A 55,273-nucleotide genomic window follows, 5' to 3' on the forward strand; every position below is an offset into this window, starting at 1 on the left:
AAAAGGAAAGATATAAGCATCTGAATGTAGAGTTCCAGAGAATAGCAAGGAGAGATAAGAAAGCCTTCCTCAGTGGTCAATGCAAAGAAATAGAGGAAAACAACAGAATGGGAAAGACTAGAGATCTCTTCAAGAAAATTAGAGATACCAAAGGAATACTTCATGCAAAGATGGGCTCGAGAAAGGACAGAAATGGTATAGACCTAACAGAAGCAGAAGATATTAAGAAGAGGTGGCAAGAATACACGGAAGAACTGTACAAAAAAGATCTTCATGACCAAGATAATCATGATGGTGTGATCACTCACCTAGAGCCAGACATCCTGGAATGTGAAGTCAAGTGGGCCTTAGAAAGCATCACTACGAACAAAGCTAGTGGAAGTGATGGAATCCCAGTTGAGCTATTTCAAATCTTGGAAGATGATGCTGTGAAAGTGCTGCACTCAATATGCCAGCAAATTTGGAATACTCAGCAGTGGCCACAGGACTGGAAAAGGTCAGTTTTCATTCCAATCCCAAAGAAAGGCAATGCCAAAGAATGCTCAAACTACCGCACAATTGCACTCATCTCACATGCTAGTAAAGTAATGCTCAAAATTCTCCAAGCCAGGCTTAAGCAATATGTGAACCGTGAACTTCCAGATGTTCAAGCTGGTTTTAGAAATGGCAGAGGAGCCAGATCAAATTCCCAAAATCTGCTGGATCATCAAAAAGCAAGAGAGTTCCAGAAAAACATCTATTTCTGCTTTATTGACTGTGCCAAAGCCTTTGACTGTGTGGATTGCCGGGGTCCAGCCCCGGTGGATTCAGGGAATTCGAAGCGGGGACGGCGTTGGCGAGGATCAGGAAACAACTGCTTAATTAAACGTTAATTAAGGATATAAAGAGTGGTGAAATAAGGATAGCTCAGCGAAGAAATTCAGTGAAAAGAGGCTGAACAAAATTCCAAAGCAGGGAATTTACGTCACCTACGAAGGCCGCAGGCGTCCTCCCGTTCTCCCGAAGGAGAGGAGACACTAAGGCCTCCCCAGTCAGATCTTAGAAGCCCAGGCAAAATTAGTAGGCTTGACGAGCTTCCCCACCTCAGAGGAAAAATTCAGCCAGAAGGCGAAAGGAAGAACAACATGGGGAGACCAAATTTCGGTGAACAAAAGGACGTACTTTATTTTCCAAAGTAGTTTTTATACCTTAAGTTATGCATAGAGGATAATGGGGGAAGGGGTAGAGTCATGCAGTAAGCCAGGCTTTCTTCCTGCAAACTTATCATATGCAAAAGTTTAGGTGATTTGCATCATCTTCTGGCCTGGAGGCCTGTTAACATTTTAAGACCCTTTCTTCAGAAAACTTATTTTTCTCTAAAGGTGATTAGTCAGGCGCCACCCTCCAAAAGCATTAGATAAAGTTGCATTCCTATAGGGCAAAGGTGTGGTGGGCTATAACAAGAAAAAGAATTAACTCAAGGGTCCAAGGTTACAAACATTAGAGCTACTACTTACACCAATCATATTAATCAATACACTGCCAGGGACACAGCAGGTAAGGGATATGGAAACTTAGCAGCAAACATTGGCCCAACAAGTGAAAAACCCTTCACCAATACAATTTCTAATCAATCTTTTAGCTGCTCAAAGGAATCTGTATTTAGACAGTTTAGAACATCTCCTGCCTCTCACAGTTGGGAGGCTCTGAACAACCACATGTGGCCGGAAAAACCTATTCAGGCAGGCTAGAGGACTTCCAAAGGAGTTTGTAGGTTGAAACACTGTCACACCCAGGAATTATTAACTGGAGCTGTAAGCTAACTCTTTTTTCAGAGAGAGGTAGTGGGGGACAGCCCCCCATAAAGTCAGAGGTGTAGGTGAGAGCAGAAAGTAGGCAGACTCTGGTTTTGGGGGTAGATGCTCGAGAATTTCCAGGGGGACTCCTGAGGCTTGATCCCGCCTTTGCGTATGCCGAGCCTCCTCCCTCATGACCTTTGCCACAGGTGGAGCTCCTCAACAAACTGTGGAAAATTCTGAAAGAGATAGGAATACCAGACCACCTGACCTGCCTCTTGAGAAACCTATATGCAGGTCAGGAAGCAACAGTTAGAACTGGACATGGAACAACAGACTGGTTCCAAATAGGAAAAGGAGTACGTCAAGGCTGTATATTGTCACCCTGCTTATTTAACTTATATGCAGAGTACATCATGAGAAATGCTGGGCTGGAAGAAGCACAAGCTGGAATCAAGGTTGCCAGGAGAAATCTCAATAACCTCAGATATGCAGATACCACCACCCTGTGGCAGAAAGTGAAGAGGAACTAAAGAGCCTCTTGATGAAAGTGAAAGAGGAGAGTGAAAAAGTTGGCTTAAAGCTCAACATTCAGAAAACTAAGATCATGGCATCTGGTCCCATCACTTCATGGCAAATAGGTGGGGAAACAGTGGAAACAGTGTCAGACTTTATTTCTTTGGGCTCCAAAATCACTGTAGATAGTGATTGCAGCCATGAAATTAAAAGACACTTACTCCTTGGAAGGAAAGTTATGACCAACCTAGATAGCATATTCAAAGGCAGAGACATTACTTTGCCAACAAAGGTCCGTCTAGTCAAGGCTATGGTTTTTCCAGTAGTCATGTATGGATGTGAGAGTTGGACCGTGAAGAAAGCTGAGTGACAAAGAATTGATGCTTTTGAACTGTGGTGTTGGAGAAGACTCTTGAGAGTCCCTTGGACTGCAAGGAGATCCAGCCAGTCCATTCTAAAGGAGATTGGTCCTGGGTGTTCATTGGAAGGACTGATGCTGAAGCTGAAACTCCAATACTTTGGCCACCTCATGTGAAGAGTTGACTCATTGGAAAAGACTGATGCTGGGAGGGATTGGGGGCAGGAGGAGAAGGGGACAACAGAGGATGAGATGCCTGGAATGCATCACCGACTCGATGCACATGAGTTTGGGTGAACTCCAGGAGTTTGTGATGGACAGGGAGGCCTGGCGTGCTGCAATTCATGGGGTCACAAAGAGTCGGACACGACTGAGTGACTGAACTGAACTGAACTGAACTGATAATAAAGCTACTATCGTTATTATTGGAGCACAGAAGATGGTCAATAAACGGTGGTTACTGTTAGTTTCTGTCTTTTCAAAATAGTATTTTCTTTATTTATTTACTTGGCAGTGTCAGGTCTTAGCTGTAGTGCAAGGGCTTAGTTGCCCTATGGGCTTTAGGGTCTTAGTTCCTCAAACCTATATCCCCCTACATTTGGAAGGTGGGTTCTTAACCACTGGACCACCAGGGAAGTCCTGTTACTTTCCATCTTAATGTGAATACATCTTTGACCTAACAATGCCTATGGCTGCTTTGAGCTTTTCGCTTCTAGTTACTTAAGGGTCTCCATCTCACTAATGCCTTTGGGGAGTTTGCAGTGCTAACTTGGGGTTGGTGCCTTTTCTGCCAATTCACCTTGTGTCTGACTCTGAGTTCCAGCCTCTCTGAGGCTCCTGCTGTTTGCCCTTGGCTTGGTCTCAGAATCCTTTGTTTTCAGCATTCATGCCCCATTCCTGGGGTCCGTCTCACAGACATAATATCAGTCAGGGCAGAATTAAGTCTCAGCTCTGTACTCACCAGACAATGGATTTAATCACACTTTTCTCATCTGTAATATGGGACTAACAATGCCTGTCTTGCAGGGTTGTCTAAAGATTAAATGTGACATGTATTCAGCAGGGTGTCTGTCACACAATTGGTGCTCAATATATGTTTATTTACTTCCCTGCAAATCCCATAGTTATTCTGAGCTGGTGTATCTGTAAAAGGAGAAAATAACCTTTCCTACTTGTGGCAGAGATTGCCAGGCTCCACCCAATATCCAGTCTCCCTTTCTTCTTTAGTATCTTGACTTTAATGGGAGTGGGAGAAAGCAACAATGTACCCAACTAAAAACTAGACCTTCCCGCCTCCTTTGCAGCTAGGTGGCACCCTGTATCTATATTTTGCCAACAATATTACAAGAAATATTGGAGTGCTGGTATGGTTTGAATTGTGTCCCCACAAAAGATAAGTTAAAGTTCTAATCCTCAGGATCACAGAATATGATACCATATTCTGTTTTGAAATAAGGTCTTTACATATTCATATTATGAAATTTCTTATTTCATATTCTATTTTGAAATAAGGTCTTAAAAAAAAAAAAGAAATAAGGTCTTTACACAGGTGATCTAGTTTTAATGAGGTCATTTGGGTGGGCTGTAATCTAATATGACTGGAGTCCTTATTAAAAGGGGTAATTTGGTCACAGAGACCGACATGTTCACAGGGAGAATGATATGAAGACACAGGGAGAAGAAGATAGCCATGTGACCTGAGCGATGCATCTATAAGCCAATAAACACTAAGGATTGACTGTGGACAGCAGAAGCTATTAACAGAAGGGGCAGGAAGGATTCTTCCTTAGAATTAGCAGACAGAGCGTGGTGCTGCCAATAGTTTGATTTTGGAATTCTAGCCTCCAGAACTGTGAGACAATAAATATCTGTTGTTTTAAGCCACCCAGAGTTTGGTACTTTGTTATGGCAACCCTTGGAAAATTAGCATGTGTAGAATTTGGGGGTGGCTGCTTCCTCCTGCCTGGAATGTGCAGGGTTGGTGTTTAAAATATTTAACAATCAATATAAAGATGGGCACTGATCAACCAGAAAGGACACTGGCCATGAATGATTTGGTTACATTCATGTATACTGGTTAAATAGGAGTCCTACAAATGTGGCTGGAGCTCTTGCAGCCATTTTGAACCATGAGGTTAGAAGCCAGGTAGAACTGAAAGAAAGGAGGCACTTTCATTCCTGATGACCTTGTGGAGCTTCCATACCAGATTTGGACTGCCTACTTCATAGGCAGTACTTCATGCATAGTAGAGTAAACCTGTTTGTTCATGGTTCTATTGCATTTGACATTTCTGTTTTCCTCAGCCAAACCTAAATTTATCTGATATCAAATCCCATAAAATACTGGGAAGCCCAAATAAAATGATGAACAGGAAAGTATTTTACAAACTCTTCAGTTCTAGGCATACATCAGTTCAGTCTCTCAGTCGTGTAAGATTCTTTGCGACCCCATGAATCGCAGCACGCCAGGCCTCTCTGTCCATCACCAACTCTGTTGTCCCCTTCTCCTCCTGCCCCAATCTCTCCCAGCATCAGGGTCTTTTCCAATGAGTCAGCTCTTCTTATGAGGTGGCCAAAGTATTGGAGTTTCAGCTTCAGCATCAGTCCTTCCAAAGAACACCCAGGACTGACCTCCTTTAGAATAGACTGGTTGGATCTCCTTGCAGTCCAAGGGACTTGCAAGAGTCTTCTCCAGCATCACAGTTCAAAAGCATCAATTCTTTGGCACTCAGCCTTCTTCACAGTCCAACTCTCACATCCATGCATGACTACTGGAAAAACCATAGCCTTGACTAGACGGACCTTTGTTGGCAAAGTAATGTCTCTGCTTTTTAGTATGCTGTCTAGGTTGGTCATAACTTTCCTTCCAAGGAGTAAGCGTCTTTTAATTTCATGGCTGCAATCACTGTCTGCAGTGATTTTGGAGCCCAAAGAAATAAAGTCTGACACTGTTTCCACTGTTTCCCCATCTATTTGCCATGAAGTGATGGGACTGGATGCCATGATCTTAGTTTTCCAAATGTTGAGCTTTAAGCCAACTTTTTCACTCTTCTCTTCCACTTTCATCAAGAGGCTCTTTAGTTCCTCTTCACTTTCTGCCACAGGGTGGTGGTATCTGCGTATCTGAGGTTATTGAGATTTCTCCTGGCAATCTTGATTCCAGCTTGTGCTTCTTCCAGCCCAGCATTTCTCATGATGTACTCTGCATATAAGTTAAATAAGCAGGGTAACAATAAACAGCCTTGATGTACTCCTTTTCCTATTTGGAACCAGTCTGTTGTTCCATAGGCACACATAAGGCATTTTTATTATTGAGTGTTTGTGAATACAATTATGACTGATTTAAGCAGAACAGGCTGAAATTGAGTTATACAATGATCAAAGTCTCTTTGTCCTGCTTCGGCAATATGTTTTTGAGGGCTCTGCACAGAGTGCATTGATAACAGTGCGCATTGATAACAGTGCATAGAGACTAGCAGGAGAAGAGCCACCAGATCTCAGCCTGGATGCCAGCAGCATGACTGGCTGACATTTTTTGAGCTGGGGCCTGAATGCTCAGCCACTGGTTGGCAGTTAAGCATGAAGGTGAAGGGTCAGGTCAGATGGGTTTAAGCCTAGGGTCCACCCTGACTTGCTGTGTGACCCCGAGTAAGTTACTGACTTCTCTGAATCTCAGATTCTTTATCTGTAAAATGGGGACAATTATAGCCTTATGACATAGGGTTGTCATGGTGATTCAGTGACATCATATACCCAGTAGGGTAAAAGATAAATCCACAGTGTATTTGTATCCAGTTCAGGAGATGGTTTTTCTGCTCTGACTACCAACCCTTAACAGTTTTCAAATGGACAGACTGGATTATGGTTTGTTTCTTTTTATCTTTATTGGTTCATTCAGTTAGCACATTGAATATGTCTGTTACATGCCTACACTATATCAGGTGATGAAAAGAGCTAGTGAGGCAAACTTAGACTATGGCATCATAAAGCCAGCTCAACAATGATTTTTTAAAAAGTAAAGACAGTTCGTTTGGGTGCCCCTCCCTCCTCTTACTGTCATCTTTTCTTGAGGGCTCCCTTTGAGGTTTCTGCCATGGCCATCTTGGTCTACTCCTTCCAAGTCAGTAGATGCTTATTCTTAGGAGGATTTCAGTCACTAATTCATACTACGGTGCAAATGGCTACAGATGTCTCAGAATGGATCTGCCAAATGACCCCTCTGGTAAAAGTGACTGCTTTCTGAAAGGCTGTTCCTAGTATAGAAAGCACGAGTGTTCCAGGCAGAAAGGCACACAGAAATCATTAATCTGGATGCTCTCAGTTCACAGGGGGAAATCAAACCAGGCAGACGTGACCCTGGTCTCAGCAGGATGGTCCAACCAAGGACATCCATCAGTTATGCAGCTACGCTAGGTGGGGAGCAGAAAATGGTTCTTCCAGACTTCAAGGTTCTATACCATCTGTGTGCTAAGGATGCTTTGATTAGGTTGTGCAGGGTGCCCTAGGGAGATACTGATGCAGAACAAGAAGTGCCTCTGACTTTCAGACAAGGAAGCAACCTAAAAGTCCACTGATGGAGGAATAGATAAAGAAGATATACACAATAGAGTATTACTCAACCATTAAAAAGAATGAAATAATACCATTTGCAGCAACACACATGGATTGGGAGATCGTTATACTGAGTGAAGTAAATCAGAGAAGGAGAAATGTCAAAGGGCATCCCTTATATGTGGGATCTAAAAAGAAATGATACAAATGAACTTAGTTATAAACCAGAAAGAGACTCACAGACTTAGAGAACAAACTTATGGTTGCCAGGGTGAAAAAAATGGGGAAGGGGTAGTTAGAGAGTTTGGGATGGACATGTACAAACTGCTATATTTAAAATGGATAACCAACAAGGACCTACTGGGTAGCACATGGAACCCTTGCTCAATGTTATGTGGCAGCCTGGATGGGAAGGGAGTTTGGGAGAGAATGGATACATGTATAGGTAAGGCTGAGTCCCTGTACTATTCACCTGGAATTATCACAACATGGTTTGTTAATTGAATATATCCCAATACAAAAAAAGTTCATGTATATAAAAAAAGAATTGCCTCTGACTTTCAAGAAGCCTATAGCCTGACAACGGGATGTGAACACATATGTCAGACCAAAAGCTCTTTGGCCACACTGATTTATTTGACATGCTGCCTTCACTGTGTACCAAATTCTCCAACATGCACAAGACTGTTCTAAACTCTATTCTGTTCTACCACTGCCTTTTCCTGCACCAGCATCATGCTGTTTTAAAGACCATGTATGTGTGTGAAGTCGCTCAGTCGTGTCCGACTCTTTGCGACCCCGTGGACTGTAGCCCACCAGGCTCCTCTGTCCATGGGATTCTCCAGGCAAGAATACTGGAGTGGGTTGCCATTTCCTTTATAAAATACTTTGCTATCTTGTAGAAGACATCCTCTTCTTTTTTCAAGAATGTCTTGGCTGTTCTAGTACAATTACAGTTTCAGATGAACGTTTCAGTTCGATTTTGAATAGCAGAGATATTGAATCTTCCTCAGCACTCTTGTTTATGCCCAGTGCTGGGCACTCTGAGGAGGCAGGCACTCAGTTCCTGCCCTTGGGAGCTCTCAAACCAACCGGGAAGTGTAACCAAACAAGAAGTGTAAAACAACAACAGGAATATCATGTTATGAGATGAGGAAACAAAAGCGGAAAAAGGAAGGAGTCCACCCAGAGGTAAGTACTGTGAGTTCCGTTGCTTCTCCAAGCTAGGAAAGTCTTGGTAGGCTCAATGGGGGAGGTGACATACTGGGCTTTGATGGATGCGCAGGAGCAGGAGTTCATTAGATATAAAAGAAGAAGCTCTTTTGAGAAAGTCAGAGAACGCTTCTTGGAGAGGGGGGGACATTTTACTTGAGAAGTGAGTAGAAGTTTGCCCGATTCAGAAGATGGGATGCAGGGAGGTATTGCCCTGAACTGAGAATATGACAAGAAGCATCGTTGAAGACATTTCATCTGGGTTTTGAGTTGGAGGATGCTGGAAGAGACAAATGAAAAGGACTTGATGAGAAAAGTAATACAAGGAGATGACATTTGGCCTGGGCTTCCAGGGACGAGTGGGCAGTTCACCAGATCAGAGAAGAGACACCGTCAGCAAAGGCTTCTCAGCGAATAGTAAATCTCCTGGCTTTCTGCACATTCTCTAAGACCCAAGATCCAGGAGCTAAGGGTCCCATGGCGTAGGCGCTCAGGATTCTGAGTTGGCGGTCCTGCAATACCGATTTACCAGCGTAGGCGAGTCGCGCAGGGGTCTCCCTGGGACTGAGGCTCAGGTTTGCGGAGCTGGCTAGCAGAGTTGAAGGCTTTATGTCGGAATCGACCAATGGGATGGCGGCACCCAGTTGCCAGGGCTACGGAGGGGCCGCCGGGTGGAGGCGGGGCTTGTGTGCCAGGGGCGGGGTCTGGGCGGGGCTTATATAAGTGGGTGGCGGGTGGAAGGCGGGGCGTGGGGGGTCGGTAGCTGCTGGGCGGGCGGGGCGCAGGCCGCGGGGCCCGAGCCGGGGGGAGCGAGCGAGCGGAGGCGCGGAGGATCCGATTCACTCGCTGGGGAGACCTATGGGCCGAAGCCGTGTAAATGCGTTTTAAGGCGAGTGCGGGGAGACCCTCGGGGAGCCTCGGGAGCGGGCGCTCTCGGCTCCGATGCTGACCTGCTCTCTGGCTACTCTTGCCTCCTCTCAGCAGGGGCCTCGGCTCCGCAACTGCCACTCCTCGGGGTGTTGCACAGGTTTCGAGGTCACCGGCGACCCCCCCTAGCAGCGCGCCTGGCTCTGGCCCCCGCGAAGGAGCACGGGGCTTGGTAAGGGGGTTTTGTGGGGGCGGGACCTCGGCTGTGCACTCAGGAGGGCTCACCAGGACAGAATCTCAGTCCGCGGCCCCCACCCACCATGTGGAGCTCCTATGCATGCTTAGAATCCTAGCACATCAGGACCAGCCCGCCCCCGACTTTACAAACGGTGAAAGTAGACTCTGAGAGGGGGTCGGGCATATCCAGGGTCAGAGAGAGAGCTGAGACTCCTTGGTGGAGCCACCTGCAGCCACTTTAACTGGGCGTGGTCACGATGGGGGGGGCACCTGGAAACTTCTCCCCTCGATTGTTCTGCCCTTTCCCTCTCATTCTTTCCCTTTTAACCAAAACCCTAATTTCAGAACTGGAAAGGATCACCAAAGCAATTTATCCATTTTACAGATGGGGAAACTGAGGCTCGGAGAGGCAATGACATCTAGGCATATAATACCTTGTCCCAGGCCAGAAGTCCTGATCGTCCTCACTTTCCTCAGTGAGCCTAAGCTCCCCAGGCTTGTGCTGGGGGCAGGGTGTGACAGGACTGGGTGCCCTGGCTTGGGGAGGGGAGGGGCGCAGCTGAGGCCAGTCCCCCAGCCGTCCCTCACTCTCCTCCCGCAGTGTATTGCATACTTTCTAAGGCGGCCGGAGGCAGCGGCAACTCCATCCAGCCCATCGGGTCCTCCCCCTCGGCATGGCTGGCTACCTGAGAGAAACGGACTTTGTGATGGTGGAGGAGGGTTTCAGCACCCGAGACCTGCTGGAGGAGCTCACTCTGGGGGCCTCACAGGCCACCACGGTGAGGGTCTGGGGGTGGGGGTGGGACCTCTATTCTCACAGCAGGCTCAGCTGCCCCCTAGGGCCCTCATCTGGTTCTTTTCACTCATTTGGTATTCTATCCTTGCTGTATGCAAGAGAACGGCTCATTTCATCTGCAAATTCCTGGTCCTTGCCCCAGTCCTGCCCCTCCTGTGTCCTCCACTTTCATGAACAACACTACCATCATCTACCCAGCCCTCTAAGTCAGAAACCTGGGAATCCTCACTTTCTCTCCCACACCTGGGCACCACAAGTTCTGTAAATTCAGCCTCCTTAAATTATCCTTCAGGGTGCAGGAGACATAAGAGATAAGGGTTAAATCCCTGGGTCAGGAAGATCCTCTGGAGGAGGGCATGGCAACCCACTTCAGTATTCTTGCCTGGAGAATCCCCATGGACAGAGGAGTCTGGAGGGCTACAGTCCATAGGGTCGCAGAGCCAGACACAACTGAAGGGACTTAGCATGCACACACGTGCTCTTCTGGAACCTCACTTTGTAGTTTAGGCCTCATCTCTTGATAACCCCCCTAAACTTTTCCCTGCCTCATCCCACCCCCTCCAACTTTATCACAGCCCTGCTCAAAATCTAAATTCTTTGGCAGTTTCCCACTGCCTACAGGATCCAAGTCAGAACCCCTCTGCCTTCATAGCCCCATTTCTGGCTTTTCCCAGGGTATGTATCGTGCTCCATCTGAACTGAACTACTCTGCTCATATTCCCCAATGATTCCATGTGCTCCATTATCACTCTGTTGTCCAGGCTGTTCCTTCAGCATGGAACACCCTTCTCCCAGCCTCTTTGCCTCTTACCTGTTTCTGCTGCTACTGCTAAGTCGCTTTAGTCATGTCTGACTCTGTGCGACCCCGTAGACGGAAGCCCACGAAGCTCCCCCATCCCTGGGATTCTCCAGGCAAGAACACTGGAGTGGGTTGCCATTTCCTTCTCCAATACCCGTTTCTACTCTTTACTTATCACTCATCTGTGTCACCTCTTCCTGATTGCCCCAGGCAGGTTTTGTACTTCTCCGGCTGCATTTTGTAGAAACTCCTGCTTAGCATTTCCTGAATGGGCTTGTAATTGCTTGCAGGGTTAGTTCTTGTCCAGACTCAAGGCCCTTTACGGCTAGAGCCCTGTCTGTTCATCTTTGTACCTTATTTAGCATACTTGCATAAATATGCTTGATCAGATGCCAAGTGGGCATCAGTAAAAAGGTGTTGCATAAAAGGGAAACTGAGGCGCAGGAAAGGTTTAAATAATGTAGTCTCACCCATGGCCTCATACACATCCAGCCATCAGCAGACAGTTGTCCACAGGTTTGGGCTGCAGTTCTACAATGGGACTACCTCAAGGCTTCATTGAGTTCCTAAACGTGAAAGCCAGTGGCTGAAGGCCATAGCTTTGGTCTTCAAGGAATTGATCTGGAGGAGAAAGATGTATATATAACCCAGTTCTGATACTTTGGCAACATGTGCAAAATGCAGTGTGAGCATTAAAGGCAAAATTGCCTTATTGGTTTGGGGCAGGTGGCATTTGAGCTGAAACTTGAAGGTAGATTAAGAATTTGCCAGACTCCTACGGGGGCAGGGTATTCTACATGGAGGCGTGGTGACAGTAAAGGCTGGGAGGTGGAAAATGATGGAAGACAGAGCTGGAGTTTGAGCTGCCGTGAGGGGAGGGACTGGAGCTGGATCACAGAACCTTGCACACCCTGTAGGCTTGGGGAGCCCCAGAGAATTTTAGAGCAGGGTACTTGGGGGGAACGTGGGTGGCATGCACTAGCAGGGAGCTGAGTGGGGTCTCATCTTCACCCCTCTTCTTGGACAGGAAGAGGTCGCTGCCTTCTTCGTGGCCGACCTGGGTGCCGTGGTGAGGAAGCACTTCTGCTTTCTGAAGTGCCTGCCTCGAGTCCGATCCTTTTACGCTGTCAAGTGCAACAGCAGCCCGGGCGTGCTGAAGGTCCTGGCCGAGCTGGGGCTGGGCTTCAGCTGTGCCAACAAGGTGAGCCCCTATCCCCTACCTGCAAACTGACTTACTGAATGCTCACACCTGGCCCGATTGCAGCTGCTGCAATCGGGTGGACCAGGGGAGGCAGGAGTGACCTGTGGTGGCCCCTGTCCTCTGGGAGGGGCCACCCACTTGGGAGGAGTTTAAGGGATGAGGGAGGAATTTGCCAGCCTTGAAGTTCCGCATTGGAACCACATGTGTCCCTGGGCAGGTGGGTCACCTTTTTAATGGAGATTTTAAAACTTCTTGGCATAGAGCTATATGTGATATTCTTCTAATTAAGACATAACAAAAACATCTTTCTATCATTGGTTTTATTTTTTTCTTTTATAATATTAATGTGTGACTGTATTTTTTTTTTTAACTAATACTCTTAGAATTTTGTTATTGTTGCCAGTTCTGCTGCCAGGGAGGCCTGGCTTGCTGCGATTCATAGGGTCGAAAAGAGTCAGACATGACTGGGCGACTGATCTGATCTGATCTGATTGTCTTAATTCCCTCCTGCTCTCTTTAGTTAGTTCATTCGCTCAGTCGTGTCCAACTCTTTGCAACCCCATGAATTGCAGCACACCAGGCCTCCCTGTCCATCACCAACTCCTGGAGTTCACACAGATTCATGTGCATCGAGTTGGTGATGCCATCCAGCCATCTCATCCTCTGTCGTCCCCTTCTCCTCCTGCCCCCAATCCCTCCCAACATCAGGGTCTTTTCCAATGAGTCAACTCTTTGCATGAGGTGGCCAAAGTATTGGAGTTTCAGCTTTAGCATCAGTCCTTCCAATGAACACCCAGGACTGATCTCCTTTAGAATGGACTGTTCTCTTTAGATTTGTTTATTTACTATCTCTATTCATTTTACTCCTGCAGTATGCTAGACACTCTGCTAGGTAGGGCTGGCAATGCAGTTCAGTTCAGTTCAGTCACTCATTTGTGTCTGACATTTTGTGACCCCATGAACTGCAGCACGCCAGGCCTCCCTGTCCATCATCAACTCCCGGAGTTTACCAAGACTCAACTCCATTGAGTTGGTGATGCCATCCAACCATCTCATCCTCTGTTAATCCCTTCTCCTCTTGCCCTCAATCTTTCCCAGCAGCAGGGTCTTTTCAAATGAGTCAGCTCTTCGCATCAGGTGGCCAAAGTATTGGAGCTTCAGCTTCAGCATCAGTCCTTCCAGTGAATATTCAGAATTGATTTTCTTTAGGATTGACTGGTTTAATCTCCTTGCAGTCCAAGGAACTCTCAAGAGTCTTCTCCAACACCACAGTTCAAAAGCATCAATTCTTTGGTGCTCAGCTTTCTTTATAGTCCAACTCTCACATCCATACATGAACACTGGAAAAACCATAGCCTTGACTAGACGGATCTTTGTTGACAAATAATGTCTCTGCTTCTTAATATGCTGTCCAGGTTGCTCATAACTTTCCTTCCAAGGAGTAAGGGTCTTTTAATTTCATGGCTGCAATCACCATCTGCAGTGATTTTGGAACCCCCCAAAATAAAGTCAGCCACTGTTTCCACTGTTTCCTCATCTATTTGCCATGAATTGATGGGACCAGATGCCATGATCTTAATTTTCTGAATGTTGAGCTTTAAGCCAACTTCTTCACTCTCCTCTTTTCACTTTCATCAAGAGGCTTTTTAGTTCCTCTTCACTTTCTGCCATAAGGGTGGTGTCATCTGCATATCTGAGGTTATTGATATTTCTCCTGGCAGTCTTGATTCCAGCTTGTGCTTCCTCCAGCCCAGCATTTCTCATGATGTACTCTGCATATAAGTTAAATAAGCAGGGTGACAATATACAGCCTTGACGTACTCCTTTCCCAATTTGGAACCAGTCTGCTGTTCCATGTCCAGTTCTAACTGTTGCTTCCTGACCTGCATACAGGTTTCTCGGGAGGCAGATCAGGTGGTCTGGTATTCCCATCTCTTTTAGAATTTTCCACAATTTGTTGTGATCCACACAGTCAAAGGCTTTGGCATAGTCAATAAGGCAGAAATAGATGTTTTTCTGAAACTCTCTTGCTTTTTCGATGATCCAGCTGATGTTGGCAATTTGATCTCTGGTTGCTCTGCTTTTTCTAAAACCAGCTTGAACATCTGGAAGTTCACGGTTCACGTATTGCTGAAACCTGGCTTGGAGAATTTTGAGCATTACTTTACTAGCGTGTGAGATGAGTGTAATTGTGTAGTAGCTGGAGCATTCTTTGGCATTGCCTTTCTTTGGGATTGGAATGAAAACTGACCTTTTCCAGTCCTGTGGCCACTGTTGACTTTTTCAAATTTGCTGACATATTGAGTGCAGCAGTTTCACAGCATCATCTTTTAGGATTTGAAATAGCTCAACTGGAATTCCGTCACTTCCACTGGTTTTGTTTGTAGTGATGCTTCCTAAGGCCCACTTGACTTCACATTCCAGGATGTCTGGCTCTAGGTGAGTGATCATCCCATCATGATTATCTGGGTTGTGAAGATCTTTTTTGTACAGTTCTTCTGCATATTCTTGCCACCTCTTCTTAATATCTTCTGCTTCTGTTAGGTCTATATCATTTCTGTCCTTTATTAAGCATAGAAGCAAGGTCCGATAGAAGCAAGGTCCAATGCTCTTAAAGAGCAATATTGCATAGGAACCTGGAATGTTAGGTTCATGAATCGAGCAAATTGGAAGTGGTCAAACAGGAGATGGCAAGAGTGAACGTCGACATTCTAGGAATCAGCAAACTAAAGTGGACTGGAATGGGTGAATTTAACTCAGATGACCATTATGTCTACTGCTGTGGGCAGGAATCCCTTAGAAGAAATGGAGTAGCCATCATAGTCAACAAAAGAGTCTGAAATTCAGTACTTGGATGCAATCTCAAAAACGACAGAATGATCTCTGTTCATTTCCAAGGCAAACCATTCAGTATCACGGTAATCCAAATCTATGCCCTAACCAGTAATGCTGAAGAAGTTGAAATTGAACAGTTCTATGAAGACCTACAAGACCTTCTAGAACTAACACCCAAAAAAGATGTCCTTTTCATTATAGGGGACTGGAATGCAAAAGTAGGAAGTCAAGAAACACCTGGAGTAACAGGCAAATTTGGCCTTGGAGTATAGAATGAAGCAAGGCAAAGTCTAATAGAGTTTTGCCAAGAGAATGCACTGGTCATAGCAAATACCCTCTTCCAACAACAAAGAGACGACTCCACCCATGGACATCACCAGATGGCTAACACCGAAATCAGATTGATTATATTCTTTGCAGTCAAATATGGAAAAGCTCTATGTAGTCAGCAAAAACAAGACCGGGAGCTGACTGTGGCTCAGATTGTGAACTCCTTATTGCCTAATTCAGACTTAAATTGAAAAAAGTGGGGAAAACCACTAGACCATTCAGGTATGACCTAAATCAAATCCCTTATAATTATACAGTTGAAATGAGAAATAGATTTAAGGGACTAGATCTGATAGAGTGCCTGATGAACTATGGACGGAGGTTCGTGACATTGTACAGGAGACAGGGATCAAGACCATCCCCAAGAAAAAGAAATGCGAAAAAGCAAAATGGCTGTCTGAGGAGGCCTTGCAAATAGCTGTGAAAAGAAGAGAAGCAAAAAGCAAAGAAAAGGAAAGATATAAGCATCTGAATGCAGAGTTCCAAAGAATAGCAAGGAGAGATTAGAAAGCCTTCCTCAGCTGGCAATATAGTATTGAGTAAAACAGACTCTGTTGTCATTGAATTGAATGTACAGCTTATCTATCTTCATTCTGTTCTCACTTGATAAAGTCTTTTAGCTATAGAGTTTCCTATGAGACATAGTTTCCTCCGAGACATAGACAGGTTTGACATAGTTATGCATTCAGCAAGTGCTTATTGAGCACCTACTGTGGGGTCAGGTTCTTTTCTTAGTGGGACTTAGCAAGTGACCAAAACAAAAAAAAGATTCTTCCTTCATGGAACTTGCTTTCTAAAGAACAAGCAAACAATGAAAATCTATGGTACTTTAGATGGTAAATGCTGTGGAGAAAATTACGGTGGGAAAGGGAAGTAGGGAAGAGACATGGTTGTTGGGAGAGAGGGTTGTACTTTTAGAAAGTTTGGCCAAGGAAGGCTTCACTGAGATCTGAACAGTGTTCTGCAGAAAACAAAGGATCAATCCCGGTGGATAACTAGGGGAAGAGCATTCCAGGCAAAAGGACCAGCAAGCGCCAAGGCCCTGAGGTGGGAGAAAGCCTGGTGGGCATTGGTTTGTGATATTGTTACTACTGTTATTTTTTTAAATGGTTAGTAATGATTGTTTTGGAGAAGGCAATGGCAACCCATTCCAGTACTCTTGCCTGGAAAATCCCATGGACGGAGGGGCCTGGTAGGCTGCAGTCCATGGGGTCACTAGGAGTCGGACATGACTGAGCGACTTCACTTTCACTTTTCACTTTCATTCATTGGAGAAGGAAATGGCAACCCAATCCAGTGTTCTTGCCTGGAGAATCCCAGGGACGGAGAGCCCAGTGGGCTGCCGTCTATGGGGTCGCACAGAGTCGGATACAACTGAAGCGACTTAGCAGCAGCAGCAGCAATGATTGTTTTGAGAGGGAACCCCTTTTAAATCCTGATCAGCAATATGGCTGGGTGTTGTAAGGATTCTAGAAAGAGATCCTGAAGGAGACAGAAGGAGAGTTTGCCTGGGCGGCATGCAGGGATGGAGGGATTCTAAGTGGAAGAAAGGTACGCACCAATGGTGGGGGTTGGAATGAGCAGGTTCACCTTCATCAGAGATACACATTAGTGTCCTTTGCAGATAAGTCTCTCTTTTGTCACCCATGAAGCCCCTTTGCATCAGCTCTTGTTTTGCACACCAAGTTTCATGCATGGCCTACATAAGACCCGGTGAGGTATCTGAGGGGGAGATCGCCATTTTGCAGTTGAAATTGGGGACCAGCTGCGCCAAACTTGCTGATGGCAGAGCCAGGACTTGCCCCTTGCAGCTCTCAGAGTCTCTGCTCTGATCGAGGTGGAAGGGGACCCTTTTCCAGCCTGCTTAGTGTAGGAGTGAAGAACAAGACCAAACCTTACTGACTAGACTCCTCTGCTTCTGGAAACCTAGAGGTGGGCCCTGTGCTGGCCCTCAAGCTTCAGGACTGGCCTTCAAAAGAGCAAAACTGTGGTGTTAGGGCTTAAAAGTCAGTGGGGAATGTTAAAAGCATCTACTGTTTGCTGAGGGCATCTGTTGTGCCAGGCTGTCTGCCAAGAGCTTTCTGTACATGATCTAATTTGATTCTCGAAACAACTCTGTAAAGTAATTATTATCACGGTGATTCTGACAACAGTCCCATGAGGAAGCAGTTAGCATATAAGGGAAGGAGGCCCAGAGGTTTGAGGGATGCACAGGGAAGGGCCACTTGATTATGGCGAGGGCCTCTCTGACTTTATGGCTGCTGTCTTCATGAAGGTCTTCTGGAGGGGATGGCAGAGATGGGACCCCTCCTGGGTAGGTGGGATCACCTAGCCCTTGGGTGCTTTTACTCCGAGGTGGTATAGCTTTTCTTGGAAGCCCGAGGCTGCCCTCTTCTGGTAGGCTAGAGCTGGTGGCCACCCTGTACAGCATCATGCTTTGGTGCTTCACGAGTGGCTCAGTGGTAAAGAATCCACCTGCAATCGCAGGAGACATGAGTTCAGTCTCTGGGTTGGGAAGACGGTTTGGAGAAGGAAATGGCAACCTACTCCAGTATTCTTGTCTGGGAAGTCCCACAGACAGAGGAGCCTGGAGGGCTACAGTCCATGGGGTTGCAAAGAATTGGATGCGACTAAGCACGCACACACATGCATGGCCAAGGGACAGGCGTGAGCTGGGGCTTTGTGTACAGATATGCCCCAGACAGGCTCCAGGGTCAAGGGCACCAACCATTCCTTATGTGGGGCTTTGGTCCACCCACCCACCTTCCCAAGGACCTTCTGTCATCTCTCCCACGCCATCCCTTGCCCTCTCTTCTTGTCTCCCTCAGCATCCTCCCATCTTAAAAAGCCTTCTCTGGACACCACATTTCCCCCCGGTCCAATCCCTTGCTCCCTCTTGAAAACCAAACTGAGTTGTCTACACTCACTTATCTATACTCACTTGTCTCTTTCCCTTAGCACCCACTCCTTAAGCCACTGCTTCCTGACCTCCACTCATCATTTCAAGGAATTTCCTCTTACCAATGTCCCCAGTGATCTGCAGGATCCAGTGAGCACTTTATACTAAACACTCATCTTGAATTATTCAAATAATACATTGATTCATCTGCAGAAGAGAAGTAGAACATCAGCTTTATATCTCCAGAGATAATCAACATTCTGAGTTTGAGTTTGGTGGCTATATTCTAAAAATACTTACAAATATGATCCATAGAAAATATATAAAGTATGCTGTGATTTTGTAACAAAATATAAAATATTCATCTGGTACGCACCGTGCCTCAGTGGGTTTAAAACTCACCAGGCTGGAGATCTGTCTGTGTTGATGCATTTAGACCTTGTAGGGGACATTCCTTGATCCTCCTATGTTTTTTTGCTCTTACCACGAAAAAAGGTTTTGTTTGTTTTGTACTGTTTTTTGGAGTGTGTGCATGTGTGTGTGTGTGGAGCGACATTTAACGTGAGATCTTTCCTCACAATTTTTTACGTATATAAGTAACTCAGATGGTGAAGGACAGGGAAGCCTGGCGTGCTGCAGTCCATGGGATCGCAAAGAGGCGGACACAACTGAGCGACTGAACAACAAGCAGTTGTTGACAATATGCACTGTGTCGTACGGCAGATCTCTAGAACTTATTCGCCTTGCGGTACTGACACTATACCCACTGAATAGTAACTCCCCATTTGAAACACACTCTTTTTTTTTTTAGTTTTTAGAATTTATTTATAATTGAAGTATATTTAAATTGCAATACTGTATTAATTACTGCTATACAATAAAGTAACTCAGTTATACATATATATATATTCTTTTTCATATTCTTTTCCGTTACAGTTTATCACAGGGTATTGAATATAGTTCCCTGTGCTGTACCGCAGGACTCTTTGTTTATCCTTTTTCTGTATACCAGTTTGCGTCTTGCTAATCCCAAACTCCCAATTCAACCCTCTCCCACAGCCCATCCCCTTGGCAACCGCCAGTTTCCTCTCTAGGCCCCTGATTCTGTTTCTGTTTCTTAGATAGGTTCAATTGTGTCATAGTTTGGATTCCACATATAATAACATCTTAGAGTATTTGTCTTTCTCTTTCTGACTTACTTCACTTAGAATAATAATTTCTAGTTGCAGCCATTGAAATATAGTCTTTTTAAAAACACAGGCATAACTTAGAGATATTGTGGGTTAGGTTCCAGACAACTACAGTAGAGGTCACAATAAAATGAGTCACATAAATATTTTGGTTTCCCAGTGCATATAAAAGCTATGCTTATACTATATTGTAGTCTATTAAATGTGCAGTAAGTAGCATTATGTCTTAAAAAAACATACCTTAAGTAAAATGTACATACCTTAAGTCAAAAGTATTTTATTTCTAAAAAATGCTAACTATCATCTGAGGCTTCAGTGAGTTGTGATCTTTTTGCTGGTGGACAGTCTTGCTTCGATGTTGATGGCTGGTCGTTGATCAGGGTGGTGGTTGCTGAAGTTTGGGGTGGCTGTTTCTTAACAGATAGCTCTACTTTTCACTTGAACAGCTAGAGGTTGTTGTAGGATTATTCATTGGCCTAATTTCAGTATGATTGGGTTGTTATGTCTCAGGGAATAGGGAGGCCCAAAAAGAGGGAGAGAGAGTTGGGGAATGGCTAGTGGGTGGAGCCATCAGAACACACAAACATTTATCCATTAAGTTCATCATCTCATATGGGTGCGGTTCATGGCACCCCAAAACAAAGGCAATAGTCAAATCAAGGATCATTGATCACAGATCACCATAACAGATACAGTAACACTGAAAATGTCTGAAATATCCAGAGAATTACTAAAATGTGACACAGGTGAAGTGAGCAAACGCTGTTGGAAAAATGGTGCCAGTGGACTCGCTTCACGCAAGGTTGCCACAAACTATCAGTTTTAAAGAAAAACCCCAAAATCTGTGAAGCACAGCAAAGTGAAGTCTGACAGTGAAGTCTGAGGCCTCTGACAGTGCAGGCGTCTCCTGCCCAGATGTGAACTGTAAGACAGGGTTACCTTGGCAGGAATGGCATAGTAACATCTGCATTGTCCTGCCTCTTCTGGAGACGCTGTCTCTTCCCCTCTGCCAGTCCTATGCCAGCTTGCCCCTCTCTCTAGCTGGAAGTGTTCCTCTGGATTCCAGCTCAGGCTCCCTTCTTTTATAAACTCTCCATCTTCCTAGGGGATTTCATCTCCTCCCATGGCTTCAAATATCCCCAAGATGCCACCACCTCCCCAGTTTTTGTTTTTTTTAATTAACTTTTTGGCTGCCCTGGGTCTTCGTTGCTTTTGCGGGCTTTTTCTAGTTATGGGGAGCAGGTGCTGCTCTTTGTTGCGGTGCTCCTCTGCGGTGACCTCTCGTTGCAGACCATGGGCTCGATAGTTGTGGTGCATGGGCCCAGTTGTGCTGCAGCCTGTGTTATCCTCCCAGACCAGGGATCAAACCCGTGTCCCCTGCATTGGCAGGCGGACTCCTAGTTGATACTACAGGATGCCTGGAGCCCAGCGTGTTCAAATGCATTCACAATCTTCCCTTCAAGAGGGGCCCCTAGGTCTGCTGGGTGTGAAGTCCCCCTCTTACCCCACATCCCCACGTGCCATCCATCAGCAAGCTTGCCAGCCCTGCCTCCAGACCACACCCTGCCCCCTTCCTAGCACAGCCTGTCGTGTCTCCCGGGGAGGTCCTTCCGGGCCCTCCCTTGGTCCGTTTCCACATGATGTCTGGAGTGACAAGCACTTAGGCCTTGCCTTCAAGATGCACATCTGACCATGTCCTTTTCCCTCTTGCGATTCCATCAAACCATCTCCCACAACCTGCAGCGTCGAATATAAATCCACATCGGCCTTCTTGTTCTCCCCGTTGGCTCTGCCTGCCTCCCTCCAACCTCGTCCTCCCACACTGGTCACCCTGCCCAGACCACACCAGCATTCTCTGCTCCTCCATCAGGCTGAGCACAGTCTTATCTCAGAACCTCCGCACAGGCCGCTTCCTGTACCAGAAATATTCTTTGCTTCCCTTCCAGCCTGGCTGACTCCTCCTGCAGGGCTCAGCTCAAATCTTTTTTTTTCATTGAAGTACAGTTGATTTACAATATTGTGTTAGTTTGGGGTATACAGCAAAGTGGTTCTGTTATATATATGTGTGTGTGTGTGTATATATATTTAAAATTCTTTTCCATTATTATAGCATTGAACATAGTTCCCTGTGCTATATGGTAAATACTTGACCTATTCTGCATATGGATGAGTGCATCTGTCAATCACATACTCCCAGTTTATCCCTCCCCTGCCTTCCCCTTTGGTAGCCATGTGTTTACATTCTGTGTCTGAGTCTGTTTTGTAAATAAGTACATTTGTGTCACATTTTAGACTCCACATATAAGTGATATCATGTGGTGTTTTTCTTTCTCTAACTTATTCACTTACTGTGATAATCTCTAGTTCTGTCCACATTACTGCAAATGGCAGGGTTTCATTTTTTATAGCTGCGTAATATTCCATTGTGTGTATCTACCACATCTTCCTCATCTCCTCATCTGTAATTGGACACTTAGGTTGCTTCCATGCCTTGACTATTATAAACAGTGCTGCAATGAACACTGTGGTACATGCATCTTTTCAAATTGCAGCTTTCATCTTTTCTGGGTATATGCCCAGGAGTGGGGTTACTGGATCATATATATGGCAGCTCTATTTTTAGTTTTTTTAAGGAACCTCCCTTCTATTTTCCTTAGTGACTATACCAATTTACATTCCCACCAGCAGGCTAGGAGGGTTCCCTTTTCCCCACACTTTCTCCTCAGCTTAAATTTCTGACCCTCAGAAAGCTGCCTGCCACACCTCTCACCCAGGTCTCTGCATCCCACATTCTCTAGTATCCCATACTTTTTCTCTATGGCTCCTATCCATTTGTAACTCTATCACTATTCAGTGTTCATTCGTTCCTCCCCTTCTTTCCCATCTGTCTGAAAGCTCCACAGTCAGACCCTGTCTGCTTTACTCAGCGCTTTGCTTTCATTTGCATCTGTCACAGAGCCTGGCGACTCGATAGATGCTCAAGAGACACTTGCCAGGGCAGCATTGAGGTGTCTTCTCTGCCGAAGTGCTGTGGTTGAGAGCCAGTGTGCTAAAGTCGCCCAGTCCTGGGTTAGAATTCCAGCTGTGCCACCTGCAAGCTGTGTGACTTTGAACAAGTCACCTAAGGCCTCTCGGGGCCTCTGTTCCCTGTCTCATAAGATTATTATGAGGATGATGAGAATGTCTATAAAATATTTAATGCAATGACTGGCATATGGTAATCCGTCAATGAGTGACAATGGTTATTATTTAAATAACTATAATCCAAGCTCAACCACAGGTCCCCAAAGTGCTGCCCTTGCCGCTTCCTCTCACCTCATGGGTGAAGCCAGGAGCGGAACCACATTTTCATATCTGCAGAGAGGCAGGGTCTTTGGAAGCAAGCTCTGATGACGGCAGTTTCAGCTCTGGAGGGGGACCTTTGTTTCTCCCTCTGCTGTGTCACTGGCTGTGTCACCCAGACAGGTGGGCTCCTTTGAACTCAATTTCGTCCTCTGTAGGATGTGGCCATAAATATTTCATGGGATAGTTACAGACATCACATGAGATAATGCACATAAATACCTCATGCTGAAAAGTTGCTACATTAAAATTACATAGTCTTGTTACAAACTCAGGATGGCTAAGGATGGCCCTGTGTGTCTCTACCATGTTTCAAAACTGCTTCTTTGTTAATCATGGAGAGTCAGGTTTGAGTTTGAAAGTTGGTTCTGCCTCCTACTTGCTGTGTGGCCTCTCTGAGCATGTTTTTTTCCCTGTAGAATGGAGCTAATAACCCTCTGGCGGGGTATTGTAAGGAGGAAATAAGAGCGAATCTAAAACAAGGGTTGACAAATTATAGATGGTGGGTTTTGCAGGGTTTTACTGGCCCACGGCCACGTTCACTCACTTATGCTTTATCTGTGGCTGCTTGGTGTTACAAAGGCAGTTTAGCTATGCAGAAACTACTGGCTCAGAAAACGTAAAATATTTACTCTCTGGCCTTTCATGGGAAAAGTTTGTCAAGGCCCATGTAAAGCCTCTCATTCGGTGCCTCCTTGTGGTAGGTGCTCCATGCCCATGGTCGCTTTCTTCACCAAGACCATCATCGTTGTCTGTATCATTAGTGCAGCAATCAGGAGAAGCACTGTTCTGGAAAGATGAGGAGGAAGAGGCCTTGCTGGAGCACCCGGCACAGTGCCACACACAGGGCCGGCCTTTGGATGTGGATGACCTGTGCCAAGAAGACTCTTGAGCTGGCAAACTTTCTAATACATCAAATGATATTCTCTATCCATTTAAATCTGCCAGGAAAATATGTCAGAAGTCTGTTTTCAGGGCCACCATGAATCTGTACAGTGCCTTTGTGGGAATTAAAAAATGTATCTTGAAGACACTGTTACAAATACATAGATTTTGTTAGAGTAAGATGCTCACCATTCAGTTCAGTTCAGTTCAGTCGCTCAGTCGTGTCCGACTCTTTGCGATTAGGAAGTTGTAGTAAACATACCAGTATACTATGTAGTCTCTGAATGGAGCTTCCCAGGTGGTGCAGTGTTTAAGAATATGCCTACTAATGCAGGAGACACAGGAGACCTGGGTTCGATCCCTGGGTTGGGAAGATCCCCTGGAATAGGAAATGGCAACCCACTCCAGTATTCTTGCTGGGAAAATTCCATGGACAGCAGAGCCTGGTGGGCTATAGTCCATGGGGTTGCAAACAGTCGGATACAACTGAGCGACTGAATATGCATGCGTGATTCTCTGAATGGGGCCCCACCCTCCCTAGGATTGAGCGGTTCACCCTCTGCACAGCTGTACGTGGCAGCCCTTCTTGTCAACCGGGAATCAGTGTGAGTTCTGATTGTTGTGTATCTGTTGTCTAAAAGTGAGGCCCACTTCTTATGGACCTCCTTAGGCATAGCTATGACTTTGCCCCTCATCTGTGCTTCCTTGGCCTCCATGGGCCCAGCAGGCTCTGGCGCTTCCTCACCACCACCTTTGGGACCCCACAGGCAGAGATGGAGTTGGTCCAGCATATTGGTGTCCCTGCCAGTAAGATCATCTATGCCAATCCCTGTAAGCAAATTGCACACATCAAGTATGCTGCCAAGCACGGGGTCCGGCTGCTGAGCTTTGACAACGAGATGGAGCTGGCAAAGGTGGTGAAAAGCCACCCCAGTGCCAAGTAAGCTGAGAACCACTCAGGTGGGAGGCTGGGCTGCGGGTGAGGGTGGGGGGAGTAGGCGAAATAGGGTTGGGGCTGAGGATCCTGCCCTGGAGCCGGCCATAGCCACAGGAGGTTGGGGCGGGCACTCCTGGGCTGGACCCAGGATGCCAGAGCCTGACTAGGGTGGAGATAGAAATGATGGATTACAGTCCAGGCAAAGCCCAGGGTACTGCAGAGGTCAAAGCCATGGCAGAGGGAGCAGTGGTCAGGAAAGTTACACGGAGGAGGCGGCATTTGAGGTGGGCCTTCAGGGGTGACTGCCATCTGGAGTGGGCATAAACAGTGCATCAGAGGGAGCTGCAGGAGCAAGCACATGGAGGCCGGAAGCAGCACAGGGCATTTGCAGGATAAGCAGAAATTGATGTTGCTGGATCATACCATGTGCGGCCAGGGGTGAAGAAGTCAGTGATGCTGGTCACAGGGCAAGGACCCCGATGCACGTGGGCTTTGGAAGGGGTCAGGGCTGGACATCTTTTTCAGGGTGTCCCCCTCACCTGGTCACTGGACACGCTGGAGGGGCCAAGAGGGGCACCACTCGGGTTCACCCAAAGCAGCTTCCGTTTTGACTATTTCACATACTGAGGATACAGGTGTTTTCAATAAGACTGTTTAAAAAAAAAAAAAGGTCCCCTCCACCCCACCATACAAGAGAAGTTGGAAAAGCCTGGCTGATTGGGAGGAAGTAGGGCTGCCCAGGGGGAAACTGGTGAAGTTGGGACCAGGGCAGGGGTCCCATGGAAGGGTCCAGGGACATTTAGGGAGTGGATTGGACAGTACTCAGAGGTTGACTGGCTGTGCAGGGGGAGGAAGGGGGCCGGGGCTTATGGGGTTGGACATAGCTCTGAGCCATGAGGGTTCATCCCCCTTGACTAGAGAAGACATGGTTGGTGTAGGGGAAGCGGGCTCCCGCCCCCGCCGAGGTGCTGCACCCTGTCTTCCCCCTCAGGATGGTTCTGTGCGTTGCCACCGAGGACTCCCACTCTCTGAGCCACCTGAGCCTCAAGTTCGGAGCGTCGCTGAAATCTTGCCGACACCTGCTTGAGAATGCCAAGAGGGACCATGTAGAGGTGGTAGGTGTGAGGTGAGTGCTGGAACCCCGCCATCCCCCACCATGCCCGCTGCCTCCTGCTTCTTTCCCAGGACTTACTCAATTCTGTGTGGAACCTCCCCCAGGGCCCCCAAGGCAGGCCTGTCCCTGGGTCTGGAATTCTGCTATTTGAGAGTTTCCTCCTTTTGGAAAGAAGGTTTGGAGTGTCCCACCGCCCCAACCCCATAGTCTGCAGAACGTCCTGTCCCAGGAGGTTCCAGGAGGGACCTGGCTTTGCAGGAAGTGTCCCCGGCCTGAAGCCAAAGGTCATCCTGGCACACCTTGGCTCTGCTGCTTTTCTGGTGGGGATGTGGAAGGAGCCAGAACTATGACCTGATGATATAACTTTCCTATGCTATGCATTTCGCATGGCCAGGCACTGTGCTAAATACACGTCCCGCAATTGTGGGACCTTATCCCCACTTTATAGATGGAGAAACTGGAGCATGGCCGGCCACACTGCTCAGTGAGATACACATTAGTTCTGGCTGACTTTGGGGCCCTAGCCCTCATCCTAGGAAGGCTCAGCCTCCAGAGGCAGCGTGGAGGGATGAGAGGGGCACCAAGTGCCAAAGGTCCTTGGATCTAGTCTCCTGTCCACCTTCATTTACCACATGGCCCTTGGCAACCCCCTCAACCTTTTAGGCCCACAGTCACTGCATCTGGAAAATGGGCACAGCGCCCAGTATGCTTGGGCAAGGCTGCTGCTGGCTGAGGCTGAAGTGGTGATACCCAGGGTCCTGTGTGTAAGCCAAGACTCTTCCTCCCCAGTTTTCACATTGGCAGTGGCTGTCCTGACCCTCAGGCCTACGCTCAGTCCATTGCGGACGCCCGGGTTGTGTTCGAAATGGGTGCTGAGCTGGGCCACAGGATGCACATCCTGGACCTCGGTGGCGGCTTCCCCGGAGTGGAGGACGCCAAAGTGAGATTCGAGGAGGTAAGTGGGGTCACAGGTGTTGCGCTGGGCTGGGCGAGGGTTGGAGGGAGGGCTACAGTGATCCTGGGAAGCCCACTGCGAGTGGGTCCTCTGTACTATGTACTGCGCTCGGTGGTTTGCCTGGATTATCTCATTATTAACCCTGTGTTACAGCTGAGCAAACTGAGGCTCACAGAAGCTACTTCATTTCCTGAGTCCATGGCAGGGCCGGCTTGCGCACCCAGCTCTGCCCGGACTCTGAACATGCACATATCTGAGGCTTAATCGGGCCATATCTGCATAAGTCATAAGGCTTTCTGAGGGCCTGGGTGTGCCCTGTTCACCCTCCTATGGGATGATGAGAAATCAAGTTGGGCAGGGGAAGGAAAAGCCAACCTTCTATCCACTTCTAGTCCATCTGTCTCCTTCCCACCAGCAAGTTTCAGTTCAGTTTAGTCGCTCAGTTGTGCCCGACTCTTTGCGACCTCATGGACTGCAGCACACCAGGCCTCCCTGTCCATCACCAACTCCCGGAGTTTATCCAAACTCATGTCCATTGAGTCAGTGATGCCATCCAACCATCTCATCCTCTGTCGTCCCTTTCTCCTCCTGCCTTCAATCTTTCCCAGCATCAGGGACTTTTCAGATGAGTCAGCTCTTCCCATCAGGTGGCCAAAGTATTGGAGTTTCAACTTCATCATCAGTCCTTCCAATGAATATTCAGGACTGATTTCCTTTAGGATGGACTGGTTGGATCTCCTTGCAGTCCAAGGGACTCTCAACAGTCTTCTCCAACACCACAGTTCAAAAGCGTCAATTCTTCGGCACTCAGCTTTCTTTATAGTCCAACTCTCACATCCATACATGACTACTGGAAAAATCATAGCCTTGACTAGATGGACCTTTGTTGGCAAAGTAATGTCTCTACTCTTTTGGTCATAACTTTCCTTCCAGGAAGTAAGCGTCTTTTAATTTCATGGCTGCAGTAACCATCTGCAGTGATTTTGGAGCCCCAAAAAACAAAGTCTGTCACTGTTTCCACTGTTTCCCCATCTATTTGCCATGAAGTGATGGGACTGGATGCCAAGATTCAGTTCAGTTCAGTCGCTCAGTCGTGTCCGACTCTTTGCGACCCCATGAATCGCAGCACGCCAGGCCTTCCTGTCCATCACCAACTCCCGGAGTTCACTCAGACTCACGTCCATCGAGTCAGTGATGCCATCCAGCCATCTCATCCTCTGTCCTCCCCTTCTCCTGCCCTCAATTAAATCAGGAAAAATGTGTCATTGCAATCCCCACTGGAACCACTAGGGGTCGCTTTTCCTTAGTAAGTGCCTCGTTCTGGAATATTAACATCTTGGAACTGAATTTAAGAAAATAATCTGTGACGGACACTAAGAATTAGCTTCAAAGATGAGCATTGCAACATTCTTCGTAACAGAAGTTCAGTGGACTTCCCTGGTCCAACTAACACTCTGCTGCTGCTGCTGCTGCTAAGTTGCTTCAGTTGTGTCCAACTCTGTGCGACGCCATAGACAGCAGCCCACCAGGCTCCCCTGTCCCTGGGATTCTCCAGGCAAGAACACTGGAGTGGGTTGCCATTTCCTTCTCCAATGCATGAAAGTGAAAAGTGAAAAGTGAAAGTGAAGTCGCTCAGGGATTGGCTAAATTACAGTACATTCTTTTTATGTAAAATATTTTTACTTTTATAAAGATATAATTTTTTATAAAAATCTTTTTATAAAAATATTTATCATATGGAAATGATACCAGTATATTTTATGGGTAAATGCAAATAAGATTTATTAAAATATTTTTATTTTTAAATCTTTCTCTTTAATTACTTAAAAAAAGTTATTTTAACTGAAGGATAATTGCTTTACAGAAGTTTGTTTTCTGCCAAACATCCACATGAATCAGCCATAGGTATACATATGTTCCCTCCCTCTTGAACCTCCCACCTCTCTAGATTGTCACAGAGGCTCTGTTTGAGGTCCCTGAGTAAATTATGGTATATTCTTATGTAAAAAGAATTTACATAGATTTACATACATGGAGAGATCATTCAATTTATTGAGTAAAGCAGGTTATAAAAACCTGTATACTTATAGCCCTATTATGTTTATAATAAAAAATCAGATTTTCAGGTTTGTATAAAAAGAAATTAAAGGAGTGATTCCAATAAGTTAGCATTGAATAGGTTAATCTGGGGTTAGAATTAGGGGTGACTTTGGTCTTCTTTTTCCTTCTCTATCTTGTCTATAAAAATATGTTGTTTAGCATACTGGTTACTCAGCAGAGAAAGATCTGCATCACAGATTCTGCCATCTGAGTACCAACTGTTAGATTAAAAGTTCCTTTTTCCATTGTGGGGGGCATTGAAGGGTGATTTTCAAGGGTAAGGGTCTTGACCCTGCTCCATCTTTGCCTGCCTGCCTTGGTCTGTGGTTACCAACTGGGGTCTTAGCAGCTGCCAAGTTCTTCTTCCTGAAATCAAAGCTGCTTTCAAGAAGTAAGACTTGGAGCTGTAGCTAGTCTCCAGCATAAACCCCACATTTCAAACATGTAATTGTCTCTCTACCCTCAGATTGCTTCTGTGATCAACTCAGCCTTGGACCTATACTTCCCGGAGGGCTGTGGTGTGGACATCCTTGCCAAGCTGGGGCGCTACTACGTGACCTCGGCCTTCACCTTGGCAGTCAGCATCATTGCCAAGAAGGAGGTTCTTCTGGATCAGCCAGGCAGGGAGGGTAGGTTCCAGGTGGGCAGTGGAGGCCTGTTCTTCCCTAAAGCCAAGGACGGTTGTTGGCTAGGCTGGGTCTGATTTTAGGGGGTGGGGAAATCTGAAGACTGGCTCCTTCTTTAGGGAAATTGACAGTCATGTCTCCTCACCCCCAAGACACTCTTTTAGCATCTTTTTTTTCCCCCTGTGCATGTTTATATTTTATGAAGATTGAGATCAAAGCAACCTTGGGGAGAACAGATACTTTATTAAACCTATTGTATATGGGTTTCCTATGTGGTGCAGTGGTAAAGAATCTGCCTGCCAATGCAGGAGACGCAAGAGACACAGGTTCGATCCCTGGGTCAGAAAGATTCCCTGGAGAAGGAAATGGCAACCCACTGTAGTATTCTTGCCTGGAAAATCCCATGGACAGAGGAGCCTGGCGGGCTACAGTGCACGGGGTTGCAAAGAGTTGGACATGACTGAGCACACATTTTATAGTACAGATGAGGAAATTGAGAGCCAGACAGAATACAAGTGAGTTGCTTAAGAGCTAGTAAGTGGTAAACCCTGCATTTGACCCCATGTTTGTCTCCTTTCCAGAGTCCAAGCTCTTACTCATCCTACTGCTTCTCATAACATAATGAAAATAATTGACAACAACTTATACTGGTCTAAGCCCATTTTGCAGACTACAGAACATAGGCATGAAGAGGATGAGTCACTCACCCAAGGTCACACAGCTGAGAAGGGGGCAGCGCCAGGGTTCAAGTCCAGGCTAGGCTGACTCATGGACAGAGGAGCTTGGCGGGCTACAGTCCGTGGGGTCGCAAAGAGTTGGATACGACTGAAGCGACTAACACTTTCAGGCTGACTCAAGGCTTTTCTGTCCACACTGCCAACATCAGTGCTCCTCACTGACCTTCCGATAGATCAGTCCTCTCAGCAGACTCTTGAGTGAGAGGTCTGACTCTGATCTTGGAGCTTTTTTCTCTGCTCTGGGACCCCCAGCCTGAAGGTCTGGGTGTTTTTCCCAGAGATGGGTAGTAGGCTCCAGGTGGAAGGTCTTCTTTGTGTGTATGTGTGCATAGCGATGGAATTCTTCTGGCCTCCTTTCCAGATCTGGGATTATACTTTCTAGCCCAGCCTGGAGACCCGACTTCTCATTCCAGCTCATGCGTTGCCCCACTGTGCATACTTCTGAGCCGCTGACTCAGTCTCTTGGGGTCTTGAGTTCTGGTGGGCTGCTTTTCAGCCTTTGCTGGGGCATCGAGGGGCTCAGGTGCAAGCCTGGAGGGTGTTCTAGGCAGGGTTGCTCAGCTGCCAGATGTTTCCAACCCAGCCATGAACACAGGAGGAGGCAGGAGCAGCCCCATAGCTGAGGAGGGGCAGCCCTCCTGTCTGCTTGCTGAGCCCGCCGTTGTCCCACCCCCTCACATGCTGCTTGTGCCCCCCGACCCCTCCCCTCCCTGCAGAGGAAACCAGTTCCTCCCCCAAGAGCGTTGTGTACCACCTTGGCGAGGGCGTGTATGGAGTCTTCAACTCAGTCCTGTTTGACAGCGCCTGCCCCGCCCCCATCCTGCAGAAGGTGAGCCTGCCCTGCTGGGCCTGTTTTCAATTGTGTGGGTGCATTTAAAGAACATTTTTTTTTTGGTGTGTGTTGTTATCTAATTTTAAAAAAGTAAAACATATTTGTTGGAGAAAACAGACACTAAGAAGGAAGAAGCTTATCACCCCTAATTCCACCACATGGAGATAGACCCCTTGAATATTTAGATTTCAGTCTTTTAAAAAACGTGTTATACTTTTCCCCCATAAAGTTGGGATCATATTCATTTGTAACCTGATTCTTTTTCACTTCATATGGGGTGTGCATGCCATTCACGAATCTTTAACAACACGCTTCTTGATGACCATATAATATTTTAGGCAATCTAACTCTAGCAATTATCCATTTGGTTTCCTGTTTTTGAGCTTCCTGAGTCTATCTTGACATCCATCTCTGATCACTGCTCGTGGGCTGGGTCTTCACTGTGCTGCGTGGGCTTCGTTTCCCCAGAGCATGTGGGATCTTAGTTCCCTGACCAGGGATCGAAACTTCATCCCCTGCATTGCAAGGCAGATTCTTAACCACTGGATCACCAGGGAAGTCTAAAAATTCATTTTATGGAGTTTTTCCGTGTTAACAAGGGAAGAGGAATAGATAGAAGGTCCCTCCTAGCCTGCTGAGTCCAGCCCAGGGCCTCTGGCAGCTTTAGTGGGCTTCGTTAGGAGGGGAAAGAAATCAGACACACTTGTATTCTCACAGGCCTTTGTGTGGTCCTGCTTCAGGAAGGAAGCTTAAGTGCCTAACCAGCACCTAGACCACCGTGAGCTTTCAATACGTGCTGTTGTTTTTCTTTCCATCTTTTTCTGCCCCCCCCAGAGTCAACCAGATGTGGGCTCCTCTTTGTAGCTCTTCCTGCCCGTCCTCTACTGCAGGCAGAGGGAGCTTCCCTCCTCCAGGCGCCCCCCCACCACCCCCCACAACTGGATGAGTCCTCATTCCATAGCTGTGTCGTTGTCTGAGTAAGCCTCCCCGATAGTGAAGTGCTCAGGAATTCAGTTTTCTACAGTGATGTACTAGCGTTGCTGGCATTCCTGTGGTCTCCCACATCCTACCGCACAGGGGAAGGACCGGCCTAGGCCAGCCAAGCCCCAGGTTACACAGCAGGCAGCAGTTGCTTCCTAGTCCCTTCCGGGTCCCAGTCCCTTCTTCCTGTTGCAGGCCATCCCTGACCCACTCCCCGTTCCCTTCATCAGCTCCTCTGAGGAGCGGAGCTGTGGTCCCAGCCCAGCACCACACCTGCCCCAGGAGCCTGGTGGCTCAGTCTCCAGCTGGTATTCCTGGCTTGGGCACCAGGATGTTCCTAAGTCTTTCAGTGGTCTATGCTGCTGCTCCTCTGGGGGGTGCCCGGGCTTCTTCTTCGGGCTGCCCACCACTTCGGAGACCATACCCAGGGTGGGCCCACAGTGTGGCCATGGAGACTGTGTAGATGGAGCACGCCTAGTAAATGAGCTACGGCTGTGCTAGGAGTGTGTCGGGAGGGCCCAGCCTGGCCACAGTATCTGCACTTCCCTCCCCAAGGAAGGAGCCCCTCACCAGCCAGGAGGGCAGCTTTCTACCCTGCTCTTCGTGCCCATGGACTTTGATTTTGGACCTCAGGTAGAAAAAGGTGTATTAAACGTAATCCTTGCTTCAGGGTATTTTTCTCATCATTGGAATATGTGTGGCCTTTTTTTGTTTGCTTGTTTAATTTAACAAATATTTGAGCACCTTCCGCATGCACTGAGGTCTGCAGAAGGTAGTAGGTACGGAAGGATTGCTTGTGCCTTGGAAATATAGTCTTGCTGAGTAGAAACGTGTGTGTGCGACACACACACACACAGAGAAGTACACTGACTACAGCAATGTCATAAGAAAAGTACGAAAAGTACAGACAAATGTTACTGCATTTTCTTCAAAAGTATTTTAGTACTTAACAACTAAAAGATAAGGACTTAAGAAACACAGTATCATCAGCAGACTAAAAACGAAGCAATTCCATAGTATCCCTTGTCACCTAGTGAGTATTCAGATATTCCCTTATAAATGGTTTTTATAGTTGATTTTACAGGTGAGAAAACTGAGGGGTAGGGAGGTGAAGGAACTTACTCAAAGTCACACAGTTGATAAATGGCAGTGTTTTAAACTGTAGACCCTTGGGGTAGGGTTCATGTCTTATTCATCTTTGATTATCTGTCTGTTGCTAAAGACCAAACTCTGAACTATTTTCCTATAAAATGATTATCTCCCTGTAAAATCGCTGCCTCCTTATAAAATGTCTTCATTAGCATTTGGGCATTGCTAATTTTTTATTATTCTTGTTCATGTTTCTTTGAGTATCCTCTGTCAAAAAATTGTTCTTTGTTAGTCTCTTTGTATAGGTGGCTCAATGTACATGCTTAAAGTATATTCCCTTTTAAAAACCATTTTCTTATGGTGAGTCTCTGGAATAGGGTTACTGAGTAAGAGGATTTGAGCGTTTTTATTCCTCTTGATACGTATTGTTAGACTGTTTTGGTCCACGCTTGGACTAATATGTATTACTACCAGCAGTGCTATTTCACAATAAGCTCACCAGCATTCCACACTGTGACCTTTTTCTTGCTGGCTAATTTATCTGAAATGGTATACCTCAGTCTTTCATTTTTGTTTCTTTGACAAGTATAAAGGCTTCTTTAATAGATATTTCAACATGCTCTCACATGTCTTACCTAAGTCTTCTGCAATTAATAGTAATGATATTTATCTCTTTCTACCTGCTCTGCCGGTTATAGATTTACCATATGTTTATGGTGTGTGTGTGTATAATACCTAGAACATTTACTGGGGAAAATTTAGCACAAAAAGTAATAATCCACTAATCCCACCATTCAGAGATGACTATTGTTAAATTTTACTTTCATTTCTTTAAGTGTCATAGTGCACATTGTTTTAACTTAAAAAAAACATATTATGAGACATGGTTTTCTTTTTTGTATTAATTCAAATTTCATTATTTGCTCAGTGTGGGAAATATCTGAATCACAGAATTGAGGAAAATCAACTTTGTTTTATGTAAATTATAAAAGGCCAACCAAAGCCAAATCATGTTTCATAAAGTGAACACTTTTAAATTAGAAGCCAATATATAACCTCTGCCTCCCAGAGATGCCCTGGATATATAATAACTTAGTAACTTTGTCTTTTATTAACAATGTTTGGGCATATTAATTTTATCTTTTTAAAATGCTATTTTAAAAGCAACAATTGAGGTAAGAAAATATCCTTTACTCTTGAAAATATTTTTGGCATGGCCTTGTTTAGTCACTAAGTTGTGTCTGACTGTTTTTCGACCCCACAGACATAGCCCACCAGGCTCCTCTGTCCATGGGCTTCTCCAGGCAAGAATACTGGAGTGGTTTGCCATCATCTTCTCCAAGACATGATTTTCTTTACTGATATGTTAGGTAGACTTTTTATTTATAAACATTTTAAATATTCACTGAGTGGTCTAAAATGCAGTTCAATAAATGTGTATTAGTACTTCATGAATGCAAGGTATAGTTAGGTGTGGGGAGGGTCCCAGAGGGGGCAAGTACCATGGGAGTTTTACGAGACTTTTCAGAAGCACAATTCAGGTTACAAGCTCTGATCACCCCGCTCTGTACAGAGACACCTTTGTTGCCAAGACCAGGTTCTTTCATTTGTCATTATATTTTATTCTAATTATTTTATGGTTTAAAAAGTAGGGTTCCATCTGGAGTACATTGCAGTAGTACTTTTTCAGGTCTGGATCTGGTTAGTTCTTGTCTTAAAAATTCTTAAGTAATGATTTCTAATCCTATTTCATTTCTGCTTTGCCATACTATCCATTACTTTTATTTTTCAATGATCTCTAGTTTTTATCCTGTTCTTTGGACAACAGCTTTGTGCTATGTTTAGAAACCTGGGAGTTTCTAATGTGGTAGACGAGATACTCTGAACAGCCTCCCCACTGACAAAGAAGACTGTGTCCTGACTTACAAGATAGCAGGGACTCTTCAGAGGTCAATACACAAACAAAAGCAGGCATCTCTGTTTCACTTAGTGTAAAAGTCAGTCAACCCACCAGTCTGAGGGATCCTTTTCAAGTGTAAGTCAAATCATGTCTCTTTTCTACCTGAAACTCTGCTTGGGCTCCTGTCTCACTCTGCATTAAAGCCAGAGCCCTTCCAGTAGCTCCCAAGGCCCTTTGAGATCTGACCCTGTTAGCTCTCACACCACCTCCCTCACCCACATCCCCTTGCTCATCCTACTCTAATCACTCCAGCCTCCTTGCAGCTCCCTGAACTCACCAGGCATATTCCTGCCTCAGCACTTTTGCACCAGCTTTCCCCTCTGACCGGATCACTTCTCTTCCAGGTACCACCCTGGTTTGCTCCTCACCTCCTTTAGGTCTTTGCTGAAAAGTCATCTCCTTACACCCTGACACCTTATACCATATTTAATGTTACACCTGTACCCCTCACCTAATCTGTTTTTTAAATTACTTTATAACATAGTATAGAATTTACTTCTTTGTCTTCCTCCCTCCTGCTAGACTATAAACCCTGTGAGGACAAGGATCTTTGTCTATTTTGTTCACTAGCGTGTCCCAAGCATGTACAATAGTGACTATTCAAATATGTTAAGTGAATTAATCCAGAGAGAAAACCTAACTCTGAAATTGGCCTTCTCTCTGGGGATGTATGCTGAATCCTTTTAGCACTGATCTTCAGTTTTGATAGCTATGAGTGTTCCTAGGGACTAGCCAAGATAGAGAATCTGATAAGATCCCTCATATAAAGCTGGGATCCCTAAACAAAGTACATCATCATTAGTATAAGAGAATATTAGGAACCCCCCCATAGAGGAGGACAGCAAGAAAATGTGTCTGTTTTGATCTTGTTAGTGGTTGGAAGAGAGCAAAAAATTGAGAATTTGAAGCCACAAGCCAGTCTTTTCTTGGGTTCATTGCCCAAATTCATATTAACTATGTGATCTAGAAGCTCCCCTCATAGCTCAGTTGGAAAAGAATCCACCTGCAATGCAGGAGACCCGGATTCAATTCCTGGGTCAGGAAGATCCCCTGGAGAAGGGATAGGCTACCCACTCCAGTATTCTTGGCCTTTGCTTGCGGTTCAGCTGGTAAAGAATCCGCCTGCAATGTGAGAGACCTGGGTTCGATCCCTGGGTTGGGAAGATCCTCTGGAAAAGGAAAAGGCTACCCACTCCAGTATTCTGGCCTGGAGAATTCCATGGGCTGTAAAGTACATGGGGTCGCAAAGAGTCGGACTCGACGAGTGACTTTCACTTTCACTTTTATTTTCACTGGAAGCCTGAAGCCTAGAATTTATTTTATCTTGCAGAAGCAAACACAACTCTCTCTTGAGGAATCTTCCAACGAGGCTTTTAATAATTATCACAGATAAAGTTTCAAGCACATGAGCTCACAATAAAAAATCACAAACACAAAGAAACAAGTCACCATGATGGGGAGCCAGCATAAGCAATAGACAGCAGATTTAAACCTGCAATTACTTCATGTACTGGAATTATCAGACACTAAAAATTGAAGAAAGTAGGGAAAACCACTAGACCATTCAGGTATGACCTAAATTATATCCCTTAGGATTATATAGTGGAAGTGACAAATAGATTCAAGGGATTTGATCTGGTAGACCAAGTGCCTAAAGAACTATGGACAAGGTTCATGACATTGTACAGGAGGCAGTGATCAAGACCATCCCCAAGAAAAAGAAATGCAAAAAGGCAAAATGGTTGTTTGACGAGGCCTTACAAATAGCTGAGAAAAGAAGAGAAGTAAAAGGCAAAGGAGAAAAGAAAAGATATATCCATTTGAATGCAGAGTTCCAAAGAATAGCAAGGAGAGATAAGAAAGCCTTTCTAAGTGATCAATGCAAAGAAATAGAGGAAAACAACAGAATGGGAAACACTAGAGATCTCTTCAAGGAAATTAGAGATACCAAGGGAACTTTTCATGCAAAGATGGGCACAATAAAGGACAGAAACAATATAGACCTAACAGAAGCAGAAGATATTAAGAAGAGGTGGCAAGAATACACAGAAGAACTACACAAAAAAGATCTTCATGACCCAGATAATCACGATGGTGTGATCACTGACCTAGAGCCAGACATCCTGGAGTGCAAAGTCAAGTGGGCCTTAGGAAGAATCACTACAAACAAAGCTAGTGGAGGTGATGGAATTCCAGTTGAGCTATTTCAAATCCTGAAAGATGATGCTGTGAAAGTACTGCACTCAATATGCTACAGCACTCAGTATGCACTCAGCAGTGGCCACAGGACTAGAAAAGGTCAGTTTTCATTCCAATCCCAAAGAAAGGCAATGCCAAAGAATGCTCAGACTAATGCGCAATTGCACTCATTTCACACGCTAGTAAAGTAATGCTCAAAATTCTCCAAGCCAGGCTTCAACAGTTCATGAACCGTGAACTTCCAGATGTTAAAGCTGGATTTAGAAAAGGCAGAGGAACCAGAGATCAAATTGCCAACATCTGCTGGATCATTGGAAAAGCAAGAGAGTTCCAGAATAACATCTACTTCTGCTTTATTGACTACACCAAAGGCTTTGACTGTGTGGATCACAACAAACTATGGAAAGTTCTTCAGGAGGTGGGAATACCAGACCACCTGACCTGCCTCTTGAGAAACTTATATGCAGGTCAGGGAGCAACAGTTAGGACTGGACATGGAACAACAGACTGGTTCCAAATCAGTAAAGGAGTACATCAAAACTGTATATTGTCACCCTGTTTATTTAACTTATATGCAGAGTAAGTACATCATGAGAAACACTGGGCTGGATGAAGCACAAGCTGGAATCAAGATTGTTGGGACAAATCTCAATAACCTCAGATATGCAGATGACACCACCCTTATGGCAGAAAGCAAAGAAGAACTAAAGAGCCTCTTGATGAAAGTGAAAGAGGAGAGTCAAAAAGTTGGCTTAAAATTCAGCATTCAGGAAACTAAGATCACAGCATCTGGTCCCATCACTTAATGGCAAATAGATGGGGAAACAATGGAAGCAGTAACAGACTTTATTTTGGGGGGCTCCCAAACCACTGCAGATGGTGACTGCAGTCATGAAATTAAAAGATGCTTGCTCCTAAAGAATGACCAACCTAGACAGCATATTAAAAAGCAGAGAGACATTACTTTGCCAAAAAGGTCCTTCTAGTCAAAGCTATGGTTTTTCCAGTAGTCATGTATGGATGTGAGAGTTGGACTGTGAAGAAAGCTGAGCACCAAAGAATTGATGCTCTTGAACTGTGGTGATGGAGAAGACTCTTGAGAGTCCCTTGGACTGCAAGGAGATCCAACCAGTCCATCCTAAAGGAAATCAGTCCTGAATATTCATTGGAAGGACTGATGATGAAGCTGAAACTCCAATACTTATGGCCACCTGATGCAAGGAACTGACTCATTTGAAAAGTCCCTGATGCTGGGAAAGATTAAAGGCAGAAGGTGAAGGGGACGACAGAGGATGAGATGGTTGGATGACATCACTGACTTGATGGACATGAGTCTGAGTGAGCTCTGGGAGTTGGTGATGGACAGGTAAACTTGGCGTGCTGCAGTCCATGGGGTCACAAAGAGTTGGAACTGAACTGAAAAATAAAACAAAAATATTTACTGTGTTTAAAGAAATAAATTGAAAATAAGTAAATTGAAAATTACTTTGCTTACCAAAGAGTAAGCAAATATAAAAATTTGACTTAACAGATTTTTAAAAGGACTAAATAGAATTTGTAGAAATGAAATATATGAACATTGAAATTATACACAGGGTAAGCAAGATATTGGGGCTTCCCAGGTAGCTCAGTGGTAAAGAATGCACCTGCCAATGCAAGAGATGTGGGTTTGATCCCTGGGTCAAGAAGATCCCCTGGAGAAGAAAATGGCAACCTACTCCAGTATTCTTGCCTGGGACAGAGGACAGAGGAGCCTGTCCATGGACAGAGGAGCCTGGCAGGCTACAGTCCACGCAGTAGCAAAAAAGTCAGACATGACTTAACGACTAAACAACAACAAAGTGAGATATTAGAGACAGTTGAAGAGAGAAGATATGAGAAGATAAAGAAGGAATTGGAACATAGAGCTGAAGGAACTTTGCAAATGTAGCACAAAGAGACAGAAAGAAAATAAAGGCAAAGGAAGTGGTAGAGCCAGAGGGTGTAATGTCTAATCATAGTTTCAGGAAGAGATTGTATCAGGATACAGAAACAAGACAGGTAGTTTGAACAGGGAAATTTTAACATAAAGAATTGCTAACTTTAAAGATGGCTAATTACTAAAAAGGATAAAAGCAGTTACTATATCTGGTACTACTACTACTACTAAGTCGCTTCAGTCGTGTCCGACTCTGTGCGACCCCATGGACTGCAGCCTACCAGGCTTCTCAGTCCATGGGATTCTCCAGGCAAGAACACTGGAGTGGGTTACCATTTGCTTCTCCAATGCATGAAAGTGGAAAGTGAAAGTGAAGTCGCTCAGTCGTGTCCGACTCTTAGTGACCCCATGGACTGCAGCCTACCAGGCTCCTCCATCCATGGGATTTTCCGGGCAACAGTACTGGAATGGGGTGCTATTGGGAGAGTGAAAAATGAAGCAGCTTAGAGGAGAGCTCCTCCCTGCAAGTCTGAGATTGAAACCTTTGAGGAAAGGCCATGGTGTGCAGCCTTTCAGAGGGTTGCCAACACAACTGAATTGCAGAAGTAGCCTGCTGTGGAGTGGAGAGAAGCTTGTTGGACTGTGCAGGCCAAAGTTGAACTGAAGGCCATTGAGGTGAACGCAACCACACCCTCATACCCTGAACCAAAGGTGGCCACACGGAAAACAGCAAGCCGAAAGGGAGAGAGTTCCTTCTTCCTGATCTGCCCTTGCAGTGTTTTTCAAGCAACTTATATAGACAAAGCCTAACATAGAGCTAGCTGGGCTTCCCTGGTTGCTCAGTGATAAAGAATCTGCCTGCCAATTCAGGAGACATGGGTTTGATCCCTGGGTCAGGAAGATCCCCTGGAGAAGGAAATGGCAACCCATTCCAGTATTCTTGCCTGAGAAATTCCATGGAGAGAGGGGTGAGCTATAGTCCATGGGGTTGCAAAAGAGTCAGACATAGCAACTAAACCACATCATCAAGAGCATAGAGCTGCCTAGTCAGGAAGAAATGTCTCACTCTAGTATCACAAAGCAGGGCAAAGAAGGGTAGATTTGGAGCTGAGGCTAAATAAATAAATTAAAAATGAATTGCTGGCAGAGAGTAAACAAGAGGAACGTTTATTCTCAGATTCAGGAAATCCAACAAATTCCAAGTATATTACCTAAAAATGAATCCATACGTAGACAACATATTAGTGAAACTGAACACCAGAGACAGAAGATCATAAAACTAGTGAGAGAAATGAGACAGATAAAAGAATACCTGTAGAGGAATATTTATTAGACTTACAGCTTATTTCCCCCCATAACAATGGAAGGCAGAAGATAGTGAAATAGCAACTTCGATCTATCAACCTTCACTGGATAGCAGTAGAATGTAAGTTGGGAGGTGGAGTGACTGAGTTGGCATTCTAAGGTTTTGAATTTCTTGTGTGTGTGCTAAGTCGCTTTAGTCATGTCCCACTCTGTACGGCGCTATGGACTGTAGCCTGCCAGGCTCCTCTGTCCATGGGATTCTTCAGGCAAGAATACTAGAGTGGGTTGCTGTGCCGTCCTCCAAAAGATCTTCCCAACCCAGGGATCAAACCCACATCTCTTAAGTCTCCTGCCTTGGAAGGCGGGTTCTTTACCACTAGCACCACCTGGGAAGCCCTTCAGTTGCTTGAGCAGAGGGTAAAGATGTTGAGTGATTTTAGACTACCTTAAGCATACATATTCGGAGAAGGCAATGGCACCCCACTCCAGTACTGTTGCCTGGAAAATCCCATGGAAAGAGGAGCCTGTAGTCCATGGGGTCGCTAGGAATTGGACACAACTGAGAGATTCACTTTCACTTTTCACTTTCATGCATTGGAGAAGGAAATGGCAACCCACTCCAGTATTCTTGCCTGGAGAATCCCAGGGACGGGGGAGCCTGGTGGGCTGCCATCTATGGGGTCGCACAGAGTCGGACACGACTGAAGCGACTTAGCAGCAGCAGCAGCAAGTATACATATTACAAAGTAAGTATCTGGAGTAACCACTAAAATAGTAGGAGTTTATTAAAACAGTTTGGTTTGGAGAGTGGCCATAAAAACATAGACCAGCAAAACATAGATTAGAGCACACACACAAAAAATCCACATATATCTGGAAACTTGATTTTGACAAGGCTTGCAAAGCACATCATTGGGAATTGCCTAATATATGATGCTAGGTCACCTGATTGTCCGTATGCAAAAAATGAAATTGGATCCCGATCTCTGGGGCTTTTAATTAGTAGTAGCTTATTTATTTCTGAAATTCGAGGAAATTCTCTTTTTGGCTTTATTAAGTTTTTCCAGCTAGGAGAAGGTAGAGTCCTTGTATTTCATCTCTCCTTTCAAGGTTTTATTATTTTCATGGGTTAAGTATTATTGTGGCCCAAGTACATCCCTGAGTTTAGTAACTTAATGCTTTCATCATTGTGTGAGTGGAGATGGTCCCTTTTGTGTTTAAGCTGAGACATCGGCTTACATGTAAAAACTCACTAATCTCTAGTAACTACTCCTCTCCCCTCTGAATTTTCTAGGTGGGCAAGCTTTGTCTGCAGTATAATATTTTATTTATTTTTCTATATTATACCTTTTTGTTTCTTTTTTTCCAGATAATAGCTATTGTCAGCATTTCTCATGCTATGTAAAATAGAAATGACAGAAAGGTTCAGACTTGGAGTCAGAAGACATGGGTCTGGTTCTTGGCTCTGCCATCTAGTAGCTGAGTAACATTAGGCAAGTTACTTAACCTCTCTGGGCCCTGTTTCTATAGTCTCTTCATCTGGAAAATGAGGGGGCTTAACTGTAGCAATTAAGGTTGCTTCTAGTTCTGAAATGAAGCCATTCTAGTATATCTCCATTAAGTTAGAGTTGGCTCCTTATTTTAAATAGTTTCTCTTTATTGTGGAGTTTAATTTTGTCTGTAGTTTTAATCAAGAAGGGGTCCTATAGGCTATTGAATGCCATGATTGGGAAAATTAAATTTGAATTGTAGATCTATATTTTCCGTGTTATGATGAAGCCAGTGATCACCTTGCTCATTGTCCCTGCCTTCCATTTAAATCATCTGACCATTGAAAGTGATTTTTTGAAAAAGAGTATGGATTTGATTAGCTAGGGTTTCATTTTGGATTTTTGCCTGTATGTTCACAAGTGAGATTTTGATCACAGGCTTTTGTTATGTTTCTTCCTTTTTGTGTGCCGTCCTTGTTCATCCCATTTTTTTTTTCCTTTTAAAATATTTTTGTATACTTTATGCAGTATAGGAGCTAACTTATGTATACTTTAAAAGTTGGAGAATTATTTAGGGATTCCCTCAGGGCCATGTGCCATTTTAAATGTTTCATTATGTTTCTTCTGTGGATCTGGTCTCCTGTTGGGCCTCTTTGAGGAAAGCTGCCATCCAGGTGCAGCTGGGAGGGCCCTTGTCTGGGACCCCCAGGAGCTGTGCCACTCGCTCCAGAACCCGGATCAGGTCACTTCTTCTGAGTTTCCTCATCTGTAAGATGGGAATGCAGCTGCCTCCCAGATGAAGTGTGAAGCAGTGGTGGGTGTGCTTTGTGAAGTGGGACCTTCTGCCTGCTCTCAGAAGGGGGCCTTAGTAGCTGATCGGGCTTCTTGTATTTTTACAGGGGCTTGTCCATTTCCACTCAGTTTTCCGACTCAAAAACAGAACTGAGACTTAAAAGCCTGCTCCCACATGCTTTTGGAACATTTATTTTGCTATTTCCTTTTTTATTTCCTTTTTTAAAAAAAGGTTTTAAATGGTAATTGCCTTATTTCCTGTGGAATTTTAAAATCTTTCCTTTCTACCCATTTTAAATTTATACCACTAATAAGTGAGAGAAATCTGATTATAAATCAAGGGTGCCTTTTCTTTTCATTTTATTGTGGAAGAAGCTTTGAAACCTATTTTCTTAAGGATTTCTTAAGGATCCTCATGGACACATTTATATAGCATTTCCCCTCACACGTCTTTAAAAGTCCAAATTGTTTTTTAACAATTGGAGCTAAGGTAATTAATTCAGAGCAACTGAGATGAATTTTTACTCATTAATAAGCTTATGAACAAGAGTGTTAAGTTGTATGAACAAGGATGTATTGATTTGTATTTTTCTAGCATGTGAGGTTCATGAGCACAGGAACTTTGTTTTCTTGTGTGTTCACTGTTGCATCCCAGGCTCTTAGATCAGAGCCTGGCACATAGTAGGTGCTTAATAAGTTTCTGTTGAATGAATGAATGAGTATAGGATAGTTCTCACGTTTGATTTTAATAATATGTGCGTGTCTTTATTAATGAGACTAATGACTTATGCAGTAACAAATGAGTATTATTTCTGCTCATGGCGCCTGTGGCTCTTCCTGCTCCTGGCTGAGGTACCAAAACACCTTTCCTCCTCCTTCCATTGGTCTCCTCTGCTGCCTCCTCCTAAGGCTCTTGGATAGCTTCTATTTGTACCTTCTTTTTCTTTTTTGTTCTTTCCCATCACTCAGGTATTCCCTATTCATTTATTTATTCATTCATTCCCTTAAGCAGTCTTCACAAAAGCACTTACTGTATGCCAGACCGCTAGGCTTGGAGGAGATGGAGGTAAACGAGACTCAACCAAATTTATAGTCTGACGGGAAGACGGGCCTGAGGAGATACACTTCTTAAATATCGAATTATAAATGATAGGAAATGCTATGAAGGCAAAGCTTGCAGAGCCTTAGTAAAGGCTTCCAGGAGAAAACTGAGATCTAAAGGAAAATTAGGAGTTGGTAGGTTTAGGACCTCAGGGAATAGCATGGGGATGGCTTGGGGAGCCAGGGGTGAGGGGAGGGAGGGGACAGAAGCAGGGTTTACCCGGGGAGTCACAGCTCCAGTCACAACCTGCCTAGCAGCATCCCTACACTGTGACAAATGGCACTGATATCTTGGTTGTCTTCAGATGGTCTGTGCTACAGATTTTTTTCTGGATTTGGAAGTCACTTAAGGAAAAAGTAAAAATTTTACGTCATTGTTAGTTGTGTCTTTGGGTAAGTCACTTAACCTCTCAGAATTCCTCAGTTTCTCTGAAATGGAAGTAATTCTGTTGAGTCTGTGAGGTCCTCTGTGACCTCTGCCAGGCCACCCTGTGACTGTCTATGGGACGCCGGTCCTCCTCACCAGACTGAGTGCCGTGCGAGCCTGAGGGAGGGTCTAACTCACTGGTGTCCTTCTGGCTCCTGTTACTGGGCCAGGCCTGGAAGGAGGGGATCGTGACAGCCTGCGTAGAAGGAGCCTCAGGGCTGGGCCCAGAGGACAATCTCGATTTGAGGGAGGGGGAAGGGCTGCAGAGGTGGGGAAACACCCAGGGTCTGCAAAGCAGCAGATGCTCCAGTGAAGACTGAAGCCAGAGGCTGACGGCAATGCCAGCGATTAATAAAGATGGTGCTAACTTACTGGGCCCCTGCCATGTGTCAGACGCTGGTTCACACACTCATCCTATACTCATGTATCTTTTCACTAACCCTGGCAGGTAGGTAACTGCTACTATTCCCATTTTACAAATGAGCAAACTGACGGATTAAGTATCTTGCCCAAGGTCACACAGTTAGCAAGTGTTGGAGCCTGCATTTAAGACCAGGCACTGTGGCTTCTGAGTATAGAAGGCAATGAATGCAGAGAAGTGGGGGGGCCTTAAATGCAGGCTAGGAGGCCCAGCTGGTCTTGATCCTGTTTGCTCTGGGAGCCGTGCAGGCTTTGGAGGGAGGGAGTGCTCAGACTGTGCACGTATGCCCGGGAAAGCTGACTGTCCGTCTCTCCTGCAGAAACCATCCACGGAACAGCCCCTGTACAGCAGCAGCCTGTGGGGCCCGGTGGCCAGTGGCTGTGACTGCGTAGCTGAGGGCTTGTGGCTGCCGCAACTACACGTAGGGGACTGGCTGGTCTTTGAGAACATGGGCGCCTACACTGTGGGCGTGGGTTCCCTCCTCAGGGGTGCCCAGACCTGCCGCATCACCTATGCCATGTCCCGGGTGGCCTGGTAAGGGGGCCCTGCTGGGAAATGGAATGGGGATTGGAGAGGGGGGCAGGCTGGACTGAAGCCACATGGGGAGCCTCCGGTTTGGGGCCCTGCCCCTGTGTAACCCAATGGGACAAGTAATCCTGGGCTACTGATTTCAAGTGAGGCCTGTGCCGGGCACCTGGCTGTGGTCTTTAATGAGACTGAGTTTCCCCTGGGGAGCTCAGAGCCCTGGAGGGACACAGAAGCAGACAGGCGCACCTGAGAATACAGTGCTGCGGGGAGGGGCCGGGTTTTGGAGGCTTAGATCCCCACCCCCACCTCCCCGAGGCCCAGATCTACCTCCCTGAGGAAAGAAGGATGAAGTCAAAGCCTGGCGGGAGTTAAATGGCTGGAAGGGCAGGAAGGGGGTTCTGTTCCAAGGTCCCCCAGAAGAGCGACCTTCCATGAGGGGGGACATGGTCCGATTTGGATTTTAGAAGGAATTGGGGGCAAACATGCCTTCGAAAAACATGAGGTTGGTCGGGGCTGGAGAGGGAGCAGGGCTGGACGTGGGAAGGGCCACGAAGGGTCGCTTAGAGCTTCCAGCAGTGCTGGTGGGGACTGATTGGAAGTCTGGGGGTGACATGGTCTGATTTGGATTTTAGAAAGACCACTGTAGCTACTGGGTGGATGAAGGGAAGACAAGGGCAGGTGTAGACAGAGCTGACCAGTCGGGTGGCTACTCACTGAGCATGCCCTCACCAGGCCGGCACTGGGATCCAGCGAGACAAGCCTGAAAGTCCTGGGCCTTTCTGTCAGGCTCTACACTAGGCATCATATGATGATTTTCTTTTACTCAAACACACAACACTATGGGATCAGTGTTGACACAAACAGAGGTCACTTGCTTGAGGTCACACAGCTGGTCAGCAGTGAAGAGTTCCCCCCATATGGGGCTGGGGAGACGGCTGCAGAGGGCAGGAGCCATTGGGAGGGGCTTTTATGCCGGGTCCTGGGGAATGAGTGAAGCCTGTGCCCCCAGGGACATGCTGGGGGCTTGAGCTCCCCCCACCCCAGGAACAGTGGTCCCAAACGGCAGGCCTGACGGGCTCGGGATCAGAGCCACCTGTAGTTCATCCAGTCAACAAACCTGCCGCTTCTACTCCCTGCACGGGACAGGCTGATGCTGCCATTTTGAAATCACGAGTGTTTTGACAAGGCCAAAAAAAACCCACAAAACACCAAACGTAAGAAACCAATAATCACACAGGCTTCCTTATCTATCCCGGCTCCATCGTCAGCAAACACAGGTGGATGAAGTTGCACGGAGTCAGATGCACACGTTACTAGGAACATAAAATTCTGATGTATTGCAATGGCCACGTCCAAAAATCCTCCATATCGAAGGGGCCTCGTGGGCACATCCTACTTTAGAATCTGGCTCTGTGCTGGATCCTGGAGGGTAAAAGAACATCTGAGAATATGGAGAGCCAAGGGTCAGACCTGCACGCGCACACACACACACAGATATACACAGATGGACACACACACACAGAGAGACATAGACACACACCAGCAGACTGCAGAGGTCACTAAGGAGGGAGGGTGGCCAGTGAGCTGGGGAGGAGGCACCACCTGATGGGTGAGGGAGGAGTTAGCCAGGCACTGGAGGGCCAGGCAAGCTGACAGGAGGGTGGCCTGGGCCGGGGTGGAGGGGGGCTTCAGAGTCCACTTCATCCAGAGTTTTAAGTGGTTCTGTCTAGCTGCAGTGGCATGAAGGGACAACTCAGTCAAGAAGGACCTTGGAGGCCCACGTTGGCCTTGATCTTGAAGGCAGTGGGGAGCCAGTGAGGGATTCTAAGAAACTTATCTTTCAAAGCCCATTTAGATAAGGAAACAGAGGTTCAGACAGAGGGCACTTGCCCAGAGTACCTCCCACCTGGAAGGGAATGGCCCGACTGGACTGACTACTGATTTGCTGCTGAATTGTACACATTGGCAAAGGGGGAGGCCTTCCTGCAGGTGGGGGACCAGAATAGGCTGGAAGTATGAAAGGAGGGGAGGGAAGATGTAGATGGAAGAGGGAGGGTCCCGGGAAGCAGATCCTGGTAGAAGTAGGGAACAGGCTGTCATGCTGCCCCGACCGGGCCTCTTGATACCGAACGCAGTGCTTTTACCCCTTCCTCCACCCAGCGTCCACCTCTCTGCACCAAGGGTGTATTTACTTGCTGTCAGGGGCACTAGGCAGTGAGTAACTCAGGTACATCCCCTGCCCCGCTGTAGCTAGAGGATTGTCAGGGAAGCATGTTTTGAATGCTCATTGTTATCAAGGACTACACTGTGCTGTGGGACTCAGCTAAGGGTTGCTGATGCAGGCAGAGACTGGATGTGCACAGGATGTGCCTAGGATGGGATATGAGCCCGAAGTCAGCTGCACCGTTGTGCGTGGTGGGAGAGGCGGGCCGGGGCCAGACCTTGTGTGGCCTGAGTGTGGAGAGAAACTGCCAGCAACTCAGAAGAGATTTGCTTTTTGGAAAGATGAACATGGGTTGGACTTTTCTGGGAGACTGTGCTTTCCTGGCTAAACATGGTGGTGTCAGTGGGAATGGAGAGAAGCAGGTGCCTTTGGGGATGCTCAGGAATGGGGCTCAGCAGGGATCCACTGGGTGTGGGAACAAGATCCCCAACTCATGGTAAGAACAGGAGCTGTTTATTAATGTGAGGATGTAGGAGAAACAGTTTGTAGGATTTTTGAGGGAAGGGCAGATTTTTATTTTTTAAGTACCAAGCTTGGGGTATGAAGAATGTGGGCTTTGAAGTGAGTGTTGGGTTGAGTCCTAGTTCTGCCTCCTTCTAGGATTGTGACCTTGGGCAGGTAACTTCTAAGTCAGTTTGCTTGGAGTAAAATGGGGACGATAAAGTCACCCTTACAGGGTTTTGGGAGGATACACTTATACTGTAAGCCAAGTGCCTGGCACAATAATGGGCACATCAGTGAAAGTGGGTTCCTTTCCCTGTGGGTTAGGCTCTGGGGAGAAGACAGCACTGGGGGAAGAGAGGGCAGCAGGCCTCCCCCTGCCCTTGCCCCTGGGTGCTGGGCACCAGGTCTTCCAGTGCAGGAGCCATGGGGAGTTCTTGGCCCATGGGCCATGTGCCAGCTGCCTTCAGAGACGCCCTCTCCCTTGCAGGGAAGCCCTGCAAGGGCAGCTGCTGCCTGCAGAACAGGACGAGGACGCCGAGGGCATGTGCAAGCCTCTGTCCTGTGGCTGGGAGATCACGGACACCTTGTGCATGGGCCCCGTCTTCACCCCGGCGAGCATCATGTGAGCGGGCCCCGTTCCCCCCCGGAGAACCCCAGCGGGGCCCCAGAGATGCCTCTGGGAGAGGTGGGGAAAGTGGCAAGCAGAGACACCCTCTGGCCAGGACTCTGGTGCTCGCTCTGCCAACCCCCACGCTCCACCTGTAGTGTTTCTGCCCTGTAAATAGGACCAGTCTTACACTCACTGTAGTTCAAGTATGCAACATAAATCCTGTCCCTTCCAGCTGTGTCTGCCTCCTCTGCAGCGCAAGGGGCCTGGTCAGCCAGGTGTGGGGGTGTTCTTGGGGGTCTCCCTTGGTCTCCTTCTCACCTTTGTAAATATGAAGCAAATAAAATATTTAGGTTTTTTAATACTCTAGTGGAATCGGCAGTTCAGTTCACAAAGCAGCCTGGGTTAGGCCAGGGCTGAGACTTCCCCATCCTACAGTGATAACCTCACGCTGCAGTGTGGGCCTCCCCTACTGGCTTCCAGCTTCTCTGATTCACCTCTCTTGTCTCCCCAAGCTTCCACGCTGGCAGCATGAGGAAGGCATAGCTGTCAGGGCTTGGGGTGGCGGTCAGGGTTGCCTCCCTGTAGCACTGGAGCTGCAGCTCATGGCTGAAGAGGTGTCTCTGGGTGTCCCCCGTACCCAGCTTAAGTCCTGGCCTAAAGTATGGGCAATCGAATATCTGACACAGCTTTTAGGTGTTCCTAACAAAGATGAAGAGCGAAGAGGTGGGTACCTGGGAGGTTCTAAGGAGATCCCCTACCCATCCTCTCCTTGCAGGTCAGCAAGGCAATCGGAGCAATACAAATACATGGCTGGTTTTGCTTATTCAGGCAGTGACCGTTAGCACATGGTTGGCCATAGACTACTGCCGCATACAGTGTCAAGGGCCCTGAGGCCCACGGCTCCTCAGTTTGGCAGTTCTCGTTAGGACTTCACATTGTTAGGGTCACAAAACTATGCATGTGGAGTGTGTGAGCTGCTTAGCAAAGGAGTTTGGATTTTAGAGTTCCCCCAGCTTTAACGGGTGATCCTAGAGATTTTTCTTCTGCAATTAAAAAAGATATAATTCATATTCCCTAAAACTCACCCTTTCAAAGTGTAGAATTCAGTGGTTTTTAGTATATTTGCAGAGTCTGTGCAACCATCACCACTATCTAATTCTAGAACATGTCCATTACCTCAAAAAGAAACTGCATATTTGCATTCACTCCCCATTCTCCCTTTCCCCCAGCCCCTGGTACCCACTTAATTATTTTCCACCTCTGTGGATTTGCCTGGTCTAGATATTCTGAATTGCAGTTGTTTTTACTTGAGCTTGTTGTTCAAGTTGTTCAAGAAGCTCAAGTTGTCTCACTTGAGCTTCTTCCTGGGTAAGCCTGGTACAATGCGTGCGTTTTCCCCCCTACACCACCAAACAATTCTCTGACAACGGCTGGATGTCCTACAACTCCACTCAATTCTGATACTACCTACCTAGAGTAGAGATAGAATCAGATCCCACAGGTTAAGGGCTCAGTCCTACAAATCTGAACAACAAAGCAAGGAGTCTGAACTTAATTCTGCAGGCAGCAGGGAACCCTATATGCCTCTGCAGCAGAAGCATGGTAAGACCTTTGAGAGGATAAATGAAAGCTTATTCACAAGGGGCAGAGGGAGACCTGGAGGTAGCATCCACTTCCTTCACCCCGAGCCTGTTTAAGGCAGGTCCAGCCAGGGGGTCCAAAAGACACAAGTTGTCACCTCTGTCCATCCCTGGTGAGGTGACAAGAGGAAGATGGTGACTCTCTGGGTGTCACGCACCCCCTCCACCCCTCCCCCTTTGGGAAGCCCACCTGCCCAAGCCAGCTCATTCCAGCTGCAAAGGGACCATAAGGCAACAGGATGGGAGTTTCCAGTCAACCCTTTGTTCCATTTTAAACCCTCTTCCTGGCACCTAGCGGATGAGTAGCTAAGCCTGTGTAAACTTAACCTGCAAAATTATTCGACGTAGGCTTCTAACAGTCAGAGGGATCTTTTTGCAATATGAACCCAATCTTGTCAATCCACTGCTGAAAACTCTTCGGTGGCTTCCCACTGTGATGCCCCAATAGAAGTTAAATTGCCTGAGATTTCCTACCACTTTCCAACCTCATCTCCTGCCGCTCTTTTCTCACCAAGCACTGGCCTGTTTGGCCTCTTTTCAGTTCCCCATGTTTACTGGAATTATTTTCTGCTTCCAGGCCTTTGCCCTTGCTGTCCCCTCTGCCTAAACTGCATTTCTTCGAGCTCTCCAGGGCTGACTCATTCCCATCTTAAAGAGCACATCAGGAAGGCCTTTTCTGTACACCCTGTTCAAAGTGCCCCTCCCACCTAATTATGTGTGTGTGTGTGTGTGGGGGGGGTGATCACATTTTACAGAAGGTAGATTCTAAAGGTAACATTTAAGGCAAGGAACACAGTCACAGTTCCACTGAAAATCCCTGAGAAAGCTATCCCATTGGAAGCAGTTCATTATTTCTGTCTTCCTCTGACATGACAGGTGCATTTCCTTATAACCCCAATAGCTCTCTGATCTCTCTCCCTCACACTTTCAGATCTTTGCTCAGATGCTACCTTCTCAGTGAGGCCTTCCTGACCATTGTTAAAACTGTAACACTCCCACCCTACTATCCCATGATCCCCTCCATAGTCGTTCCTCCTCCCACTCCCCATAACTCATCACCTGACATACATTTAATTACAATTAAGCTCTTAATTCTAAAATTTTGAAAAGGCTGAGGAGCCAGAAATCAAATTGCCAACATCTTTTGGATCATCAAAAAAAGCAAGAGAGTGCCAGAAAAACTTCTACTTCTGCTTTATTGACTACACCAAAGCCTTTGACTGTGTGGATCACAACAAACTGTGGGAAATTCTTCAAGAGATGGGAATACCAGATCACCTGACCTGCCTCCTGAGAAATCTGTATGCAGGTCAAGAAACAAGTTAGAACTGGACATGGAACAACAGACTGGTTTCAAATCAGGAAAGGAGTACGTCAAGGTTGTATATTGTCACCCTGTGTATTTAACTTATATGCAGAGTACAAAAAGAGAAATGCTGGATGAAGCACAAGCTGGAAAATCAAGCTTGTGGGGAGAAATAATCAATAACCTGATATGCAGATGACACCACAGTTAGGGCAGAAAGCAAAGAACTAAAGAGCCTTTTGATGAAAGTGAAAGAGGAGAGTGAAAAAACTGGCTTAAAACTCAACATTCAGAAAACTAAGATCATGGCATCTGGTCCTATCACTTCATGGCAAATAGATGGGGAAACAATGGAAACAGTAACAGACTTTATTTTGAGGGGCTCCAAAATCACTGCAGATGGTGACTGTGGCCTTGGAAGAAAAATTATGACCAACCTAGACAGTATATAAAAAGCAGAGACATTACTTTGCCAACAAAGGTCTGTCTAGTCAAGGCTATGGTTTTTCCAGTGGTCATGTATACATGTGAGTCACGTATAGTCTTTCCAGCTATAAAGAAAGCTGAACGCTGAAGAATTGATGCTTTTGAACTGTGGTGTTGGAGAAGACTCTTGAGAATCCCTTGGACTGCAAGGAGATCCAACCAGTCCATCCTAAAGGAGATCAGTCCTGGGTGTTCATTGGAAGGACTGATGCTGAAGCTGAAACTCCAATACTTTGGCCACCTCATGTAAAGAGTTAACTCATTGGAAAAGACCCTGATGCTGGGAGGGATTGGGGGCAGGAAGAGAAGGGGACGACAGAGGATGAGATGGCTGGATGGCATTACCGACTCGATGGACATGAGTTTGGGTAAACTCCAGGAGTTGGTGATGGACAGGGAGGCCTTGCATCCTGCGATTCATGGGGTCACAAAGAGTCAGACACGACTGAGCGACTGAACCGAATCTTGGAGAATGGGATGGCGGGGGTTTATCCCTGAACCTCGAGGCAGAAATATCTAGGCCCTTCTCCTCAGCTCCTGAACAGCAGCCTAGATCCCGCTAAGGGCAGACCACTAACTAGAAAAGACTAGGGGCCCGGCAGGCTTCCAGGATTCCAACCCAGGAGGAGCCCGGGTCCACATACTAGTGAATCTTAGGTGGGGAGGGATACAAGATACCTCAATAGCTCTTTCTGCTCTTCCACTCAGCTGGGTGACCTTGGAGTAGGGTTACCATGTAAAATATAGGACTCCCAGTTAAAGCTGAATTCAGAAAAAAGACGGCTACTTTTTCAGTAAACATATGACCCATGTATTAACACTGCTGTTTATCTGAACTTCACCTTTAACTAGGCGTCCTGCATTTTAGCTGCTCAATCCGGCAACCCGACCCTGCAAGTCACTGTCTGTCTCTCCGTTTGTTTTCCCCATCTGTGCAATAGGTGTATTCCAGAGACACTTGCTTCAGGGACTTCTCAGGTGGAGCAAACCACCCCGAGGACGTCCCTCCCCGCTCCGAGGAGTCGCGTGGGAAGCGCGCTAGTCCTCGGAGAGGTTCTCGCTGGAATATGAACATATCCCTGCCTCTAGAAGCTCACTTTTCTCATTTGAGTCTCCGAGTCTATCCGGAGTGGAAACGATGCCTTTAAACACCTTCTAAACCAGCCTCGCTTGCTCGGCTCACGTCTCATCCCAAGTCCCCGGAGAGGCGGATTTCCGGCGTCGTGACGTCACTTTCGCGTCAGAGTGCCTCCCAGGTTTCGAGCCCCCGCGCTCTGGCGCCCCCTTCCTGAGCGGAGGAAGACTTTACCAAACAGCGAGAAGAGACAGCCGAGTCCATTGGTTGAAGGACTAGACAGACGGAGCTCGCAGCCTCCACGAATGGAAAATAGAACCTTTGCCTAGGGAGGGCCCCCACCGGCAAGGGGTCCTCCCGGGACGCAGGAAGCAGGCGAAGGTGCAGCCGGGCCCCTGCTCGGCTAGAAAGGCCCGCCATAACACCGGAAGTGGGCTTCTGCCCACCAGCTACTTCCACTTCGCCTTGCAAAATAGGAGTATCCATGAGTAACGGGACGTGAGAGCTTTATCGATCTTGGGAGGCTTGTCCTCAGTGTCCTCCCCACTCATCCATTTCACTCCCTAAAGGAGACGCCTCATAAATTCACGCAGAAAATCACGGGCTTTGAATGAATTCCTGACTTGCAGGCCAATGTGTTTTACCTTTGAAAACGATACTCACTGTGCCATGCTCTGCCCTACCCCCTCACTCTCATCTTTTTCATTTAACCCTCGCAAGCCTGTGAAGTGGATATTATAACAGGAACGCCGATTCCTCAGTGCCTGTGTTGGAATCCTGGAATCCTAAGCAGCTATTATCTGCGTTTCCTGTGCATCTGTAAAATGAAATAATACACCTATCTCATACCCTAATTCTGAGGATTAAATAAGTTAGCATGTTTAAAATACTCAGAACAGCAGCTGATTCGTGGTCACCATAGGAACCACTTAGGTGACCTCCACTTATAAAATAGGAAACGGAGACTTTGAAATGAAGTAACTTCTCTAGAACTGATAGTGTTAATTACTAGTGGAGGTAGGTAGGGAAGCAGCTCTGCCCACTCTGGAGGAAACTTTTCAATCATACTCACCCAGCCCTCTTCCTGCGGAATCCTGTGGGGACCATGATTGTCTTTAGAGCCCCACACGTATTTATTTAGTAAGACCCTATTACCAAATGATTGCTCTCTGGGCATTTAAATAACACCAGTCGAGATAGCGAGGTTCTATAACTTGTTCTATATATCTCCATTGAAGATGGGCTTCCCTGGTAGTTCAGATGGCAAAGAATCTACCCACAATGCAGGAGACCTGGGTTTGATCCCCAAGTCGGGAAGATTCCTTGGAGAAGGGAATGGGAACCCACTCCAGTATTCTTGTCTGGAGAATTCCATGGACAGACCATGTGGTCGCAAAGAGTTGGACACGACTGAGCAACTAACACTTTTCACTGTCATACATCTCCATTGAAGATGGTGAGTCTGTAAGGTCCACTCCTGCTAAATCTCATTGATATAAAAGTCAGCAGAAATGAACTTCTGAATGTGTTGAATCTGAGATCCTGTGAGAGATCCAAATGGAAATAATTATAACTTGGTGTGGTAAGTTGTGTGTTAGTGGAAAACAGAGGGTTGCAAGTGGGGTCTGATTAGTGATAGATGAAATTGCCTGCTAGAGTTAGGGTGGACCTGGCAGAAGCAGTGGATGGAAGCAGAAACCTTGGTGGAAAAGTAGGAGCTGACCAAGTAGAAAAGCCTGAGAAGGCTGAGGGAAGTTTTCCAAACCAGGGAAATGGTGTGTAAAGGGATAGTGGTGCAATAATTCGGTGCACTTTCTTAAGAACTGGAGCACAGGATGGAAGATGATAATGCAATAGCAATTGAGGCATATTATGAAGGGAAATGTGGTAGTGCTGGCAAGTTAACAGAAGTTTCTGAGAAAGGGAGAGAAGAAATCAGCTTTGCACTTTAGGTGGCTCACTAGAGGCAGTGAAGAGGTTGTGGTATGCAGTCTTCAAGATGTCTCCAGTGACCTCAAACTTCAGTATTCACACCCTGCTATGATTCTCTCTCGTTGGGTATGGACTGGGCTTGTTGATTCCATTCTAATGAATAGACTATGTTAGAAGTGATGGGTTACCACTTCTGAGATTAAATTACAAAAAAACCTGTAGCTTCTGTCTTTGGCACCCTCTCTTGCTCA

At 46.2% G+C, this 55,273-nt stretch overlaps 1 protein-coding gene and 1 long non-coding RNA gene across 13 annotated transcripts; one reads left to right on the forward strand and one right to left on the reverse strand.

Moving 5' to 3' along the window:
* Positions 1-8,545: 8,545 nt before the first annotated feature.
* Positions 8,546-8,978, reverse strand: LOC147377639 (uncharacterized). The gene is made up of 2 exons (XR_015140059.1): positions 8,785-8,978; positions 8,546-8,692 (listed from the first exon to the last, which is right to left on the reverse strand). It is a non-coding gene; the product is annotated as an uncharacterized LOC147377639 (long non-coding RNA).
* Positions 8,979-9,160: 182 nt separating this feature from the next.
* AZIN2 (antizyme inhibitor 2) lies at positions 9,161-53,215 on the forward strand. Of its 12 annotated transcripts, none has more exons than XM_086335189.1 (12): positions 9,161-9,301; positions 9,394-9,511; positions 10,118-10,295; positions 12,139-12,312; positions 24,561-24,733; positions 25,722-25,856; positions 26,634-26,799; positions 29,366-29,528; positions 30,979-31,091; positions 45,097-45,311; positions 48,461-48,595; positions 52,957-53,215. In XM_086335189.1, the coding sequence occupies exons 3-12, from the start codon at positions 10,191-10,193 to the stop codon at positions 53,084-53,086; spliced, it is 1,509 nt and encodes a 502-aa protein (XP_086191315.1). In that variant the 5' UTR covers positions 9,161-9,301; positions 9,394-9,511; positions 10,118-10,190; the 3' UTR covers positions 53,087-53,215. The 12 variants fall into 12 exon arrangements, with proteins under 12 accessions (XP_086191315.1, XP_086191287.1, XP_086191282.1 ...); XM_086335161.1 differs by lacking the exon at positions 52,957-53,215 and adding an exon at positions 9,902-9,992 and having other exon boundaries at positions 24,518-24,733; positions 48,461-48,814; XM_086335156.1 differs by lacking the exon at positions 52,957-53,215 and adding an exon at positions 9,902-9,992 and having other exon boundaries at positions 24,521-24,733; positions 48,461-48,814.
* The last annotated feature ends 2,058 nt before the right edge of the window (positions 53,216-55,273 follow it).

The sequence above is a fragment of the Bos grunniens genome, chromosome 2 (assembly GCF_055505025.1).
Source record: "Bos grunniens cultivar Pamir isolate PY7600 chromosome 2, Bosgru_T2T1.0, whole genome shotgun sequence".
Lineage (NCBI taxonomy): Eukaryota > Metazoa > Chordata > Mammalia > Artiodactyla > Bovidae > Bos > Bos grunniens.

Bases quoted from the DNA above. Each gene is read 5' to 3' on its own strand.
- AZIN2 (XM_086335189.1), top strand. From the start codon at position 10,191: ATGGCTGGCTACCTGAGAGAAACGGACTTTGTGATGGTGGAGGAGGGT. The intron at 31,092-45,096 runs GTGAGCCTGCCC...TCTCTCCTGCAG, and splicing joins CCGCCCCCATCCTGCAGAAG to AAACCATCCACGGAACAGCC. The intron at 45,312-48,460 runs GTAAGGGGGCCC...TCTCCCTTGCAG, and splicing joins GCCATGTCCCGGGTGGCCTG to GGAAGCCCTGCAAGGGCAGC.